The sequence below is a fragment of the Emydura macquarii genome, unplaced genomic scaffold, assembly GCF_026122565.2.
Source record: "Emydura macquarii macquarii isolate MOO-44397 ecotype Brisbane River unplaced genomic scaffold, CSIRO-AGI_Emac_v2 contig_3506, whole genome shotgun sequence".
Classification (NCBI taxonomy): Eukaryota; Metazoa; Chordata; order Testudines; family Chelidae; genus Emydura; species Emydura macquarii.
Genome location: NW_027133643.1, coordinates 10,076,832 through 10,139,012, shown reverse-complemented (window position 1 = coordinate 10,139,012; position 62,181 = coordinate 10,076,832). Strand labels below are relative to the sequence as shown.

General features: G+C 43.7%; 1 protein-coding gene across 1 annotated transcript; it reads right to left on the bottom strand.

Annotated features, from left to right (window-relative positions):
* Positions 1–10,928: 10,928 nt before the first annotated feature.
* Positions 10,929–14,624, bottom strand: FOXD3 (forkhead box D3). The gene has a single exon (XM_067535576.1). The coding sequence runs from the start codon at positions 12,792–12,794 to the stop codon at positions 11,607–11,609; it is 1,188 nt and encodes a 395-aa protein (XP_067391677.1). The 5' UTR covers positions 12,795–14,624; the 3' UTR covers positions 10,929–11,606.
* Positions 14,625–62,181: the final 47,557 nt, after the last annotated feature.

Genomic DNA, 62,181 nt, shown 5'->3' with positions numbered 1-62,181 from the left:
AGTGCTACTCATTCTGATACAGTTTTCAAAAACAGCTCTGGTTAATGTCAATGGAAATTTTGCCTATTGCTGGATTCGATGCAAATTTAGCAAAGTAGGAGGCAGAGCTGGCAAATAATAGATAGGCCAGAGCACTATTTTAATCTAGCCAACCAGGCAGACAACTCTGCCTTCCTTTGGCTGTTCCTTTTTCTGTTTTCTCCAGTGGTTTAGCCTCTATAATTAATTGATAACTATTCCTTATTTAGAATAACAAGCAGCACAATGTTAAACAAATCCAAGAATGGCATGCATCCTTCATAGCATCCGAGGTAGTAACCTCCTAATTCATCAGTGAAAGCAATAAAGCTATATCCTTTAAGTTATTGATATTATTCCCTCGCTTCTCTTCATTTTGGAGCACTATATCTCCAAATGTACATTTGGCAAAGAATTCTTAGGGCCCTGTTCTCGAGTGTTAGACCATATTGCTGTACGTTCAAGTGCATTGTTTCAATTAGCTAAGGTCCCTTTGTTGCAAGGTGAAATCATTCACTTCCCCAGGAAAGCTTTTTATTGAATGCGTTCTAAATACTTGTATTGGCCACGTCGCCTGAAATCGAGTCTCTGTCACTAGTATTTCTGCAGTGACTTTGACCAAATCAATGAATGGAAAAGACATTAAGGACACATTGTAACAACGAGTCAGTAGACAAGCGGGGTTTGATTTTGGTCCTTACTAACAGAGAGAGAAACGAATAATGATCAGGAAGACCCTTTCTATTAACCCTTCACATCCTCCGGAAGTCTGAATGAGTTCGTTGGCCGTTTGCTTTAATTACAGCTATTACAATTGACGTCAAGCTGCATAATCGAAACACAAATACCGTTAGTGTGTTCATAACTCTAGAATGAAATACAACCAGAATGATGAAAAAGTCCTTCCTGTAATTGATAGGGAGAAGGAGGCTTGGAAGAAGCTGCAGCTATAAAAAAGTTGCTTTCCAGCTCATGTAGGATCTAGTTCCTGAACGGAGCTGGAATGCAGGAGGGAATGGGAAAACAAACCCGAGAGACGTTTTCAGTTGGAGATTGTCTGACCTTTTACCGGACCTTCAAGACTACCAGAATTGTATGAATCTGTCCTTTTTGGCGTACCCGTTTGGTAGGTTGGAAGAAGAGGTGAAGTGCTAGTTCAGTCAAAAAGCTGGAACACTGACAACCATCACACTGATTGTTTCCTGTCACACAGAGCGGCTTAGTCACCGTTATTTTGCATCTTGGACTTTTATTATTTCTCTTTTTTAACCTTCACAATGAGCCGCGAGAGAGTGATGGCTGGCATTCTGCCATACTTAGCAGATGATAAAGAATGAACTGGGCAGAAGGGCATGGCTGACTTGAAGGCCGACTACTACTATTTTTTAAAATAACATTATAATCGTTCTCAAACTCCAGAGAAAAACCCGGGCCCGGGGTTTTAGTCCGTCGGTGTGAGCTCTGCCATTGCTGTTCCTGTTTGACATTAACACTGCAACTCGATGAGCTTCTGGAACTTGAACTTTCATTTGGGGAGGGATTTGTGAACTGGAAATATTTTATACTCTCTTACTTTGTGGATACGTTGTTACCTCTGTAAAAGAAAGTGTGTTTGAGGGTCAGCCACTTCGCTGCTAAATTGAGAGGAGCGGCTGAGTTGTTTTCCTATGCCCTGGCTTTTCCCATCCTGTTGAATCTCAAGGAAGCAGGATTTTATTAAAGCTTGTGTCCAAGGACACTCCTTCTCACATATCGTGATCGTAATAAAGTTGTGGATTGTCTCCTTTCTCCGTTTGCTTACCAAATCCTGAATGAATAAAGTTTACTTAGTTATTTAAAGCGATGAAATGTCACATTTTAAATGAAAGGGGAAGGCTCTACCTTAGTGACCTATTTTTCATTTCTGGTTTAGGAAAAGGCAAGATTAGCATGGATATTGCATTTTCAAGGACCTCGCCACTATTAAATAGACTGTTAAGTGCATTTTATGGCTGAAGAGTCTGTTCCCAGTTCAGTCTAAAAGACGTGCTAAGTTCATCTCTACCTGCTACATTGAACATTCACTGACTAAAATACTTTCTGTGGATGTAATACCTATGATCTGTATCTTTTAAGTGCATAACGCTAAATGTTTTAGGACTAGTAAAACCTAACTCAATAAAAGTCCCTAGAATGTAAGTGTGGTCCCTCATGAAAAATATATTGTTCATATTTAGTCAATTATATGCATTCCTTGCTCCATTAATAGATGTTGGTATCCAAAGGTGACCAGATTTTGAAAATCAACACACAAGCTATGATAAAGGTTGACAGGTCTGTATTAAACCAACCAAGCAAATGAATCAGAGGTAAGACTCCCATTCCCACCTGCATTCTCCTTGCTATGGGATTGCATGGCTCTGCGATCACTAGGTTAAATGGTCAAGTCTGAACAGAGTGGAGATTTTACCTAGCAATTTCCTTGATACTGTGAGTTTGTCGGGTCAGGGTCTGTTTTCACTGGTAGCTTTATAGTCAGAGGGGAAAATTAGGTCGGACGAATGCTTTAAACATGATCTGTAGCCTCTGCACCACTGGCAGACTATTAACTGGTTCAAGTAAATGTGATATGTCGTGTTTTCAAGCACTTTATTATTAGAGTGTACCAGGAGAGTTTATATACAAACGTTGTTATAATTACTGCATAAACTGAATGGCATATCTCCAATTTATGCACTCAACCTCTGTTTGATGAAGTAATTGCAGCGCCTCATCTTCAGATTTCACTATCTGGTCTATGTAAAATATTTAACAATATATCCTAAAGACATGATGCTTGCTCCTGCACTTATTGAAACCAATGGCTTCCTCATGACATCACTACGAGTAGGAGGAGTCCACTGTATGCCACAAATAAACATGAGAAAGTCTTTACTTATGGATGAAATTTTCAAAAGAGCTTATGTGAGCTGGGAAATTTTGATGGGAACTAGACGCTTTATTCCTTGAAACAGCTTTGAAAATCCCATTTTATAACACCATCCTCCAGTCTCTTGCTAGGCTCCAGAATGACTCCCCCTGTGATTAATTTTCAGGCCAATGTCCTTGATTCACAGAACACTAGGGCATGAGCAGCAATTGCACAATCTTCTTCACAATGATCACCTGTAAGTACCAGAAATCAGAATCTGTATCAGTACCTACGTAGATAAATGGCAGTTTAGCATCCTCTCTAGCACTTCATTCAGTCTGTGGCCTCTCTAATGAACCTGCCAGCAAAACATGCACAATGTGATGTTTAAATTCTAGACCATTTTGCATAAGAAAATAAAACAAACATCCCATTTCCTTTATTCCCTCCTTTGCATTAATGTAACCTAAAAATGACCAAAATGACATAAATCCAGGGCATACACTGTCCTCCATCTGCTGTGGAACTTTTGGTTGATGTCAATTGAATGTGTGTGCAGACTAACGGTAGTGATTGCCTCCAAATATGTTTTAAAATCCTGGTTCAGCCTGAGATTTTATTCAGGCCAAGGGACATTTTTCTACTCTGCCCCACAAGCAATTCTGAAAATAGGAAACATTATTGCATTGGGAACACTGACAAACTGCTGCACTGCAAGGAGTCTAGCAAACATCCTTAACTAGTGTGACACTGGTGGTGTGACCTTTAGTGCTAATTTCTCACAATAAAATGCTGTTTTTGTGGTTTATAACATGGCCATGTATAAATATATAGGTACTACATTCCATATATATACTAAAGCACTTTTATCTGGAGTTATCCAGTAACTTGCTTTAAGGTCTATAGGTCAAATCCTGCGTGTCTAACTCCTACCTGTGGCCCAAGTGACGTCAATGGGAAGAACTCTTGTTAGTCAAGTCAACTGGATGTAGCCCTGTAAGTATATGGAAATCACTTCACTCATAAATCCAGCTAAATCTCTGAGGATAACAGAGCACAGTAGCACCAAACAGCTAATTTTAAGAGATGAATTAAAACAGAGGAAATTAGGTAGGCATAATTTAATTACCCAGTCTGGGTAATTGGAAAATTCTTAGATTAAGGAATTACCCAGGGGCCGATGCCCTGTATTTGCTGCAAGTTCGTGGGATCTTTAGCAATCCTGGGCCTTATCCTGTACCAATGGGAGTTTTGAAAGTGCAAGAGGGATCGGGGCCTGGTTTGATGTTTCCTCTAGAAATGTCCTGTGCTGATAGTTCCAAAAAAAAAGGTATCAGAGGAGTGCCCTGGTTTACAATATTTTTTCAGTGGCAGGAGTGCTACAGAGAAGTCTGCCGTAAGCAACTAGAAGGTGAAGGTTTGATAATACTTTCGAGAGCTCTTAAGCCAGAACATGAGAGAAGAATAAAGAGTGACCTACGGATTATATTAAGAAATATGATGGGAAGAAAAGTTTTTCAACTACAATTTTTAAAGGTTTTTAGCACTTCAATGGAGTGCATTCATACAAGGATTTATTAACACGATAGAGCAGAAATGCCTGTAAAGAAGACCATAGAGCGGAGTCAATATTTTATAGCAGCCTGTCCTGCACCTCCGTTAGCTAAAACTTAGCCAGGAGCCATGGTCTATCACCACCACACGGCCCTTTCATGATGTCCTTCAGTAAAAACGTGCTTGCCGTTGTACTGTTTGTCAGGCAAATAATATGCACGGCCCGGTCTACACATCCCCGAAACCCCGGATTGTACTGGGTAAATAACACCGCTTTTTACAGCGCTGCGGAAAATCGTTTCCAGTCCACAAACCTGACTCGGGATTTCCCTCAGAGACCGGATGGTTCCCAGTCTCCCTAGTAAAGGATTTTCTTCTTTGCCATCAACCCAGGGAAGATTCCTGGGTTCTTACAGCGTTGGAAAGGCAAAGCCCAGTAGAAATACTAGAGACGACGTTTAAGCGATAGAGTGCGTCCCCCGCCCTGAAATTCGTGCTCCGGACTTCTTCCCACCACTTCCTTTGCCCCTTGGCCTTTCTCACCTGCTTTTGATCGAGCCCTGGGTGAGTCGAGGGCAGCAAATGAGCCCCAGCTTTGAACGTCCTGGCTTCGGACCCCAATTCCCACCCACCCCTTCCGTACACGGATAAAAGCAGCTTTTGCCACCCGGGATCTTCGCTCCGAGGCAGCGGTGGCTCTTAGCCAGCGTGTGCGGGCAAAGGCAGCTGGAGGCTCCGGGGTGTGATCATGTGGAGGGTGGGAACAGTTCGGGTTCCCGAGACCGACAGGTGCTGCCTTTGCTGACATCTCGCCAGACGCGCTGCTAAGCGGGCAGGGGGATGGAGAGAGAAGTCCCACCTTTAGCTACGGATCAGTGTGTAGGGATGGGGAGAGCAGCACAGCCGAGGGCAGCTGAGCGCCGCTCCAGGCCTGGAAGCAGTGTTTTGCAGGAAACTTGGGCTGGGGCGGTGGCTGCACGTGAAATCTTAATGTATCGTTTGGACGAAACTGATCTGTTTCCATTGAGAAAACCCCTTCCATTGAGAAACAACGCTGCTCCCATAGCCCAGAGCCAGCAGGGGAAAGCTGATAACAAAGACAGGACCTTATTCAAACTGCCTGGGGAGGACAGTGACACGAAGAAAGGACTCCACAGATAGCAAAGGTGCAAACTCCGCCTGCCCTCCCTCCTGCCACGGGAGAAGCTTCGGGCTCAAATTGAGTCCATTGGGATCTAGGTGGGAGTTACTCATTTTACAGCCTTTAGGGGCCTGACTCTGATGAGTCAAATTCCCTTCATTGGACTGAGTGCATTAACCAGCCTCTATTTCATTAGCAAACACTTTAGGTACAAAGGGCCCTTATAGGAGTGTGGAGAAAAGATGGTTCAGGGGCCCCTTCCTTTGGAGGGTTTTAACTGGTAGAGTCCATGGTGGTTTTAGAGTCTCCCTTCTTGGTCCAATGGACATACAGACACAGACACAGACTCTCCTCTCTCCCCTTCTTAGTGCTTTTCCCTTCTGGGGCTCCATCCTGCTGCTCTAGGGACGGACAACCTGCCAGGTGGGGGGAGGCTTTGAAGCTGGTTCTCCCCCCGCTGCATTAGTGAGATGAGTTTTCTTGCCTCTGCAGTGCAGCCAGTGCTAGGGGAGGCTCGAGGGACACAACCCAAGTTACGAAGCACCATAGGACGGGCGCTTTACTCCGGCTCCCGCTCGGGATGGAGTCACTTCCATGAAAGCACAACACGAGCGGGAGGTGGCCTAGGGCAACGCCTAGACCGTGTCTGGCTTCTTGTTCAAGTGGCAAGGAGTAGCCCGCAGGGTGCCCCTTGGGATGCCCTGCACACCGCTCGGCGCTGGGAACCCAGGGTCACCCCAGCGAAGGGAGATCAGCGATTAAAGGCTGGCTCGCTCCTTGGGAGGGGGAAGGGAGCTAGGAGAGAAAGGAAATGTAGTGTGACTGCACAGGTGAAAAGTGTCTGTCTGTCTAGCAATGGCAGGCCTTCAGGAAAGGGGAAGCAGCTCCCAAGGCTCAGCTTCTAGCGCCAACCCCAGCGTCCGCTGCCACAGGAGCCTTTCCTTAGATCCGCAGCCTCCATCAGCTGTGCGCTAAGTCATTCGTTCCTGGGACTCAACAGCCATTTACGACGCGGCGTCTAAAAGGAAGGACGGGGCCTTTCTTCCCCCTCCATCCCCAGGCAGCTCCGGGCACCGTCGCCCCGGAATTCTCGCCTCCGCCTGCAAGGCCCGTGACCGCTCGATTACCGCGTAACTGCGCTGCCTTGGGAGCGGCTGGCGAGAGCCAGACACCGGCGGTGGCGGCGTGCGCTTTGAAGCGAGCATCTCCGCCCTTCGGTGCAGGAATTCAAACGGGTGTCCGATGGTTTTTCTTTCCAGATAAAACCTTCTATAAAAGTCAAGGGCCAGATCCCCCCGGCTGGTGTCAATCGCATCGCTCAGTGGAGCGACGCCGATTTACAGCAGGAGAGGAAATGGCCCATAGTAGGGCGTTAATGAATCGGTGTAGTCCCTATTTCCAGCAATGTCAACGACTTAAAGTCTTAGGAATAAGCCTCCTCGCTCGCGTTGTGTGTATGCCACTAACCCCAGCCGGTGGTGAAAGAAAAATGTTACCGCATTTTTCATAAATAACCAAAGGGAGGGGAAAATTGGCTCTGGATAAACTTCACCAACTGCAGAGCATGGTCGTTTTCCCAGTGTTTGAGATCTGGTTACTTTGAATACACCCCAGAGGCCAGCATGATCTGTCTTACACTAACAGGCATCTGTCACCAACCGTGTCAAGTTTTGCCATATGTGTCGGACGGTTTGTGGAAACAAAAACAAAACAAAACAAAAAAATCCACACAGCAAAGCGGACTTTCGTTGCTTGGTTGAGTTGGATGGTGTTGCCGTCCATCGTGGGAACTTTCCCACTCTGCTGGGAAGGGGATAGGTATGTGCAGAGATGGGGTTGAAGGGAGAAGCTTCCCCCCACCCCACGTTTCAAATGACTTTGTTTTTATTCAGCAATCCGATAGTTTGTTTTTGCTGCACCTCTTGGATAAAATCCATGGCAATGGGTTAGGGGTGTTTCTTCTCTTTTGAGTGGGATTTCATTATTAAACAGGTTCTCTCTCTCTCTCTCTCTCTCTCTCTATATATATTCTTTTGAATCCAGCTGCATCAGTTCCCAGAAATTTTCTTCCCGTTCAAGCCCCACGAAGGGACAAATATACAACTAGCCCGATCCGCTGGGAACCGAGCTAATGATAATGTTCCCATTGATTTGAGTGGGAGCAGGTTCAGCCCGTGCTTTTTTGGAAATATAACGCATGAAAAACGTAACTGCTGAACCCAGTAATGTGCGGATCTGTCTACCTAGATGTTGTTAGTAGATTTTCCCAAAATATTGTGGTTATTCAAGGACCTATGAAAATAAAGGATCTTCCTTTTCTTCACACCTCACTTCAAACTCCTCGGTTTCTCATCATCAGAGTTAACCCGCGTATCTCCTCCAGAACTCTACAGAAACGGTCCCACGCCCAGATTACAACGCCGGAGCGTGCTTCGCGCAATCCCTTCCCCGAGGAGCCGCCTGTATATCACGGGGGGAAAGAGGGAGGGGAAAGCAGTCCAGAGAAGCAGCTATACAGACCGCGGAGGTCAGGAGCTGCTCTCGACGTCCGGGAAATTCGTTATAAACCTAACGCCCCCTACAGGTTCCACTCCGCTTTTACTATTCTGTGACCAGCTGGGAGCCCCAAAGTGAGATTTCACCTGCCTCTGGGTTTATTTGGCTCGCCAATTCCTTTCTGTTTAAATTCGTGACCCTTCAAGCCTTCTCGTCCCATCCCATTTTTAGGTGATGAGTTCTTTCCCCAGCAATATTCTGGTGCCTCTTGCCTGTATAATCCAGGACAACAAGCCACTTAACGTTTGCTTTGCAGAAGCGGTGGTAGCAGAAGGCAGAATGGCAAATCCTACGTCTGAGTCAGCGCTGTGTGTTGCGGATGGGGCAGAGAGACAAAGACGCTGTGATAAACCCTTTGAAAAAAATCCACGTAATAATTGAATAACGTCTCCTATCATTACAAGGCAACCAAACGCGATTAAAATGAATCCACTCTTAATTTAATAAAGCACCTAGGATAACAATTGAGCAACTCAGTATTATTTTATAACCTCTTCATTTCAATTATTTTAACGTTTCAAGCAGTGGGGAATATACTTGGGCTTCCCTCTACCATGTTGGTTTTTCTAATTCGATTTGCACATTTTCCTGCGGCGCCTAAAACGTTTACACTATAATGATATTGACATTTCTCTCTCCAATAAGTAGCTGATCTCGGAATCTAAAGAGAACTACTCAGCAGCGTTGTAGAAATGACAGTTCTGCCGAGCCCCCCCACTTCTGCTATAGCTATGCTGGCCCGTTTTACAGATCATCAGGGAAAGAAAAGAAAAGAAAGAGAAATGTCTCCCATCTCTGTGTCGAAGGGAACTAGTTGGGAAGAAAGTTGCCAGCTATTTTGCCTTCTACCTACCCCCGGCTGCCTAATAAACAGTATGAAAAGGCCTTCCATGTGAAAGGCTGCTGCTTGTTCTGAACACACATGCAGGGCCGGGAGGTATTACTGCTATGTACGGAAATATGAGGGAGTAATTTTATAAGTAACAAAGGATCAGGAATGGAATGAGCCCCTGTTATCCAATGTCAGTTAGAAGCACTGGATCAGCAGCTTCTTGAGCCTAAAAGTGAATTCAAGAAGAGCCTCCTTTCTCTTTTCCCAGGGGTATCAGCTAAATATAGAAATAACCTCTGTGTGTGTTGCACAAATCATGCACCATTTGCTGTTTGTGTAAAACCGATTAGCTAGACACAACTGTGAAACAACTTGTTACTTTTATAGCCGCAACACACAAACAAATTTAGATCTGTTTAGTTTTCCTTGTAAAAAGAGATTAGAGGAGTGTCCATGTACGGAGCTGCATGAAGAGCCTCTGATACATAATCTCTTCTTGGTTAAGGTGACTGCTTTTCCTTTCCGTCTCAGATGATTATCAGGTCCTTATTTATAAAGTTCAAACTATTCAGTCACCAGGCAGCTTGTTTTATTTTAGTATCTGTATCTCGAGGTATAAATGTTTACTTAGGATGCAATAATATTTACTGTTTACCAAGAAAACAGATTGTGCATAAGGCAAAGACACATTTTTACAGCAGATCCTATACTTGAAATAAGCAAGACATTCAGTGATGTAGGAATAAGTCGTTAACGCCTTAATATAGCTGATTAATTGAACATGCATTTTATGCACTACATTTTGCTAACAAGAGAAGATTCTTGTCTATGTGGAATATCAACACACATTTTATTTCTAATGCGTGGGGTGAAACTGACTTTTTTTGGCGGGGGAAAGATTAGAATAATAGATTTTTTTTTTCAGTGCATAGGAATGAATATTTTTCTTACTGTCTCTTTTTCAGACTTTTTTCTGATTTTTTTCAGACTGAAACAAATATTTTTAATTCTATCCCACTTTCTAGCGAATTATTTTCGGCATCGCTCGTAGTCACTTTAATTTGGGCCAGATATGCACAGAAATATATAATCTGCAACTGTTCTCCAAACTTAGCAATTAGGAGTCTACAACATAAAACGACCGTAAATATATTAAACATTTCTCAAATGAAAAAGGTTATTTCTTTTTCTTTAAAATGTAGGTTCAGCTGTTTGCTAATAGAATATTTGCCTTATATTAATATGAAAGATTCATACAATTAGATTGGCTGGGCACATATTTTATTTCTACCGGAAAATAAATTAGTAACTATCTTTTGATTGCCCTAACGTTTAATTTAAAACTCGATCTTTAAAATAACAACGAAATGCACATATAAAGTATCTTCAGAATAATTATGGATATTCTGAATTCTGTACTACTTTAACTGAGTGTAGAAATACAGTCACAGTAGAAAAATAATGTGTTTTTGGGAAGTATCTCACCTTCTAAAGCATTAATGCGTCTAAAAATAATCTACTTGCGTGAATGTTTTATTTTATACTGTGGATTTAAATTAGTTTTTGCCATGGCAAACCTTTCTGTATTACAACTGGATTGCTTTCCTGCTCGCTGCGCAATTGCGCGACAATTTAGACAGAACAAAGTGAAGTTATCAGCACTGGTCGTCTGTTTTATTATGGCAGGCACTCAACAAATCTGGGATCTTAAATTAGTCAATATCTATAAAAACTGTAACTAAAATAACTATTTAATGTTATTTAATGACTCTTGGAAAGGTTATTTGAATTAAAGGGTGTTTACAAAAAAGGGTTAGTTAGTTTCAATCATGTAAAAAAATCTTCTCACCTATACGTTATACACCTAAATTGACACCCGATCAGACTCTCTCTCTCTCTCTGTTTATAGTATATAATTATCAAATAACACAAGGAACAGCATTTTAAAAATTTATTTACAAAGTTGTGTACAACACGAAGGGATAACATTTAGAATACATATATTCATTCATATATAAACAGACTTCTATAATAGAATGACAGATTTTTTTGTCCTTTTTTCCCCAAAATTTCTTTCTTTCTTTGTTTAATATTTAAAATTTTCCCCGCTTTTTTTTTTTTTTTAAATACATTTTTGTTCTTTCGGATAAAACGGTTTGGAGAGTAAGAACCTTCAAAAAAAGTGAAAGTTCACAGCTCCTAATCCCTACTGTTATTTGCCTTTTTAAAAAAATAAAAACCCCAAAAGTAAAGTCAATAATTTTTAATACAAATATGTACAAATATTGGTTGGATTTCTTTTTCTTTTTTTTACCTGTACAGAAAGCATTCCTTGCATGACTGGGATTGGCTTTTTTTTTAATGGGGGAGGGGGGTTGGTTTTGCTTGTACAGTTTGGATCCTACCATTTTTGTGCAGGTTTTTAGTTTGATTTTGTTAGAGCCCAGGGTTGTTTTTGCCTCTGATTGCTAGGAAGAGAGATTGGGTGGGGGTTTTTTTCCCCCTCCCTTCTTCCAAGTCTCTTATTTCTAGACAGACGGATATAAAATAATAATAATAATAATACTAATAAAAAAAGAGCAAAGGATCAGCGCGGAGCCCGGGGCAGTTCGGAATTACTGGGCTGGCCATTTCGCCTGCACCGCCGCTGCGGAGGCTGCGGGCTGCAGGAACTGTCCGGAGATGATGTTTGTAGGCACGCTGAGGATGGGGGCGATGGCTGCGGTGGTGCGGGTGAGGGAGAGCGGCTGGTGGGCCATGAGGGCGGACTGGACCGTGACCGGCGGCCGGAGGAAAGTCTGTGCGCTGCTGCCGGAGCTGGCGGCCGACACGCCGATGATGTTCTCGATGCTGAAGGAGGGCCGGCTGCTGGGCTCCGACTTGATGAGCGAGCCGGCGGCGCTCAGGCTGTTGAGCTGCAGCTGGAGGCTGGGGCCCAGCTGGGCGTTGAAGGCTTTGCGGCTCAGCTCGCTGGAAGGCAGCAGGGGCACGGCCGGCGGCAGCATGGGCCCGACGGGCGGGATGTAGGGGTACTGCAGGGCGGCGGCGGCCGGGTGCGGGTAGGCGCCGGGGTGCAGCCCGTAGGGCCGCCCGTAGGGGCCGGCCAGGCTGTAGGCGCCGAAGCTCTGCATCATGAGCGCCGTCTGCTCGCGCAGGTGCTCCTGCTGGTGGCGCTTGAAGCGCTTCCGCCGGCGGAGGAAGCTGCCGTTGTCGAACATGTCCTCGGACTGGGGGTCCAGCGTCCAGTAGTTGCCCTTGCCCGGGTTGCCCGGCTCGCGGGGGATCTTGACGAAGCAGTCGTTGAGCGAGAGGTTGTGGCGGATGCTGTTCTGCCAGGCCGGGAACTTCTCCCGGTAGTAAGGGAAGCGGTTGCTGATGAACTCGCAGATGCCGCTGAGCGTCAGCTTCTTCTGCGGGCTCTGCAGGATGGCCATGGTGATGAGCGCGATGTAGGAGTAGGGCGGCTTCACCAGGCTGTTCTTCGGCTTGCTCGGCCCGCCCGCCAGGGCCGCTTCCTCGCCGGCCCCTTTGCCCCCTTCCGCCGGCCCGCTAGGGGTGGCCGCCGCCGCCACCGCCGGGCTGCCGCTCCGCTCCCCGCCTGCCCCCGCCTCCTTGGGGAGCGCCAGCTCCTCCGCCTCCTCCAGGTGCAGCGGGGGCAGCCCGGCCGGGCTGCCGGCCTCGCCCTCGCTGTCCTTCTCCAGCCCTTCGTCCCCTTCCCCCACCACGTCGATGTCCACATCTTCGGCCGTCAGGACGGTCTGGCCGGACATGTCGCTGGCGCTGCTGCCGCCTGACAGGGTCATCACCGCTCAGGGGAAGGGGGGCACCGGGGACGGGGCGGGGGGCGGCCGGGGGGGGGGGGGGTAGAAAAAGTGAGACGGGTGGGGAGGGGGGGAAGGGGGGAGAAAGAGGTGAGCTGGGCTTGCTGGCTTCTCCAGCTGGCACCTGGGATATGCAGCTCCAAGCTTCTCCCCCTCCCGTCCCCTCCCCCCAGCTGCTCGGCGGCTTTCCCAGCAGGTACCTGGGATCACACCAAAGTCCCCTGTCTGCGGGGCTCGATGCCTTCTCCGCCAGGCATCTGGGATCAGGTCAAACTCCGCGGAGAGCTGCTGGGCGTCTGGGGGGGGCTTCCCCCAGCAAGGTACCTGAGATCAGATCAAACTCCTCTGAGCTCTGCCGGGGCTGCTCGGCGGCTTCTCCCACGGGCTGCCTGGCATCAGGTCCAACTCCTCCGCCGACTCCTGCCTGCGGAGCCTGGTGGCTTCCCCAGCAGCTCAAAACTCCTTTACCGGTTCCTCCAAGCAGGTATTTGGGATCAAGCGTCTCCGCTGGTCCCTGCTTTCCTCAGCAGGCGCATGGGCTCCATTCAAACGCCTCGAGCTGGCGGCTGCCCCGGCAAGCGACTGGGATCCGAGCAAAACTCTTCTGCTGCTCCTCTGAGCCGCGGCGGCAGGTTAGCGCTCTTTCCACTCAGCCTTTCCACCTCTTCTCTCACAGGGTGTCTTGCTTCAGTCCTCGCAGGAGCTTCCCCCCCACCACCACACACATTTCCTCTCTCTTTTTTCTCTTTTGGAGAGAGAGAGAGAGAGGGGGGAAAGGTATTTCTGGGCGGGGGAGCGGAGGGTGTCAGAAGAACTCAGTTGCCACTTTGAAAGTCCTTTTTTAAAGACTGGCTGATAGATTACTTTCCAGTTAAAGATATACCAGGAGGCGTGGCCACGTGACCGCCTGACGTCAGGCGCCCCACTGTTAAGCCAGGCAAAACTCAAGTTGTTTCATGGAATTGTCAACAAAGAGACAACAGTGGCTCTACTTATGATGATCATATACAAGCATCATTTCAGCCCCCAGCCTCCCTTCACGCTAGCTAGGGACTCCAAAAGCAGGACTAGATCAGTGTGAACCCATTAGTCTGCCTTCATCCAAGATTACAGGTTAGAAGCATTTCATTTTTACTACATTATGGAGGGGTTTTTCTTTTTCTTCCAACAATGATAATGCTGGAATTTCTGTGCCGAGGCAAAAGAGCGAGAGAACAACCGTTCTCCTTTTAGCGTTACCAAAGTTAGTGCTGTTGTTTTTTATTTAAATGCAAACACTCCGTTAAATGCCAAAGGTCAGGAGCAGAACCTGCACTGTGTAGACACGCCAATGTGTTTTATTAGCACCATCGCCTCTGACCAGATCTACACCAAACGGCTGCATCGTCCTAGTAATGCTTAGAAACAACAACAACTTTTGGCTCTGAAATCACTTTCCGGTGCGTGTTGTTGATTTTTTTCCCCCCCCAACAGCAGCATCAGCTGGAAACCGAAGATCAGAAAATGGCTATTGATTAATCTATTAGATTAGTTGCAGAGAGAAATCAAAAAGACGTAAAATAACAAAGGGAAACTATAAATAAAGAAGCCGTTAGCCGCTTCTTTTTGTGTGTGTGTGTGTGCGCGCAGAGGTGTTAACGACATAATCATGGCCAGCGTTAGCATATGAAAAAGTAGGAAATGAGGGAGTGTGTGAATGTGAAGCCTCTATTCAGCAGAGTGCGAGGTAAGCCTTGTCCCGAGGAGAGGGTGCTCCAAAAAGGGGAAGGACGAGCTACCAATTCTGTTCCTTTTGTGCCAAGGGGATCTGTTTAAACTGAGAACAATAACACCTGGGTAAGTCGGAAACGGTTTGCTCAGTGGTTTTTCTTTTCTTTACTTCTTCTCCTCTTTTTAAATCCCCGTGTATTGTTTGAACGATCGCATGTGTTTTGGATTTTAAAAACATATTTAAGTAGAAACCTGCGAAAGGCTAAAACAATTTCCGGCGAGCAATTATTGTTATCCAAAGGCACCGATTCTTCCCTCCGCCCCTCCCCCCCTTGAAATAAATCAGAGGGATCGGTAATGTCTGTATTAACATATTGGTCTTCCATTAAAATCCCTTCCTGCCTAAAAAGAACATATAACCGTCCACAAAGGGAAATCAATAACCCTCCCCACTTTTCTATTAACAATTAGGGGGGGGGAAAGCCATGTCAATTGCTTTCCGATGCCTGAAAGGTTTATTCGGCTCAAACAAAAATCTGAGGTCCACTACTAAGAACAGGTGAACATCACAGCTAGAGAGCTGCGCTCGCCTTAGTGGGATAAAAATATTGATGAGTGAAGATTTGGTGAAATATTTTACAGAACACGTTGGGTAACAGATAGATTGATTTATCCCCTACTGGGTAGGGAGAAGATCTTAATCAAATTTGCTTCAATAGATGCTATCCGTATACAGTACAGAATTGCTATTTAAATAATCAGCATTAGCTACTCGTAGTTAACACTTGCGCTAAATCTGGTGTTTTCATGGGGGTGGAGGAAGGAAAGTAGTTCGAGATAATGTGAGCATTCATTTTCAGGACCGATCTTTATCCAAAAACAAATCGGATCGCTGACTCTGACCTAGCACCAGTGTCACGAATGGGTATTTTTTTTTTTAAAAAGTTACAAAACTTAAAATGTAAAGATAATTTTATTTTATTCTAAAATAACCATTTTAAATGCGTTTAACCAAAAAGTCAAACTCTCAAATATATATATTGTTAAGTTTTGAGGAGGGGAAGACGGGGGGGAGGGGGGAGTGTTTTCCTTTCCTGTGCTGAAATAAGGGTTGTGATTATTTTAGATTTAGCATGATTGTCTCTATGCATTATTTAAAAACAAAACAAGCCACACACAGCCAAGGAAGATTTTAGAAAAGAAACAAAGTCCCCCCACAACCTTTAACTATCCCAGCTCTCTTCTTCTGCACAGAATCGTGGCTCGGTGCTTTAAAACCCAATGTTTTTCTCGGTGATTTTTGTGTGTGTGTGTGTGTGTGTCTGTGCTTTATTGATTGCCGTCTTGTGTCTTCTTTGCGCTTTCTCCAAATGATCCTAATTTATATTTTGCCATCTGGACAACAATGCTCCTCTTTTGATGTTTTAAAAACGTGCTGGAACTATGACCCAGCCTTTTTGCAGGGAGCTGAATTTGTCCTACCATCAACAGACACAAACAGGATTCTCTAGGCGTGTGTGTATATTACAGAGTCTCTCTCTCTGAAATCTCCCTGGGATGGGGTGAGTATGTGTGTGTGTGTGGTGGGGGTGGGGGAGGATCAACTCTGAAAACCCACCGTTTCATTTGTTGAGCTTTTCTTCGGCACAATAATAAAAGTCAAATTAATTGATTCATACCATTAATTACGGTGCTTAGCGTGAAAAGAAACGTCTCCCCCCGATTAGGGATCTATTGTGCTAATCTCTTGTTCAATCAGTGTTACCATCTGATAGGGGGCCCATCTCTTTTACAGAAACTTTTTCGTCTCGAATTGCAGATCTCAGACAGAAGTGCTTCACTGTTCTCCACTGAGCTTTCGTATTGTGCACGTCTCAGCTCCCTTCTTTTTAAAATCGATTGAAATCTGGGGGCAGATGGAGTGCTTTGCAATGTTGACATGCTTTGGGTCAATGCTGGATCATTGCAACTCCAGCTCTTAATTCTGCCATGGACGCTTGTGTTTATGGGTGTCTCTCTACTTCTCCCGGCATGATGGAAAACATTATTATATGAAGGGGTCGGAGGGTGGTGGTGCGGGGGGGGGCAACATTTGTGTTGCAAGAATTCCCTGCAGGACTGAACGATTAAGAAGTACAGAACTGGTTGAAATGGCGAAGTTATAAGGAAGTGTTTCGGAACCTGGGCTCTTGTCCAGCTGACAGTATTTGGGTCTTAAGTCAATCCCGTTTTAAGACTAATTGCAGTTTGTTGTTAAACCCGTAAGTCTTCCATCATTAGGCCGGAGTTTAGCCAGGGTTGGAGGAAAGGGGGGAGGAAGAAACCTTTTATAATAATAAGAAAACTTTCCCAGAATGAATCTGATAGAGAGGGGTGGCACGCAGCCACCTAATCTACTGAAATTTAAAGGATTAATGTGGACTAAGACCAGGGGATGTACACAGCAAAGCACTAAAATGATTAGGGTAGCGTGCGCGGGAGGAGTTGGGAAAAATGGGGTGGGGGGGAGAGGAATATACAAAGAGATTTAGCAACAGGAGAAAAGAAAACTGCATAGTCCAGATCGATACGGAGTCAAATAGAGACATGTCTAGCATCAAGGAAAGAGAAGATTGAACAATTTATGATAGAGAGGGAGAAATTAATTACAACTCAATTTGGTTCTAATAAGGCAAAGCAAGTTCCCGGTTGAGAAGCGAGTTACAAATAAAATCCGCAGGCTGATTTTTTTTTTGGGGGGTGGGGGAGAAATTGCAATGCTGGGGCCGATCCTTCTCCTTGTAATCGTTTTAAAGGAAGGAGGAATCAAAGGTGTCCTCTTTCATCTCCTTAAGCCTATTACTTTCACTAATGAGTTATATAAATCGTTGACCTGACCTGGATTAGAGCAGCATTGTGGTTTGTTATAAGTGGCAGGGGGAGGATAGTCCTACTGTCCAAAAGATCTTTTAAAAAAAAAACAAACCATGTGGCCAACATGGGGTGAGATGGGGAGAGGCTGGTTCCTTAGCTCTCCGTGACAATCTTGTTACTGAAATGAACCTGACCCTGGTGGAGATGTCGGTACTCCGTGCACTTGGACTGGGGTTTGTTATCGCGCCTGCCTTTCCTGTCCATCTTGAAAGTATTTTTAATTAACGTTTGCACAGCGTTACTGTAAGGGGGGGGGCGGTGATTTAAAGTGCCCCTGAAAGCAGTGGAGGGATCAGGTCTCACCTCTGAAGCAGAGGATAACGATCCCATGTCCAATTTCATTCCCAGGACCGCGGACTGGGGGTAACTTTTGGCCGTCCGCCCCCCCCCCCCACTCTTTTACAAAAATGCTGATTTCCAAACCAGGGCATGGAGATGCACCGTTTTGAGACGCCCAGGTTGCCGGGGTTGTTCTCAGCGCAACCCAGCGCCCATAGAAGCGGAGCCCCCCGAGTCAGACGCAGCCGGTCATGTTTCCAGCCCGCTCCCGGATTTATTTGTACTGGAAATGTACAAACATCCATTGCGTGAAAGGCAACACGTTTAATTAACGATGAGCGAGCAGTTAGGGGCAGAAAGCTAGTAAAATTGTGTGATAAATTTATGGCAGTGTTAGCGTGCTTTTAATTATGGCTATTATGTTAATTATTGCCCATTAGCATGGCGCTAGCCGCGGCGTGGCAGCTTTAATCCAAACCCGCCTTTCTCCCGAAAATTGTGCTTTTCAGCTGCCACGGGGGGAAAGCGGGGGGGGTCCCGAGCCAGAGCTGCCCCCTTTCCCCCTTACACAAAAAGACTTCCCCGTGAACAGGAGGGGTTTGGACGGGATCCCCCTAGGCTACTGCAGCCGGAGAGCGCGCCGCCAGCTTCGGGCTGGTTTTTAGGAATTCACCGTTTTCACCCCCCTTCGGAGAAGCACTTTATCATCCTGGATCCTTCTGTCAAACAATATGATGTCGCTCGTTTTTCTCTGTCCCGGTTTACAGCCCCCCCCCCCTTCACACGGCTGGCCAGGACAACACGCCTGAGCACAAAAGAATGAAAGAGACAAGCCGGGAGAGGCGGGCGGCGAGCCCGGGCGAGCTCCCCCCTGTCCCGAGCTGGCGGGGTCTGGCCGGGGCCGCTCCCACCTTCGGAGCCAGACCCTTCCAGGCACCAACGCCTGCCTGGCTCCCCCTCGACTGGAACCCACACACCGAGTTCATGGGCCCCCAAGTCTCTCCGAAGTTGGGCTGCTGTCCTGCAGGGCGGGTCTGGGGGCACCGTCTCTCCTCTCCCCGCCCCGCCCAGTACTCCAGGCCCTATATTTTTAGAGCTGGGGGGCAGGAGGGGTATCCCCCCCTCCGCCCAAGATCATCACCAATCGTTTTCTCTGTAGGACAGAAGCTGCCGTTTTGGGGAACGACCCAGTGGTTTATTGTGGGCCCCACGGTTTTCATGATGAAAAACAAACACCCCCCCCCCAATCTGTCATGTCCTGAGTGGGACTAGCTCAGCTCCACTGGTCTGGGGCTGCCTGGCCCCAGACACGCTCCCTCCCGGCTGTACAGGCGGGGAAGGGAAGTTGTCTGGAAGTTTGGAGACTTCTCAGTTTGGGGGGGGGGGGGGAGGAATATTACCCCCAGCAGCGCAGACCCCTGATCTTCCCTGCTGTAAGGGATCCGGCTGAAAGACCGTGAAGAAAACCACCCAGCCTGACGTCCACATTATACACAAATCGCGCTAGCTGTGAGTTGCCTTTTCTGAGGGGGGTGGGAAGGAGAACAGGAGAAACCTGAATGGACGCCAGTGCCTCCCCCGGCCTGTCCTGCCAGGAACATAGTCCTGGGCCATCCAGTCATCCATCCGTGGTTGCCCTTACCGGGCATTACAGAGAAAGCAAAGCCCCCGCGCACTTAGGAGGAGGGGTCGTCACTTTCACAGGCTCCGTATTTTCCTATCCCAGTACAGCCCGGCGTGTCAACGGAGTCCATGCTGGGCGGATGGCCCAGGATCCCCTCTGCCTGGTGCACCTTCATCTACCCTCCGACAGATCCGCGTTGTGTGGGGCACACACTCGGGGCCCCTGGCCTGCCCCCCAGGAGTGTGTGTTGATCAGGGGCTGCTTAGCTTGTGCGGAGATACGTTCAGCCCCTCTTCCCCCCCATCTCCCCTTTCTTCACCCTAGGAGGAGGATGTGGAGAAGGCAGCTGCTGCCTTATTTTTAGAGCAATTCCATTCCTGTTTAAATTTAGATCGATTCATTATTTAGGCTAAAGTCGCTTTTAGTAAACTCCACGTTCGAATCCGATGGGAATCCGATAAATCTCCCGCTCCCAGGAGGAATCGGATGCACGGGGGGGGGGGGGGGGGGCACACTCTAAACACCCTCGTATGGGGAGACAAGTTGCTCCTGGCAGAGTTTGGAAGTTAGTGGGAAAGCATCTCCGCTACCATTAGCACTCAATGCTCTCAGAGCATCGGCCAGCAACCCTGTAAACTGCCCTCCAGTAGCTGCTACAGTAACTCTGGAGCATGTTTTCAAGAAGACCGCAGGTTAAACTGGAAGAGACATCGAATTCTCTCTCTCGGCCCCTGGTACCTGGCAGTAACTTTGCAAACTCCACTTCGTGCGGTGTTGATCGATTAAACGGTTGGGAAATGCGGGATCGGGCCTCTCTCCTATAAACATTTCTCGTTCCTCCACCAGCATTCAAGCCGAGATTTAAACGTGGATTTGCAAATCTCACTCTCGACACTCGCTTAAAGATCGCATCAGCTGGATCGTACCAAGATTAGCGGCGGCACATGCCACATCGGGCTATTTGTGTGTGTACTTGTAATGTTACATTTCCCAGTGACATCTATAAGCGAGGATTCCTGCCAGGATTCTGGAGCATTGTAAGCACTAAAGATGAACATAGACGTGGTGCGTCTGACTCAAGCCACCTGAAATGTAAAATAAGGATGTGTGTGTGGGGGTGATTAAAGCAATTCTTTAATATGCTTCAGATAAGGGAGAAAAAATCTGTATTTCTTTAAAAAAAAATCAAAATAGGTATCCTATCGAAAACCCAGCCAGCTTAAACACAGTCTGAATATTTACTATTGCGATTGTGAAGGTACAGCTGCGCATATTTTTAAACTCTTTCATTTGACAATTCCTCATTGCGCTGGATCTAAATTTGCAAAAAGACCTGCCCTATGCAGGCTTGGGAATAGACGTTGAAGATGTGCATTTATATCTCCTGCAAACGTCCACTCTTACCTATACAGATGATATATACAGGATGGGGTTACACACACACACACACACACACTGAACGTGACCATCCGTACTATAAGGACCTGTCAAGGTCGCTATTCCTAACGCCAGGCAAAAGCTGCTGATTGCGGGATTTCTCCTAAGACAGGTCACTAAAGTGAGAGGGAAAAGGGGGCCAGGGAAGTCGGTTAGCCCCAGCATCTCAGGTGCTGAACCGGAAAAACCAAACCGCCGTCTTGAAAAGTTTGGATGGGCTTGAACTTCTTGACTCAAGCCACCAGTGGCTGTTAGTTACCGAAGGAAATCCCTGCTGCTGGTTTTTGCTCTCAGCCCGGGTGGAGGAGGCGCCCGCTGTCACACGGGAGGTGAATTTCCGGACACGTTTGCCTCTCACTAGTCCATAGCTTCAGCTGCTCTCGGCCAGAGCGCAGGGATCACACTAAAGGTGTGTGTGTGTGTGTGTGTGTGTGTGTGTGCGGGGGGACACCAGGGGCCGGCGATTGGGGAAAGTCTTGCCATGCTTTCGAGGCAGTGAAGGGGGTTCTCTCTATCTAACGGGCTGAGGGTGCCAAGTACCTATGAGAAAATCTAGAGGACACCGTGGAAAAGTTCAGTTACACGGAGCCAAATTCATCACATTTGTCCCGCTGGATCGAGCCCGGTGGGAGAGACGAAAGGCGGCCGAGCGAGCTGGGTCACACGCCGGGCAGCCTGCCTCGCCTGGGGAGCCGCGGGAAGGGCCAGATGCAGCAGAGAAGCTGTTTGATGCTTTACAAAGTTACACGCCAGTTTCTGTCTTCTGCGTGGGAGGAAAAGCCCACTCCGGACTGGGGACAAATGCGACCCGAGAACGAAGTGCCAGCAGCGTCACGGACACCGTCCTGCAGGAGAGGTGCTTAGTTTGGGTCTGGTCAGCTGTATTCAGAAACCTCCCCCCCAGGGTCACGGTGCTGGGGTAGGATCTGCTCTGGGAGCGTTAACAGACACTGGCTTTTATGTGATGGAAGCCTCCTTCCCCCGGATCCAGGAGGGGAGACTCTGGAGACCTGCTGATGGCACGGAATTGGTGACTATACTTTACTAGGCAGCAGCGCCCTATTAATCCATTTCTCCTGGAGAGGAGGGAACTGCTGTTCCTCTCTCCCAGGAACAGCCTCTGAAACCTCTCTCTCTCTTTTCTTATGTTACTAGGGTTGGCTGATATGGTAAAAACAAGTTCTCGCCTTGAAAAACACACATACTTGGCCAAACACACAAGGCAACTGAACCATTGTGTTTTATTTTCCCCTTTTGGGGTCTTCTCCATGAATGATTTAAAGGGAATATAAACACCAAACATGAGATGGTAACAACAGACAAATAATACATACATGTATATATATATATATAATTTAATTAATCCTCCCAAAATATTCATTTGACTTCATCTATGTTTTTGTTTGGCTCTTTATACTTGGGCTCCTTTTGTATTCACGTTCCATGGATGTTCATGCAACTGAATTATGCTAGCAAGAAGTAATGTTTGTGAAAACCTAATTTTAAATCTACATGCCCCAGTCCAAAGAATAGTAAATGAGCACTTCTCTAGTATTTGTACTGGAAACCTGCTGGTCCAGACAGGAAACAGGAATACTATTTGACCAATTACAACTAAGAGCACAGCTCAGATGTTCTGTATAACAATTAGCAATTCACAGAATCAATGCAATTCATGAAAAATATCATCAGGTGATGCTTATGGATGGCGACTACTTCACAGACAGAAAGAGAGGCAAAATTCATCAAATAAATTATTAGTTACAAACTTTCTGCTCAACTCTAACCAAACCCACCCACCTGTTTCACTCCTAAATAAATCACTCATCCCTTCCATTGGTGCCATGTGGCTGTCTCTCTTTTTCTGTTTGAACTGAGATTTTATGGTGCTTGTGGAGTTATAAAGGGTAAGGAAAGATCCCATAGGGGCTCCTCAAGTCTCCTCAGTGGAACCCCTTTTTAGGAAAGCCAGTGCCTTTCTTTCCCACAGATGCATCTGCTTAGCTGCTTTGCCCTTGAATAAAAGTGCATGATTAGTCTGGACAATTTGGACCTGGTGGCAAGTGGAAATCCTATTCACTCCAAGTGGAGTGGCTAAAAGAGCAGATACATTTTGTTTGACTTGAAAAGACACACGTGTGGCAGATATTCAGGTCAAAACACAGACAAGCTACTACATACATGCTGTGAATTTATTCCACAGATTTTCATACACGTTTTGGATAGCAAGCACCCTATATACATTAATATGCAACAGATCACAGCAGCTACAAAAATGTCTTGCATAAACAGTAACTTAAAATATATCTGTCCTGTGCTCTCTTTGCAGTCACTAGTTTTCCTAGTCTTTCTCCAACAGCTGCTCCAAAAAGGATGTGCATTTGCTCACTTTTATATTTTATATAAACGCAGACAGGAATATCCATAGCAAATGGGTACAGCTCCTTTTCTAAACAGATTCCATCCAATGCCTATTCTAGCAGGGAGCCGCTCTACTGTAAGGCATAACTAATCAAATACATAAGGCCAAATCATAGATTCCAATCTTGAAGTCTTCACAAAAAGCCAGACCATCTTCCTCATCTTCTTCTTTTTGGCTCACAAAGGGAATGAAAGGAGTGGGGAAATGGCATTTCTGGCTCTGATTTTGTCAGTGAGAAGGGTAAGGTGGGGAGTTGAGCCAACATGATATGACCAGTGCCCCAGCCCTCAAAGGAGAGTAAGGTCATGGGGAGAAGGCCAGAAGCACTCCAGACAGAGGACACACAGCCTTTTGCAAATGGCTGGGATTTCTCTAAGGAAGCTGGGAAATATATGCAGAGGAAGGAAAACTCTAACTTCTCTAGCGACCAACCTAACCTTCTACCCAGGAGGACGAAGCTACATAAACTCATTGGCTGTCAGTTCACAGATATTCCTGTGAAATTTCACCCCTCCCATGGTCTTTTCCATGACGGACATGATCTGGCTCAGGACTTTTTTTAAATCAGTACCGTCAGAGCTGGAGCCTGTAATCCTGACGAAGCCAAACCAGTGAAGTCAGCTCTGCTCTTTCTACTTTTGTTTTCCTGGACCCAACAGCGGCTTTGTTTGTCTTTCAGCACACAGTTGTGTAGGCTGTTACTCTGCCATGTGGCTAATACCCTTGATTCCCTTTATTAAACAGAGAAAGCCAAGTGTTGAAATGCTACTACAGTAAATAGAAGTACTCTGACAATATTGTTCCCCATCACAATGAATATTATTAATTCCTAATTTGGGACATTCTCTCAGGTGCAGAAGGCCAACACAAGGTCTGTGAATCACTGAAGCCCTCAAAATAGGGCCTGAGTGAGACTTAAGTGGTTCATATGCCTTTTATGGGCCCTCTGCATAATGGTGAATTTCACCCAATATGCATAGGACCAGTTAAACTCCATATTAGGTATTTATCTAATCAGGTCCATAATCTCTGCTTTAAAAACTCCCTAGGCACTTATTTATGTGGTAAACTAGGTAGCTAGAGAGATTTAAAAATGCTTTTTATGGGAAAAAAATTTCTGTAGAAACAAAGAAAATTCAAACCGCAAAAGCTTTAGGGTTCTGATTTAATAGCACAAAACAGACAGTTGCTGAAGATCCATTCTGGTACTCTATGCTTATGCCTTGAATGTAGGGGTTCTGTCTCAACTGTTTTTTCAACTGGAAATTGGGTTTTTGAGGTGAGTTTTTTGTGTGAAAAGTATCTGCTTTCTGTAGAAAATTTTGACTTTCCATTGAAGAACTGAAAACCTCAAAAACAAAACCTTTTGGTTTTTAGTCAACATTTTTTGTTTATTTGACAAAAAGTCAAAATTTTCAGCAGAACCCTCTCACCCTGCATTTTCCAACCAGCTCTAATTCAAATAATCTAAACAGTATATGTGGTATGCTACATAATAGTCCCTTCTATATGCTGTGTTACACAAGCTATGCACAACAGAACAAGTTGGGGGAAAGCACAGATTATTTATTTTTAGCTACACATTTCCTTCTGTTTGAAGGTTAAATTAGACTCTGTGTATTATGCTACCCTCAACTCTGTTAAAGTCTCTTAGTGTCTCCCCCACGAATCATTTGAAGTACTATTTATTTCAAAAGCTCCTTTGAATAAATCAAGAGGTTTGCCACAACATTACTGGTGCAAAGACTTCACTAAGAGTTTTTGTAACTCATGTGGCTAGTGCAAGTTTCATCCCTGTAAATAATGCATGAGAAGGGGAAAGGCAAGTAGTATGTTTTTTTTTGGTTTGTCAAAAATGATGAAGGGATGACTTTTCAAATCAGGCCATCTGCTACCCAACATCCTGTTATCACACTCCATAGCAGTGGGGCTGGAGCTGCTGTGCATTTCTGTGCATTGTCAGGTTGACAAGAAGACGTACCTTCTACCCCAATGTCCTGTAAGCTTGGAATGCCTTTCTGCTTTAGTGTCTACTCCCGTGTCCTGCTGAGTGAGTCTAAAGGTGTTTATAGTGTGTTGTTTCCATTTCCATTTATCTCGGTTTGTGGGGTTGTTTATTTATTGATCTTTGGCATCCATGTTTTATGTCAGGTGTGTTTCCGATGACTGGGTAGGTTTGCCTTTATTAAATATTTGACTTGTACTTGTATTTTCTTTTTGTAAGTGTTGTGAGGCTTTAAAGGGATGGAGACCTTAGAAAATATTATTATTTATTATGGTAGCACCTAATAGCTCGCCAGGGACCAGGATCCCATTGTGTTAGGTGCTGTATAAACACAGAACAATCCTCCAATTTGTCTAGGTTGCTCTGTATCTTATCCCTATTCTCCAGTGTATCTACCACTCCCTCTAGCTTAGTGTCATCTGTGAACTTGCTGAGGGTGCAATACACCCCATCCTCCAGATCATTAATGAAGATGAACAAAACTGGCCCCAGGACCAACCCCTGGGCACTCTGCTTGATACTGGTTGCCAACTAGACATCAAAACATTGATCAGTACCCACTGAGCCCAACGATCCAGCCAGCTTTCTATCCACCTTATAGTTCATTCATCCAACCAACCCAAACTTCTTTAACTTGCTGGCAGGAATACTATGGGAGACCATAACAAAATCTTTGCTAAAGTCAAGGTATATCACGTTCACTGCTTTTCCCACAACCTCAGCCAGTCATTTCATCATAGAAGGCAATCAGGTTGGTCAGATATGACTTGCCCTTGGTGAATCCATGCCGACTGTTTCTGATCACCTTCCTCTCCTCCAAGTGAATCAGAATGGATTCCTTGAGGATCTGCTCCATGATTTTTCCGGGGACTGAGGTGAGGCTGACTAATCTGTAGTTCCCCATATCCTACTTCTTCTCTTTTTTAAAGGTGCCTTTTTCCAGTTGTCTGGGGCCTCTCCCAATTGCCACGAGTTTTCAAAGATAATGGCCAACGGCTCTGTAATCACTTGAGCCAACTCCCTCAGCACCCTCAGATGCATTGCATCCAGCCCCATGGACTTGTGCATGTACAGCTTTTCCAAATAGTCCTGAACCACTGAGGGATGCTCACCCTCCCCATTCTGTGCTGTCCAGTGCAGTAGTCTGGGAGCTGACCTTTTCTGTGAAGACAGAGGCAAAAAAAACCCCTAGCAGCAAATCTTTCTGGCTGTTGGGAGCTATAAACATAGCAGAACCAGTGTACGGATGAGCCATGTGCAGTGAGGCTGCACGGGGACAGAAACCTGAAGGGAGACTGCATTTAATGGAGCACTGTCCTGCAGCAAGCTCTTCAATGGGCCAGGAGGGGGATTTAGGGTGTGGTCAATGAATCCATGTCTGTGCAGCTCCACCAGCAGAAACACCTGGGAAGGGGGCAACATGGTGGGCCATGGATGCTATTGAAGACCTATGGTTCAATGTTGGTCGTTCTGCACTTTGCCCTCATGTTGTGGGAGGATTCCAGTTCCTACATCATCCTGCTAGGCACAGCCCGATTGGTCAGGAGGTTCACAGGTGCTTATCTAATATTCATCAATATAAGAAACTAAATAGCTAGCTAGAGCTCAGGATTTATCCCTTAAATAAAATTGACGCTATTTTTTGTTTTGATTTCATGCTCTTGTTTTTGTCCAGATTGGAAGGGTTTCCAAGAGGAACTCCAGCTGATGAAGCACCCATGCAAGAAAAGAACATTGTATCAAGCATGTCAGGCAGTATTTACAGTCTGTAAGTAGACCTTATTTAGGGCATCTTGTTAAAATATTGCATGATGGAGGATTTCAATGGACATGTTTAAATGGATTCTAAGAAGCTGGACAGAAAGGAAATATGCCTGTGGAGCTGTAAAACATTTATCTGCCCAGACGAGAAGAGGAATAAAAGCCATGAATGATACATCATGTGGGAAGAAATCTATCCCCTTGGTGTATGCCAAAATGTCTTAATTGCTTTGCAAACTCATCTAAATAAATAACATTTAGAGGGATTGTCACAGCCAGTATGGTGTGGTCCCCATTGCATCATTCTAGGCTAACAGGAGCATCTTCCTGCACAACTTTTTCAGCAAAACTCCTAGCAGTACTTTCAGCCTAAGGTTATGCTCACTTGTGACTCGGGACTCCTGAGGTGTGAACTTTATCAAAGAGTTGGTTGTAGCAGCAGCACAGAGCAGTCACAACCTGGGTGACCAGTAAGGGTCTGTACCACCCCCAGAACAGGTAGCTCTGATTGGGAAGGTACTGATTCAGTACACGTCTACAGTTACCTCTGCTGACTGGGGAGCCTTGGTGGATTTGAAAGCTGCTCCCACACTGAAGCATAGCAGATGGCAGTACCGCTGCCTGTTTTCCCTTGGGGTGAATCCCACTTCTTGGGGTGCAGGGTGCCAGGCTAGTTTTAGAGATGGAAAGTACATATTATGTTGTCTAGTCCATTCCCCAGTGCTAGTGCAGGATTGTTCCCTCCCTACATTTTCTAGTGTTTTGTTTAATCTTGTTTTAAGAATTCCAATTTAAAGGGCTTCCACCACTTTCCTTGGGTAAATATTCTACAGCCCAATAGGTGATTGTCCTGATAGCCAGCCTTCATAGCCCATTTATTAATTTCACTGCATAACTGCTTGTTACACCACTTAGTATGGCTGCAAAGTTAATGATTATTCATAAGCATAACACCGGAATATATTATTTTGTCGTTATTAACGTGTATTACCATAGCAGCTAGGAGTCATAGTTATGGACCAGGACCCCATTATGCCAGGTGCTGTACTAACACAGAACAAAGGACGGTCTCTGCCCCACACTCCGGAGGCTTACAATCTAGGTATGAGACAAAAGACAGCATATGGATATTGACAGATGGGAGAGCATGAGGAAACACGACAATATTGGTTAGCAGGACAGGACTGTCCTTGTTAAAAATCAGGACAGGACTGTCCTTGTTAAAAATCACTTTTAAAAATTAGCACTTTATTTTGTCAACTAGTCTTATAAAGCATAAGGAAACCAGTAAACCTAACAGCCCCGAATATGATGCAAAGCATTCACTTTATATCACTAAATCATTTTTGTCTTCTTCTCTCTCTCCCCCGTCCCGGTTTGTTCTCCTTGATTCAGTAACTCACCACCCCGCATGAATACTTTCACAGAGGAGCCTGGCCAACGCAGCCTTTGATGTCGTGATGTGGGAAGTTCAGCAAGTCGTTTCAAGTTCCCACCCCAGCTCCTGCTTTCATTCCTTGTCTTGTTCCAGATAAATAAGGCCTGATCCTGCTCCCCCTTGAAGTTAATGGAGGGGCAAGACAAGCCCTATATTGCTCTAGGGCCCAATCTTGCGAGTCAAGGAGTGCTCCTGCAGCTGAGGGGATGCTGCATTTTGCAGGAGGAACTCCACACCCTACAGGATTGGACCCCTACAGTATGGAGATCTGACTGCTCTGCAGCAATGAAATGAAAAGAATTACTGGGGCCAACTTGAAATGATGTGTTTTTACTCCATTATCACCATATGAATGGGAAATTAATGCCTGATGCCTGATTCTGCATTCACTGCACACTCAATACTCCCAGTGACCATCTCTTAAATTGTTCAATTCATGTAACAGTAGGATGCTCAAGCAGTTCTTCTGCATCACACCGTCATACGATATGGATTCCTGCACAGATGTGTGTTAGAGGTCTTTTGTGCCTCTAACTTTGAATAAATATTTCACTTACATCAATCACATAATCAAATCATTCTTTTTTGGAGGGGGGGGGAGCAAAACTCACAAAATATCAGTTCATGAGTTGAGTTCTGCTCAAGCTGAAGCTAAAACTCCCATTGAATTAGATACTAGCAGGATATGGGCCCGTTTGTTATAAATGTCATTTGTTTCTAGAACATGAGTTTACTTAGATCTATCTGCATTTGTTGACTCTTACAGTCTATGATTCAGCATAGCATGTAAGCATGGGCTTAACTGTAAATTAATGGGACTTAAGCATCTGCTTAAAGTTAAGCATGTTCTAAAGCTGAATCGGGGCCTTAGTGTCTAGCTAAGATTTTTTAAGTTTAAATTTTGAGGTACATTTTTATTGTCATGTAGGAGAGAGATGGATAATGTCTTTCTTTCTTGACTGGAGCTTCTTTCAGGGGTTTTGTTACTGTATCTTCATTTCTGGATTAACCCTGGCCTACAGCAATGGTCATTCCAGTCTCAAAGCTGCAACAACTGCAGCTCCTGAGTAAATAAAGCGGCAATGTGAATGGCCTTAAAGGGATAGTTTTGTGCAGCATTTACGAAGACTTAAGATAACCTGGTGAGGGGCAATGGTGTGAATTGTCACAATGAACGGCCATTTTGATTTACGTTAACTGTTAACTAAGAGCCCAATTCTGCATTCCTGATTTACACAAAGCTCCACATAAGTGTCTATTCTAGGCATATAAATAGAAATACATGGCAATCCCTTTAAACAGGAACTCTATTTCATTCTTCACCTGCCCTTGACACTTCAGAGATCAGTCTCCAGAATCATGTTCACTTTAAGAAAACATGTTGCCTTCCCATACTGGCTCAAGTGAAAGGTTGGTTCCCTTTAAAGGCAACTTTGTGCAACATTGTTACAGTTTCACAGAAGACAGTATTGCTCACGGAACAGTCACTTAAGCAGAAGTCTCTTCTTGGGTTTTCCCTCCATGACACAATGTTAATGAGGAATAAGAGGCAGGAAGAGAAATAACCCAATTTAAGGGTATGCAGAGCAGGGAAAACTCCAAAAATGTGGAGGTGAAAAAATAAAACAAGGAAAGAAATTAAATAAATGATGGCAAAGTGCAGGAGTCAAATATGCATTGCACTGTGGGTGGGGAGTACTTTAATAGTATCAATTCTGAACAATCTCGCTAGGCAGGGCCCAGTCTTACAAAGTAACAATAGCTTCCTTTCAAATAGTTGAGTGCACTCAACTTTCATGAATTTTGATGGAAGTTGAGTGTCCTCAGCATCTTGCAGGCGTGGGCACCCAAAGCACTGTGCATGCAACACAAAATGTCTTTTAAAAAGTCGGGCCTGTCCCATTTCCCATTGAAATCAGTGTCACATTCCATATGTAGATAGGGCCTGATTCCGCTGGGAGTCAGGGACAACAGTGGATAGGATCAAGCCCCGTAGTAGTACCTAGCTAGCATGGACCTGTGATGAAATTCCAGCTTCACTTTTCAGAATGTTAATCTCTGTGCATCACACATCAGAAAGTGGAATCTCATGTTGCAACTTGCACAAAATAAAGCCCGCTTTTGATTAAACAATTTATGATGTAATTAAAGGGTCTGATCCTTCAGTTCCTATTCAGGAAAAAATCCCAGAACAGCAGGATCAGGTCCCAATTGTGGCCTTCCATAAATCTTCTATTTCAGAAACAATATCTGAAGTTCTTTACAGACCCTATTTTTACTAAGTGACCCTTTTGTAACTTACTGACTGTTTATATGGTATAATATTTGTTTTCAGGTGTTTTTGGATAAAGTTTAGAGACAGCCTTTAATAGAATAAAGAGGCATTTTCTTTAATTGTATTTACCTATTATTCAGTCTCCCATACTAAATTGTAGTCCCGCTCTGCACCTTCCTGTGTGATGTGAATCAGAGGGGAGATTCATATTTGGTTTCTGAGAAATTTCTGAGAAAGGTAACTGTCACCTTTTGTTTCATTCTATGCATTTATTTTCAAGCACTACAGCTGACCTCTGAACTCAATCTGCACTTGCCTATTGATGCATAAATATCTATAATATCACAGTAAATTAAATTCAGTTTTAAAGGGTTTCTATTTAATAATCTGTCAGAACTTTCACAGTATTTGATTTCTGGTTTCCACTGTCCACTGACAGGTTTATCTCAATATGGCTTGATTAATTAAACCTTTTATTTGGAGTAAGCACACCTATTATTACCATAATCTCTTAATGCTTGTTTAGGCAACATTGTATTCTGACAGCAGGGCTCCAAAAACTTCTAACCTCTTTAGCTCTAGTAGTACATGCAGTGAGATTAGCAGGTTGGTGGAGTGGGCAGCATAGTATTGTATTGTATTGTAGTGGTGATGTTTGCAGAAATATATAGCTTTCCAGTGGAATGGATTTGACAAAATTATTTTCAAACCTTTGTAGTTTTAAACAAATCTTTTTTACAAATCCTTTATACATAATCTGGATTAGTAATACTAACAAGTGTACATCACACTTAGCATTAGTACTGTCCTTGGGAATCAGTGGGTGTTCTAACGAAGAGTTCCTATGATGAGTTTATGATAATTAGTGAAAGAAATTACAGTAGCATGGTCTAGAAGTGTGATAATGGATTTGGATATCAGGACCACTGAATTCCAGCTTTACCAATATGTGGCCTTGGGCAAATCACTTAATCTCTCTGTGCTGGAGTCTATGTGGTATAAATCAGGAGTCAATAGTGTTACACCACTTTAAAACCGGTGGAAGTGAGAGAAGAATCAGATCAATGCATCTCAGTTTCCCTAATATCAATACTTACAAAGAGATTTGGGAGGCTGAATTCATGTTTGAAACAGTGCTATACTCAAGCATTATTCATTATTATTATTATTAAAGACTGGATTGCAAAAGAGCCATGTATTTAAGATGAAGTGCCCTAATAATATTGACAAATCATCTTACTTCTTATATGACCAGAAATGTACATACATCCAATAAATAGCCTTCTCAGATCATGAAAGCACAATTAGTATAGATGACACCACTACAAAGTATTTAAATATAGAAGAGTTAACAATAACTTTATCTTTGTGATTCCCCATTTGGTTTAAACTGTTATCTAGCTCACACAGACCTTGGGTGAAATCCTGACCCCACTGAAGGACATGTGAGTTTTACTATTGACTTCAATGGGGCCAAGATTTCATCACTAGTCTTATTCTATCCTTGCTTCCAGTCAGATTTCAAAAGACATTGATTTTGGACGACTCAGTTTTTGGGGTGGCCAAATGTTGAGTGCCTTGGAATTCAGCGGGAGACGTGTGCATTCAGCACTTCTGAAAAATCAAGCCCAAAGTGTCTCCAATTGGGCATCTTAAAAAAAGGGAGAGAGAGAGCAAAACCTCCTTTTGAATATTTTGGCCCTGAACTTCACCAGTGTTCTGTGGTCTTTAAATCTGGGGCTTGCGTTTGTCAGATAATATAGATAGGAGTCAGTTGCATAATGCAGATCCAGTTCTAGATGTGGATCTGAACTTCATCAATATTTTGTAGTATATGAATGCAAAAGGACTGTGGAATCAGACATGTAATGACTATAGAATGGTAGCCCTTAACATTTTTCTAATTTTGTCTTTTATTATCAGACAATGTTAGCGTGGTATTCAAGTTATTTTCATACTTCTCTACATTAAATACCATGTCAGCCTTATGTAGTTATTAAAGGGGAAATAATTTTTAAGGTAACCATTCTATCTGTTTGTATAGAATCCAAACAATATATGCAAAGATTTATTTCATAATGATTGACTTTAAAATGAGTGTCAGGAGAAACATGGTCTCAATTCTGTATTAAAGCCCAACCATTAGTTGATTTATGTCTATATATTATATATATATATACAGTCAGTAGAACAAAAGGACATACTTTATACATACACACAGACTCTGGATATTTTGGTGCTATAAAAAGTCAATGAAACTAGTTACATGTAAATTGATATTCATAATCAATAAATGCAATATAGTTCAATAGCATCCCATATGGTATATGCTTCCTTGTGATTGGCTGTAGTGGTTTTTTTTTAAACAGACAAACACTTTACTTTATTATAAATATTTTTCCTTGCATGGAAATATAGACTTCTCCTCTGCAATCCTCATTGTAAGATTATTGTGATTCTCCAACATGTTTCAGACTTTTTGGGTTGTTTTACACCCTGCTTTTTAACCTTCAACAACAAATATTGTTGTATCATGAAGACAGCAAATCCAAACAATTACATATGTAGTCCAAAGGCATACACAAGAAAATCAATATTTGACATCTTTGCAACTCCCTCTTTGGAGCAGCGTTCAATAGCTCTTATTCATTATACACTTATATCTCTTTCAGATTCGCCTTTGTCACCAGAAACCCATTTTTTTTTCTCCTTTGACTTCCACATAACTTCTTTGCCCTGTACTTTTACAGATGCCTTCTGGCTATAAATACTAATGAAATCTCTTTGCTTAATTCAATTTTGCTGGTACACTTACAGTTATGACCTAACTTTCCCACGAGAGAGACTGATTGAACATTCCAATACCTTATGGATGGGAGCAAACATTCTACAGAACTGGACTGACAATTTCCATAATTATAGAATTCACAGCCTAATGACCTTAAAAAACAATAAAAAGATCTCTTGTTAATTCCATTTCTGTTACTGACATTCAAGATATTTCATTTTTCACAGGACAACAAATTTACTTTTTATTTTCCAAAGAGCAGTCTATCCTTTTACCCTAGATTAAATTTTCTGAATATCGAAGGATTTCATTGAATATTTAGCATTTCTTTGTCTTTTAAAAGTTAGAATATTTATGATCCTTAGAATGCTTTTGACTGATTTATAGCAATCAATTATAAGAGTGCGTTTTCAAATAGCCCTTTAAAAAATGAAGAATAGAATAATTAAAAAGATCAGGAGTCCTCCCTTGCATACAATTATTTCATTATTTCATTACAGTGCAGAAATTGTTTTTGCTGAGTGTGAACAATTTTAATTGAGTGAAATCTGTATTAATATACGATAGCAAGCAGTTCTTCCTAAGAAATAAGATTATTAATTGGCTAAATTTTTATTCAGCACAGTGAGTCTTAAGAGCTACATTTAATATAAACCTAATTGCTATGTACAGTGGATACCTTTTCTATTGTGGAGACATACTCACAGCATAACCTTGCTGTACAATTAATTTATTCCTTCAAGAGGTTTACTGCTTTATTAAACGTTTGTTTGCGTGCTGATTTGTCACATGTACAATGCAGAGAGCTATGCATCCAGACTTTCCATCCTTATTCTTGCAAAACTCCCAATGCTATATATCAATATAACATTAAGCTGTGATTTTAAATTCGTAACAACCTGAAGGGATGCCCCCACCACCTACACACACACACACCCACACCCACAGAGTCATGGATCCATTGCCTCCATCCTTTGCCCTATCATTGTTTCTCATCAGTTTAACCCTGACTGCCTCCAAACTCATGCTTCACAGCAGTGCAGAAAAAACCCATACGGAGCTGTACTATGTGGTCCAAGGGTGTATGAACCCCCTGCGTGCACTCCTGATCCTCCGAAGAGGAATTGCATAGGTTTTCTTGTGGGCCTTCAACATCAATAAAAATGAGGTAAGAAAGTGTAAGCTTATTGGGCAGGGACAGTCTTTTTGTTCTGTGTTTGTGCAGCACCTAGCACAATGAGATCTTGATCCATGATTGGGCCCCCTAGGCCCTTCGGTAATACAGATAAGCAATAATAATAATAATCCCAGTTGGCCAATATTTATTTTGCAAATAGAGATGAACTATAGAAATTGGAGATAGATATCTCTTCAACACTATTCAAACTATGTTGTTAGGAGAGGATGTTGAATAAATCTAATTATTAATAAATAAAGTTAAGAATAATGATCTGTCCAAAATTGCAGATTCTTCCACTGTCACTAAAAGAGAATCTTTGTTAACTGCAGCAGTAAAGTTTTATCCTGTCTGTAGGCCTGACCTAATGAGTGCTGAGCAACTCCTGGCCCAGCAGTGCCCATTGAGTTACAGCTGCTCCTCATCTTACATGATGGGACCCTATGGGCCAACAACTTATGTGTGTAAATGACTACGTTGCAGCGTAGGCATGATTCCCACAGGGCAACGATCCACATACACCCAAGTCAGCACATGGCAATACAAAACCACCACCAGAAATGGCATCTTTGTTGGCAGTATCCATGGATGGACCAAGGCCTGAATGGAGCAGGGAGAATAAATCATTCCCTCTACCAATAAGGAGAAGCCTTGAGCATGGGTCAGGGCACTGAAGGTGGTTTCCCCACGTCATGTAAATGAAGATGTTTATGGGCACCTGTATTTGCCTAAGGAATCTGATATATCTATCTCTTCATCTTTGAAGAAGTGTCAAATTTAAGCCTTGTTTACCCTAAGACATTTTTGCTAAGATTTCCCACTGTTGCAGCTTCTGACAGCAGCTCCCATGGGGAACAGACAAGGCCCTGAGGGCAAGAGTTGACCTATTCTTAATAGGGTTAAAAGATACAGTGCTTAAAATGGTGGTGTTCACCTAAAGCCGTGTCTACACCAGCAGGCTCCACCATTGCTACCATTATGGGAGCTGAACCTGTGGCAGCAACAGAGGCAAATTTGAAAGAAGAAAGGCTAATGCAGATAGTATGTTCCTGTTCCCATTGGAATCAGAGTGTTTGTCATTGGTTGCAAGGGCAGCAGAATCTGGCTTACAGTTCCCAAGAGCCAAATCCAGATGTCAGATCCCGGTGTGCAATGTCCATCCGTAACAATAGGAGCTATGGCCGAGCTACTGATCCAGAATTTGACCCTAAAATAATCTTCAATAAAACAGCTGCCGTTCCCTTTTTGCTGTGATTTTTGGCCAGCTTTTGCATTACTAGTACTTATTTGCACCCCTCCCTATGACAGGGACAGATGTTTCAATCTCTTGTTTGTAGTTTTTGGTGCTGAGTGAATAATCTGTAGGGAATAATTTATTTAATGAATTTAGCCTCTTCTTCTGTTTGCAAATTACCTTCAAGCAGATTATGATTTACATGAGTGTATGCCCCATTCAAAATAATTGGGCTAATTCTTGGTCTTAAGTTACTTCACAAGCAGTTCATTGTGACTATCCCATACTTGAATTCAAGGTTTGAGACTGTATGTTTAGTTTTTATGGAAGCGCAGATCACATGTTCTTGTTTTTCATTCCTGCTTAGATGAATAAGGTTTCCAAGATGAATGCCTACATTTATGAATTAAAAATTACTTTTATGCAAATAATTTAATTTTGCTCCAAATTCCTTGTTAAGATAAGTTTTCCTGCCCAAAAACATGTTTCCTAGAATATTTACAGGAATCAGTCCCCCAAAGGGAACATCAGTTTTTAATGTGAGCAAATATTCATAACCATTTCTGTGTAGGGTATTCACCCACCTTTAGTAATCTCACTTATTGGTCTCTTCTTCCATCATCATGGGAGGATTCTGCTGAAAATGATTAGGTTGTTTGGTGGAGACCAGAACTTTAACTATCACACATAAATGTAACGATGGTAATGGTCAGCACATTTGGATAAGAAGGGTGAAAAACATGTTGCAGGTTTGAGGCTGGAAAGCAGGCAAAAAAACAGCATCCACAGTAGTTGTAAGAAAGTTTGGTGTCATTGTGTAATTTAAAGCTCATAGTTCACCGTTAGATAGCTGAAGCCTTCCAAGAACAAGCCTTCTAGGTGATCCAGACATCCTAGCCTTTTACACACTGTTTTCCCTAATGTTGATTGTTGCAAATGCTTCAACACCAAGGAGAGATTGTTTATAGGCTCTTGGATCTTGGAGAGGTACATCTTACATTATTGCTTTCAGTGTCAGCCCTAATCCACCCAGAGTTCCTAGGCTGCTCCAGCACAAGTTCCATTCTGCTCCAGTGCAATTACTATTGTAAGGCCAGATCCCCAGGTACTTCTGTACTATACTTGTCACAACTTGGGGTAAGATTTCAGCCATGTTTTCGCCTCCCTGGAGATAGACAGGTGCCAATTCTGGTACCAGTGCAAGTCAGAGCAGCTCTTAAATGGCTCTAACTTGTGCCAGTTGGAATGGCTCTGGATTGCCAGAAGAGCAGATACTCCAGCCATGTTCCTACTCCACACTCTGTAAGTGAAGGGAAGAGCGGAAAAGGTGAAGGAGTGTGAATTTTTATTAACCAATCTTGAATTTTCTTATTTTTATGACCTTAGATCAGATCCCTTTATTTAATTTTTTTTTTGAATACTTCAATACAATATCTTTAGAAATACAACTCAACAGAACACTGTTGGGCAGATGATTTTTAGTATCTCCATTCTGAAGCCTCTGTCTTTCTAAGCTTGATTAGAGAAGGGAGACAGGGAGGGTGATTTTACTGTCATAGGAATCACTGGAAATGCACATTGGGGGATAACAGGAAATGGTTGCTGCAGGGGACATCTGGAGTGTGTCTGATATGCCAGTTTCCCTTTGTGTCACTGTTTAGTTGCTTCCGGGGTGCTGGGGGAAGTATCAAAAAGTGCTTTCTGCTACTTTGTGAATAAAGTCCTTTGTAAATATTCAGCTAAACCCCCCACCTCTTTACAATTAAATGTCTTTCATAGTCTGGCTGAAGCTCATAAAAACAAGGACATAGAATTAAAGTTACAATTCTGGGTTGATGCTCCGGCATTAATTTAGGACAGAGGTGAAAAAAGTCATCCCATTATGTCACTTAAGGCTAGAATTTTCCTCCTGACCCCTGGAATCCATTGCTTCACAGTTACTCTCCTAAGTCTGAATTGCAGTTGTTGGAGGTGAATTATCTTGGTGATTTTAAAATACTAAACCACCAACAGTCAAAATAATCCACCTTAAAAACTCTCTAGTAATGATGTGTCCATCTGATAGTAACAATAGTAACAGCCATCAGATCGGTAATGAAAACCTAATAGAGATGTAGGCTGTTGAGATGAAAGACGCTCTACTGCACTAGTCAAACTTTTTTTGCTCCACACTCTCCGTTACCTGGCCCATGCTCCCTCAGCTGCCAGAGGTGCAGCTTCGGCCAGGACCATAGCTGGAGGGGTTAAGGAGAAGCGGCAGGGACCAGGAGTGGGGCTGGGGAGAGATGGCAGGAGGCTGGGGCCAGGGGCAGGAGGAGTGGGGTAAGGAGTGTGGTTGGGACCTGGGGAATGACTGGGGCCTGGAGTGGGGTGTGCGGTGCAGCCAGAGCCGGAGTTGGGGGTTGGAGTCTGGGGACCAAGGTTGGAGGTAGAGCAGGGCAGCGGATACTCCCTCCCCACCCCATATGGGGGCTGGCCCAGCACAGCCATGCCCCCCACCCCGATGCTCCACACCCCACAGTTTGGGGACCACTGCTCTATTGTCTAAAGGGGTTTTTAACTTCAGAGGGGGAATTAATGCCTTTGTGGGGTTGTCAAAAAGCTCTCCACACTGGACTTGGATTTGGGAGAACTGGAATCTATTGCCAGCTCTGCCACTGGCCTGCTGGATGTCCTTGGGCAGAGACAATCTGTGTCTGTCGATAGTGGTGGGGCAGAGTGAGGCAGCCGGCTTCAGCAGTGTTACTGAGTGTGCTCAGTACAAGCCAAGCAGCAAATCTGGGGGGGCGGCATGTGACGCCTCATGGTCTCCTCTACCCCCCATCACCTCTGTCCTTGGGCAAATCACTTCCCTTTCTGTGTCTCAGTTTCCCCATCTGTATAATAGGGATAATGATACTGACCACCTTTGTAAAGCACTTTGAGATCCACTGACAAAAACAGCTAGGAATTACTACTATTGAGCAAACTCTGCTTCTATTGAAGTCAATAGGAACCCTCCCATTGACATCAATAGAGGCAGAGTTAGGCCAACACTTATTGCTTTTGAAAATCCCACTCAAAATCTCTCTCTCTTTTTAAAGTGTTCTTGAGATGAGGCATGTCAGTCTTCACCTGGGAGCAAGTTACAGTCTCCCTCCTGACACCAGACAGACCTTCATGGCAATGAGCCACTCAAGATGGAGATGAAATAGATCAGTTAAATTATCTTGCCAGTGTAGGATTTTCCCCTCTTGTTTCTTGTGCTTCATCCACTATAACTTACATGACCCGGGCTCCCCGCTACTTTCCTAGGGAAAGTATTCCCTGTCTAACAGAGCTTTTCTTTAGGAAGTTCCTAGTGTTCCCTTCTGCTGCCCTGAGATTCACCATAAATGTTCCCTTGTTTGATTTTATCTCGTTACTCTTAGTGATCTCCACTTGTATCATTCTACACAATTCTTCTGTCTTTCTGTTGCTCATTCTTCCAAATACTTGCAGACTTATGTCCCCTCTCCCCTTAGTCTTCCATTTAGTCTTGGATCCACTCTCAGCTGTCATTTATTTTTTAAATTAAGTTTCTAGCCCTTGTGGTTGTGACAAAAAGCTAGAAAAGAGCTGAAAGATCAAGAGAGCCACAAAACAAAACCAGAATTTTTTTAAAGACAAATCTTATGATAGCTAAATTGATCTCATAATTTTTGGGATCGGACTCATGATTTTTGAACAGTTGGGGCTGGCAATACAAACTGTCCAAATACTAAGTCTGATAGCGTCATCAGTAGACTACGTGAAGCAGGCTTCAAGACTCATTTCTTGGCATGAAGTTTCGTGATAAGCTGATTTTCTGTCTGCAATATAACTAAGGCCTCAGTCCTGTAGACACTTAAACCTGTGTCTAACTTTGCACAAATGACTAATCTCAATGAAGTCAGTTCTGTTCTTAAGATGCAAACTGCCACTAAAGCTCACTTCTGCATGAAAATTAGACACCCTCGGTGGTGCAAACTATTAGTGGCATTCAACTAGTTGTTGTAAAATAGGGTAAATGGAGAATTGGTGCATCTGTGACTGGTAAGGGTCCATTCAGCAAGGACGCACCTTTGGAACCATTCATCTATGTGAGCCAGTGACTTATGCTAGGATGGAACTGGGGCAGTTTCATTATCTCCCTCTGAAGTGAAGTGGGGCTGAGGCTTTTCCCGATATGTTCTTATGTCTTGTGCCTGCTTCCCCAACCCAAATCCTTTCTGCACAGAACCAATAACTAGCAGTGCCCAGATTCCCTACTGATGGGCGCATTAGAAATACACAACTATAGCTTCACACACTCACGTGCCGGGGACATTTCCTTCCCAGTCTCTTCACATTTGGATCGTTGTGATCTGCAGCCACGTTTACCAGCATGTAACAGAACCGCTCGCAATCCGGCCTGTGATGCGCTGGGCTGAAGGATAAATTGTTGAGGAATGGTCCCGGCTATTTACGATCAGTTCCTTTCTGGCTCACCGCTGTCCCTTTCACCACTAACCATCCTGCTTAATCTATCTGCTGCAGTGCCTGCCAAATTCTTTTTTTCCCGGCACGGTTGAATCTTGCAAGAGGGTGGATTACTAGCTGTGCTCAGCCTGCACTTATGGTGCCCGTCTTTGGCAGGCAACCCACCCCACTAAAGACTTCAGCATTTCTACCTTGGTGAGGCCTGTTGGTGCTTCATCAATGCCCAGAATAATCTGTACCAGGCCCGTTTCCTTCCAAGCTGTCAATCCCAGGGTAGCTGTGGCTGTAGTGTCTATTACAAAGGAGTTTAGTTGCCATCTGTGTTTTTTGTGCATGCTCACAGCTTCTCACCCCAGCGTCCTGTAAGATGGGGAAGGTTATTTGTTTCAAGAACATTTTCTGCTGCTAACTCCTTCTTGTATAACAATGTCAAACAGGCAACTCACGGTATCTAGCATAATTCAGGTGTTTTTGGGGACTGAATTGTCCCACCCCGTATGCACCTAGCTGCTTGGATAGATATTCCTAGTCTGTCCTCAGGAGAGGGGTCAATGTTCAGTGGCTAGGTGCTGGTTGCTGTGCTCTGCCTGAATCACACAGGCAGACTGGGGAGGGCTCTATTCTGCTGCTGCACCAGTGCTCAATTCCCCACTTTAAAGGGCGCGTCTACACGTACAGCACTGCAGTAGCACCAATGCAGCTGTGCCGCTGCAGCGTGTCTGGTGAAGACGCTGTATGCTGATGGAAGAGAGCTCTCCCGTCGGCATAATAAAACCACCTTTGTGAGCAGCAGAAGCTATGTTGGCGGGAGAAGCTCTCCTGCTAACAGCATACTGTCCACACCGGCGATTATGCCAGTGTAATTTATGTTGCTCAGGGAGTGGCTTATTCACACCCCTGAGTGACAGAAGTTCTGCCGACGTAAGCTATAGTGTAGACATTTGTGTTCAGAGAGTGAGCAGCTGAAGAGTTATCCACTTGCAAGTTGAATGTATTTTCAAACCCAGTTTTTGTGGTCCTCACTTGGATTTCTGTGGTCAGCTGATGTGATGTAGATGTAGCCTCGGGGAAGTGAGAAGCATCAGCACCAAATCATTAGCATAAGTAACCTGTGTCAGGTTCTCTCATACCATTCCATGAAGCCAACCAGTTCCTGCCTAAGCCTACATGAAGTGCTAAAAGAGTGACCCATTAGCGCCTCTTCAGGGATGTTAATATAGTGTACACTCCTTCGCTACTTTAGTCTGAATTATTTTTAATGCAAATTGCTTCCTTCACCTCCTCCCTGTGAATGTAGATTTCAGGAAGAGTGCTTTGCGGGTGTCTGAATTAGATTATTGCAGGGGCAGATGGGTGTACACCCCATTGATAGAAGGACAGATGGTCTTAAAGTTAAGGCACACAACCAGAGGCCTGAAGATCTGGGTTATTTATATTCCTGCCTCTGACAAAGTGCAAGAGGAAATATCTGTTATTGGACCAAAATCCATTGGTGAGAGAGACAAGCTTTTGAGCTTACACAGAGCTCTTCTTCAGACCTTGAACAAGTCACTCAGTCTCTGTTGCAATTATCCCATTTAGGGGGGAAAAAAAAAGACCCCCTTCCCTACCTTATAGGGATATTATGAGGCTTAATTAATTAGCCTTTGAGGATGCTCAGATACTCTGTCGATGAGAAATCCTAAATGATGAGTCTATTTTCTCCTCCACGAGGAGAGCAGAGTTAGCATTACATTCTAGTGGTCATGATGGATGACTCTTCATTGCACCCAGAGTGCTACAGAGAAGAGAAGGGCCTGTACCAAGCTTTAGCCCCAATGGGTGCTAACTGCCTGAAAAAGGGAGAAGGATAATGTGGAGAGGATAAGGCTATGGTCTGGTCCCTGCCTTCACACCACCAGCAGAGCTGGGCTGTTGTGAAGGGCCATAGGTACTGCACACTCTCCTAGGGGAGCTATGGCAATGGCATAGGAGCCCCCAAAAGGAATTCTGGCTGACTCAGCTAGATTCTCTCTGTGGTCTCTAGCTGAAGCAAGATCCCTTTGTGCATGCATGTACACTGCACACTTCTCAGATACAGTGCACCCCTCCGGCTGAAAGAGCCAGAATCTCTTAGGAAGGCAAAAAAAAATCCACTTTGCTTTTATAATAATATTTCCACAGGCCAAACAACTGACGGCTGGACTAGAAAAAAACCATACATCTTTGCTTCTGAATAATATGCTGCAGATTTGCAAGAGTCAATCCTTTTTAAAAAACTGGTACCACATCCATTCAGTCCGTAAAAGAAAATGAAGCCTAATTTTCTAATATCATATGTAGAATGTTTTCTTAACTGAGATATATTTTAGGCATGTCAGTTATATAATATGGAACAACCGGGGGGGGGGGGGGGAAACAGAGTTGATCACATTCAGATGATACTAAATTATCTCATGACACAGGCTGTATCTTTTTTATAACAGAAAATGGAAACAACTGTGTCCTTGACCTTCAAAAAGAAATTGACTTACCTAGCTTAACTATTCAAACAAACAACTGTGTACTCTCTTCAACTCCTGTGATGATTTTGATTTACTGTAAATGACTGAATTTAATGAACTAAATTATGCTATTTAAATGCATTTTGTGAATGGTATTGTAGTTTGTTACAAAGCATTATGTCTATGCTAAAGTGTGCTCTAAATGATATGATATGGAACATATGTGCTGTATTCATAATTTAACTGTGCTATGTAGTGCCTTCTCAGATAGGCCGCTCTGAAAATCGAGTCTTTATTTACCTGGTGAAATGAAGGTGATTTCTCAGCAAATCTCTAGGTCTCACTGACCTTGACAGAATTACACTGCTAATATTTTCACATGGATGAACTGTTCTTCAATAATTTTTCCAAAATAGATGGCATAAATAGGCTTTCCATTAACACAGGGCACATACTGTGTATTTTCTTCTCTCACTTTTCTTTTTGTTTGAACAAACATTTATGCAGCTATCACAAGGCTAATTCCCCACACACATTAATGGTAACACTTTTCTTAGTCAGAAAGACGGAGCACAGGATTTTGGGTTAAATTTTTAAGAGCACTTAAGACCCATTGAATGTCCATAGGATGTAGGCTCCTTAGTGCCTATGTCACTTTTGAAAAATGGGACCAGATGCTTGTGGAAAATTCTACCCCTTGTCTTGACTCATTTATTTTTTTTGGAGGTGTCTCTATAAAATTCCATCTCAGAAATTCATCGTCCTTTGCTCACTACTACCGGTCCATTCGGACATGGGAAGGTTGTGCCAGTCTTTATCTTGGCACTTGGTGATCCATTTCCCTTTGTCACAAGAAACAGCTGTTGTTCAGACAACTTTCTGGACCTCAGCATTGGCAGCAACAGGAAAAGCCTTGTAAGCAAGTAGTGCTAAAGCACTTCTCCCATGAATTTCCCACAGATTATTATGCTGAAGCTGTTACTCTTATGAGTCTAGGACAGATATTTCTTGTCAGTCAGCCATCTTTATTCCACTGCCTCTTGTGCACTTCCAGTACTAGATGGCAGAACAGGAAAACTTATGTATGATGCTACTACAATGGGCCCCTGTTTTCTGTCAGGCACAATATAAACTATAAATTGTGGATGAAGACTCAGGTAATTGCCTTGTATAGTCAAGTAGAATATCAGGACCTATATTTGAACTCTGCATTCAGATAAATCAGTATCTACCTCTCCTTGAGAGCTGTCCAGAGTACAGTTCAATAGGGGGTGTTCAGTGGACAGAATATCATTAATGGGCTAGATCATGGTCCCAACAAAAACACTGGGAGCTAAACGGAGAATTCACAGGAAAAACCAAACGTGTGAAAGTTGGTTGAAAATGTAAAGAAACAAAAACTACATCCAGCCAAAATAGAGCCAATAATTTCAGGACACTGACAAAATAAATCAAACCATTAGGGCGCAATCTCTTTTCAATGGATGAAATTCACCTTTGTGTAAAGCTTCGATACAAAGCCCATGTACCATTTCAGCCCAGTAGTAAATTTGTGCTTTGGCATCTATGTTAAACACACCACTGAAAAATTCAGTATTAGAAGGCCTCATGTTTAAAGGATACTGTGGAAGAGTTGGCGCACCTCCGGCAAGCCCCCTTTCACCTGGCTATGGCACAGAAGGCTTTCCTCCTCTAACGCTTCCTGGCGAAGCTTGGTCCAGTCCCACAGTGGTCTGCCTCATCTTGCAACTTGACCCTCTTGCCAGATCACATTTTGTTTCCACCCTTTCCGGGTGAGAAAAAGTCTAATGTCCTTACATCTGGTTTTTGGCCCTCAACTCTAGGCCCCATGGTCCTTACACTATATTGTTCTAGGGCTTTCAAGAATCCTATTCACCTTATCTCAGGGGGGGTTTTCATACCACCTTCCCTTGTGGCTGGTAGGGGAACCCAGGTCATCCCTCTCTGGGTTCCAGATCAGGAACCCTGTACCAAGTAGGCAAACTCTGTCTATGTCCAGACCAATCCCCTGCTTCTTACTTCTATCAGACCATTCTCAGAGAGTGAGAACTGCTAGTCTTCTCTCTTACAAGTCCCTTTGCACCTACTATCAGGAGTTTCTTCCTGCAGCCCCCATTCTTCTCCAAATGTCCTCTGTTTATAGTGCTACTCAGCTTCTCCCTCAGCTGGGTTTCATCATTAATTAGGCTGGCCCACACTCCAGGTGCAACCAATGGGTTAATGGAGCTCTTTGCCTGCTGCTAACACTTGTTCACCTGTATGGGGTAGACACCCCATCACAGGTACCTAAAGTGATGCTTCTGAAATTGAAGGCCCCAAATTTCATCTACCCTTCTTTTGTTTTTATGGCTCAGATTCAGCAAAGCATTTAAGCACATGCTATTTACAAATTCCCTGTAATTATATGTTTTCTCCTCTAAAATCAAGGCACATTAACTATGAATTGTGAATTTCCTACATAAAATTATTTCCAAAATCCATTGAAATCCAAGAGAAGTTGAGCCATAATCTTCAGAACTTTCACAGAGATTTTTAAAAAAGTTGTTGTTATATCATTTAGAAGATCTTTATAAATCTTTTGCATTGAACACCAAGTGACAACAAATTACCTTTCTGGCAGCAAAAAGAAATGCACAGAAAACTCTGGCAATGATGGCACAAGATTTTCCCAAAACTGGAATTACAGAATGTCTTGTAACATACTGGTCTTTAAAAATGATACATTTTGTGGGTCAGATTTGGACCTGCATAACTCCTTTAGCTTCAATGGAGTTATATTTGCTTACACAGTTCTGGATTTGACCCTGTGACTAGTTTTTCAGGTATTTTTGTGAGGAAAACAAGTAAGGAGAAACTTAAAGCATTGGGGAACTACTGATCCATACTCATTTATACCTAACCTCAATACTCAGGTGGTAATTTATGGCTAGATTTTCCACAAGGACCTATCATGGAGAACAATTGGAATTCCTGATTGTTGACCCCATTTGAAAATCTGGCCATTATTGATTAGACTTAGGGTATTTCCATTTAAAAAAATTGTGTAGCTTGAATTATAAGTTTAAAAAAATATCTGTATTTCTATAAGAGCCTCAACTCAACATCAAAAAGTGCACAGCATGCGTGGCATTTCTATACGTGCAAAAGCTCATGTTGGAGAGTGGAAACTGCATCCTAAATCAGGTTCTTAGTCATCTCACCACCTATTTGAGTAAGCGCAGAAGGAACTTGTGCAAAGAAGTCTGAGTTCCTGCATGAGCTAGAAACTGAATGTAAAATCAATGTGTTCAAATACATGAATTTTAGCAGGGGCTGTTTTCGAGACCACTTCGGAAAATTTGTCCAGAGAGTTGAATGATGAGGCTTAGGTCAGTGGAGATGGGGGTTTTGGTTTTGGACAAGTTGTCCTCAGAGTAGGGAAAACTAAAATCTGTTTTTAAAAGGGAGAAAACATAAAGGTATTTTTAATTTTTTTGATTTTCTCTTAGGCGGAAAAATGGAAGCCTCTGTTGGAGAGATTATGCCCAGAACCTGCAAAGCTGCTGTGAATGTCTTTACAACTAGAGCCACCTGAATTCAGAATGTGGATGACTTTATCCAGGACTTTGACACTCAGTGTGGACTTCCAAACTGCAGAGGTGTTATGGGTTGCACCCACTTCCCAGGTGCATGCTCTCTGCTAGCACAACACCAGGAAGGCATATTACTGATGTTTTAAGACAGGCGCTAGTCAGTTACTGCATTAGTTACATCTGCATGGGGTGGTAAGCAAGGTACAAGAATGCCACTTTCCACAAACTCTTTTCTCTATTGGAAAGGCCAAAAGAGAGGTTTGCTTCCTACATGAATGTTGAGAAAGAACACTGTCTGTGTTTCTTGTCATCACGGGTGAAAATCACCACTGAGCCTTTGCACAGTGGTGAATTTCACCTTTAATGACAATTTCACCTTTAATGCACACACTGAGGGTCAGCCTATGCACTACTTAAGTCCCATTGGCCCCTTGAAGAGGAGTGAATTTCATCCTAAGTGCGTTTGCCAGCCTGTTCTCATTTTATTCCAGATTAATAAACTGTTATCGAACTGAAGTGATATGCAGAAAAGAAATGTTAGTTGTACACCAAGCAGAGTGTGAATGGTGGATAAGGTTGCATTTGGATAGAGGGCAAGTTGAAATCCCTATTACACAACAATTACCATAACATAAGTAATATTCACATAGTAACTGCTCTGCACTGCATACCGCGAAATATTTGTGAAAGCGAAAAGAAGCTTTTTTCTGTGAGTGGCTACTTCCTACGCTGAATATCAACAGCCAGATCTTGACCCAGAAATGTCAGCCTCTGCTCAGAGAAGGCAAGTAAGCATAATTAGAGATGCTCTAGCAATGTATTTTAGCACTGATGGCGACAATGTTTAAATTTTTAATCAGGCATGTAACATAAAAAGCTCAGAACATGAAATGTGAAAAGAAAATTGGCAAATACTGACATGCTGTTTGACGCTTTATTTCACTGAAGAAAGTGAACATCAATAAACATTATTTATCATAAATGACAGAGGGGAAGGCATGTTTCTAATAAAATCTGCACACTGCAAGGGGTGAGTCTCATAAAAACACCCTTATATTACTGTAAAATCCACACTTGTCCTGATCATAAAAGGAAACACAGAGATCTGTGTCCTAAGTGAGGTAGGGGTTTGTCACAGGGAGAATGGCTCCTTTAAGGGGGAACAGGCTCAGTCCATTTGTGGTAGGTTAAGGGCTTCTCAATGGGACTGGATAGAGGACACACCTGGGCCCTACAAAGAGTCAGGTTGTCAGTAAGATGGGAGGAACAGGGAACAGCAGCAGAGAGTCCCTGGGCAGGGAGGCAGAGGGAATCTACTGGGAAAAGATGGCCTCCACGGAGAAAGCCCTGGTGGCATTGTTCCGTTAAAAGAGCCGGTGCTGGGAAAAACTTAGCAGAGCTGGAAAAGGGACAAAGAGCATGCAGAAAGGATGTCCAGGAAGGGAGAGCAAATGTATGTCTCCTTGTGTTTAGCAAGGATATGGTGAGTCCATCATTTGACAGTCAGCATGGAAGAGGCGGCCTTGGTGGTAGTGGAAGGTCCCCAGTGTAAGGTTTCTAACCTGCTGGATGCTGTCAGATTTGGACTCTGAGGACTTTATCTTTGGACTTGGAAGATTTATGATTGTCTTAATAAATGAGCTAGAACAAGGGTGTTATTGAAATAGGGATTTTGTGAAGTCCCTGTTCAAGAATCTGCAGAGGGGGAAACAGAGACAGAGTGCTGCCATGCTGCGTCTTGCCGTGAGGGGAGCTCAGAGATGATGAGTCTTGTAATAGGGTGCTGTGGGAAAATAGCATGTGATCATGCAATTAAAGACAGTGTCATAATGAATATGCCTCCCCTCAGTTCCTCCGTGTACTAATCCCAGACATGCACGCACACACAGAGAGGCTTTTTGTCCCAGTTTCCTTATCCATCCAGTGCCAGACTCCACTCCCCTGGGCTCCTTGTTAAATCTCAGTCTTTCTTCCATGCAACTCCCATTTCTCCTCAGCTCCCAGTCCCGATCTCCTTGACCAGCTAGTCCCAGTCTCCATGTCCCAGGTTCCTTGTCCCAATTTACTCCTTCTACCACCCTAGTCTGGCTCCTGTCTCCTCTGCACTGGGGTTAGGCAGCTTCCTCCTCCATGCAACTTGGATATTACCAGGAGTGCTCAGAGCACAGGAGAGACAGTGCCTGTTGTCACAGCGGCTCATAGTCTCCAAGGTCAGAAGGGACCAATATGATCATCTAGTTTGACCTCCTGCACAATGCGGGCCGCAGAACCTCACCCACCCACTCCTGTAGTAGACCCCTAACCTATGACTGAGTTATTTAAGTCCTCAAATCATGGTTTAAAGACTTCAAGGTACAGAGAATCCACCAGGAAGTGAGCCATGTCCCCACGCTACAGAGGAAGGCGAAAAACCCCCAGGGCCTCTGCCAATCTGGGGGAAAATTCTTTCCGAACCCCAAATATGGTGATCAGTTAAACCCTGAGCATGTGGGCAAGACTCACCAGCCAGACACCCAAGAAAGAATTCTCAGTAATAACTCAGAACCCACCCCATCTAACATCTCTTCGTAGGCCATTGGCATATCTACCACCAGTAGTCAAAGATCAGTCAATTGCCAAACTAGGCTGTCCCATCATACCATCCCCTCCATACATTTATCAAGCTCAGTTTTGAAGCCAGCTAGGTTTTTTGCCACCACTGTTCCTCTTGGAAGGCTATTCCAGAACTTCACTCCTCTGATGGTTAGAAACCTGCATCTAATTTCAAGTCTAAACTTCCTGATGACCAGTTTATATCCATGGTTCTTGTGTCCACACTGGCGCTGAACTTAAATAATTCCTCTCCCTCCCTGGCATTTATCCCTCTGACGTATTTATAGAGAGCATTCGAGCTTCTGTGAGCAGTAATTGCAGAGAAAATCCTGCTCAGGTCTGGAGCATGTTCATTTACTTTATGGGGATGGTGCAAGTACAGTCCGATCAAAACATAGGAGCTGTTAGGGGATGGAGCATGTGCAGTGCAGGTGGAATCTCTGGCGAATTTAGCTGCCAAACTATAACAACTATCTTCTGAGCATGTATAACTTGGCCAAATTTGGGTTGTTTTTCATGGGAACAGCAAAAGGCACAGCAAAGGAAACAAGCCCTTTGCCCCTCTTCTGTGGCCCCTATGTGCACATGCACGCACGCATACGCACATCAAATTTCAAGTCCCTGTTCCAAAGCATGGAGTCACTAGATCTTCTCAACAAAATGGTTGCAAAAAAAATTTTTAATGTGGCAAAAGCAATGTATTTTCCTGTTTTTTCATTTTTTGGAAACAGTTGAATCATTTTTGAGAAACGTTCCAAAAAAATTCAGTCTGAGGGAAACAGTCGGAAGGGAAAAATTCATCCCAAATGAAAGTTTGGCAAAGTTATAAGCAACTGAAGAGAGTCTTATAATGGGAAATGTCAGGCAACCCTAACTATGGGCCGATAGTAAAGCTTAGCAGAGGATAGCTCCTGGGAGGGTACAAATGTGTATGTGGTTAATAACAGCATCTCTGATGGAAACATCTCCAAATGTATGTCTTCCAAATTCACTTCTCCATTGCTCTGTGCTTTTCCTCATTGGTTTTCCGTTTCCATCATGTTGTTACACTGTTGTTGTACAGATAAAATATTAGAGAGAAGAAGTGGGTGAGGTAATATCTTTTATTGGTGAGAGAGTGACAAGCTTCTACAGAAGAGTTATGTGTGGCTCAAAAGCTTGTCTCTTTTACCAACAGAAGTTGGTCCATTAAAAGATACTAACTCACTCACCTCGGCTCTCTAATGCTGTTCATTCTCCAGGCTGGTTCCAAGGCTGCCATCATTAGCTCTTGCACAATATGCATATTTATGTTTCTTCCTCAGATTTGTCAGGAGGTCAGCATTACATGTCAAGCTCCAGTGGCAGTGTTTCTGGAGAACAGATGGTGACAATTCAGAGCTATCCCCGGAGGCAGTGTGCTCTAGGACAGTCTTTCGCAAACCATGAGGCATGATCCAGAAGTGGGTTGTGCTCCCATTCTGATTGGGTCATGGCTAGAACCGGTGGGAAAATTTTGACAAAAAATGGGAAAATCTTTCCATATAAAATGTATCTGCTTTTCAACTAGCTCGAGCAGCACCATAGTTCCCAGGGGATTTACACTGTGAGATTTTATTGGTGTGGGTGTGGGGGTGTGTATGTATAATTAAAGCAATTGATTACAAAATGCAGCCCCACCAGGCCCCTTCAACCAGCAGCAACAGCCTCTACTAGCTCAACATCCATTACTCCACAGCACACCAAAAACTATCCCATTGTTGCTTCCCCTGACTCAAACCCTGCCATCCTTTGTAGCCACAAAGGCCTGTGCGATATGGGGGGTTGGAGGACAATTTTCAGCCTTTTGTGGGTCCTAGATCAAAAAAAGATGGAAAATGACTAGTGGACTAACCATACATCTGAGCGCCAGGAACTTGTGTTTTAATTATGGCTCTGCTCTGTGCTCTTGGGACTTTGGACAAATCACTTAGCCCCTCTGCCTCAGTTTTCCCATCTGTAGGAAAGCAATAATACCTCCCTACCACCTGGTAGAGTTGTGAGGATTAATTAATTAATATTTGTATGGTGCTTTGTAAAGAAAGTGCAGATTATTATTATTATCGCCTAGCACCCAGATGGAGTGGTAGATGTACATTCACTGGGTACAGATTACTTCTTATTCTTGCAGTCCTTCTAAGACTTAGGTTCTATAAGGGAGAAAGAAAAAACCAAAACAAAACACCACAGAACAAAAACACACACAAAAACCTCACCGCTAAGCAAAAAAACCCAAACTCTCAACCAACCCATACAAAGCCAGTGACAAAAGCAAGATTCCTGGTTTTATTGCTGGACCAGTTGGCTTGTTTCATCAACTCATGTGCACACCCTCATATGTATCTATTTTCAGGGTAGTGAATTCCATAAGCAGGTTTTGGCAGATATTTTCCAGTACACTTGTAAACATAAACTTCAAACAATGGGCCTGATCCAACTTTCACTGAAATCTATGGGAGTCCTTCCATTGACTTCAATGGCAGTTGAATCAGAGTCAGTAAATCCATTATTATGTATTGAGAATTAGTCAAAACTCTTGGGCCCAAATTCTAACCTTAGTTAATCCAGTGTTAAATCTGCTCAGTTAACTTCAGCACAGATATACTGGATTTGCACTGGTGTAACAGAACAAAATCTGGCTGTCTTGGAACAACTTGCAAATATGTTTTTTTTTAAAGTTGCATTTTGCATTGTAAAGATAGCTCTTCATGCTGTGACCATGGTATTTACATACACAGTATTGTGCTGTTTGCTGATTGGTGTCCAAACTATGCCTATAGAGTACAGTAGTTAACAAAACAGTCTCCTTTAGACTTCTCCTCCTCTTTTGGCTAGAAGCACACTTTGCTGTGTGTGGCTGTAATAAAACTAACACTATATACAGGCCATCCTCCCAAAAACCACGCCTCCTAATCTGTGAACTCCACACTTGCACACATTATAAATAATTTTCTAACGCCGGTACCTGACTCATTGCTGTCCATATTTACAGAATAGATTTGAGGTGCCAGCTCCTCAGTTCCATGACAATAAGCTTTTTCCCTTTCCAAAAATGACTGGAGAGACGACCCAGGATACAAAGTAACAAATGTACTTGAATGAGTTCAATTCTTAGTCAACCAGCAGCAGTGATCACAACTCATCACCTGCCTAGTTATTATCAGGCTGAAGTTTTCCATATGCATTCAGCAGAAGGACGTTGTGTGGACGGACTTGAAGGAGGATGAGATGGGTGCACTGTGGCTTTTGTCTGGGAGCCTTTCCCACTTATAAAGGATGGCATGGTGAAGTGTAATATTTACTTTTCCTCTGGGCTGCTTTGCAGAAAGCTCATATTCAGCTGCCGTAAGTGATATATGTTAATATTTCTTGGGAAATCAGAATGCATGTAAATAGTCAGTAAGCTTATTGTGCGGTGACAGTACTCCAAAAGTCATTTGTCTCCCTCCCCACAGCTTAACAGGTAGCTGAATAGGTAACGGTTAAAACAAAACAAACAAACAACAAATCAAAACAAGAATAAAACCAAAAAACAGCCACCAGACTTTTGTTTTGTTTTAATCTGAGGACCAGCTCTTCAATGGAAGAGCTCCATTGATAGCAACAGAGAAACTCAGATTTACAGCAGTGGAGGATCTGATTCTGAAACCTTAGTTTATGGAGAATTTAGGCCCAAGTCACATTTGAACCCTGATTCAGCAAAGCACATGCTCAACTTGAAGCTAATGGGAGCTAAGCACATGCTTAAAGCTAAGTTGGTGCTTAAGAGTTGTGCTCAGTAGTGGTGAACTTAAGCAAGTTCTTAGTCGGGGCCTAGTTCCCTACTCCAGAAATGGGAGCTGTGCTCTGGTCCAGCCAATGCTTTGGATGGTGAGGCCACTGCATTAGAGGTTAGTAAAATTAGCACTAGTCAAAGAAATGTTCTGTGTGTATAATTGCTAACTAGTATCAATATAACGTGCAAAATGCAGTGTTCTATACATAAAGAGGCAAAGTCTGAATTTTAACATCGTGCCCAGACGGCTTAAAAAATAGATAGTGAAATGTTCCTGTTTATTCCAAATGTTACAAATTCAGCAAACATATTCGGACCGACCACCTCATACAATATGCAGGCCTGATCCTGCCCCTACCTTGGAAGTCTGTGGGAATTCTGCCACTGACTTTAATGGCCCTATTTCTGTAGTCAGTAAACAGGAGATTCTTGACCAGTTTCCCAATGAGGCAATCAAAGAGGGCTTTTTTATATACCATTGTTGATACATTTCCTTTCAGCTTGTGCGGTTTTAAGATGTTTAACGGAATAGCTCCAAAAGAACAATTCTCAGACACTGTTGATGTGTGTTTTGAAAGTTTAACATACACTATCCAATGCAAATTCACATACACAACTGAAATCCGACGCTGGGGAAATTAAAACAACAAAACTTGATTGCATATCATGATTTCATATTTTGCAGATGTTAATATTTAATCATATGCAGAGCCATTTAGTTTAAGTGCATTAATGTAACTCATTTAAAAGAGGCCAGTAATTGTCCTATTAACTCCCAGTCTGGATGTTATCCATGCTGCCCTGCTGGTAAGGCCAGAGGGACAGTCTCCTATTGGCACCCACAGAGATTGCTCTGATCTGTTGAAAATCCTGTTAAAATCTAATTACTTAGGAGAATAGGCCAGGGAATATCTAATGAGCTTCAGGAAACCCACTGAAAGAAATTCTCTTTTAATACAGAATGAAATGTCTTCTGTCTTTCAATTACAGCGATACCACATGAACATAATTACGCTTGTATAGAATGTGACTCTTATTTGTTGTTTTTAATTATATGTCACTGGATTTCTCTTAGTCACATGCAAAAATAATTTAATTTTCCATGGAGGATAAAATGATGGTGAAAAGCTTAATATTAAAATAAACATAATATTTGTTTATGATAATTCCGACCTTATTCAGTGATAAAATGTTAATAAAATAGAGGCACAAAAGGGAAACAAAACCCAAACACATGCTGGGAAAAATACTGGGGAAACAGAAGCTTTCATCTGCCCATGACACAAGCTCTCAGCTAACATCATGTGTAAAGAGCTATTCAATAGTTTTCAGGTATGAAATATGAACTTACTTTAGTCATGGAAATTTAAAAAAAATCTAATATCAACTGCATTATAAACTCCTTATTATGCCAAGAGAAAGTGAGGGAGCTGTTTTCAGTTTCTCCCACTACTAGTCTCTTCATTATTTTTGTTAGAAAACTTTCTCACTATTGTGTCCAAAATCACTGGACCAGATCCTCAGCTGGTCCAAATCATTGATTTCAACAGAGTACGGCTGATTTACAGCAGCAGAAGATTTGGCCCATTGAATGTACACAGCTGTGAATTTGGTCCATTCTCTGCATATAGCTGCTGAAATCCTAGGAGTAGGATCCAGTGATCCAAGCAGCCTGTATCATTATTGCGACAGTTCTAACTCAAGCATCCCTGCAGTAGCCCATATCTAGGGGCTCAATTCAACCAACGTCAATGGGATTAAATTTGAAGAGCCTTGAAGAGAGCACACAAGGCTCAGTGGAACCCCGTGTCCGTCTGTCTGTCTGCACTGGGGAGCCAGGCAGCAGATAGCATGCACAAAGGAATTCCTCACCTCCTTATGCATCGCAAAGATGGGCCTTCACAAGGGAATTCAGATAGGGGAACAGGAATAGATGTTTCACCTTATGGATGGTGACATGACCACTGGATGGGGGGCTTTGGGCCATACTACTTCCCATCCCCCATGCCCTTCAGTAGCTGGCAATAAGTGGGCTTTCTGGAATACAAACCCCTGAATCATAGACTCAGCTTGAGGATGCTTTCTGATTCCCTACATGCACACTAAACTGTGCTAGGGGCTGTCTGTGCTGGGCGCTCCGTCTAACAGAGTGCGGTGTTTTCCAATTGCCGCTGCTCTATGGGAGGCATGCCCACTGCACTGAGACCCTTACAGGTTTTGGTGGAGATGTGGCCCTACCCTGCAGTGCTTCCCAATCCCCACTCCTCCATCAGATGGTTCCTTTTGGAGACTCCAGAGAAGGAGGTGAAAAGCAGTAGATGCCAGTGGGCAGAGTCATGGAGTTGGGTCCTCACCCCCTCCATTCAGACAGTGCTGGCATCTGCAGTCTGCTTAGGTCCTGCAGAGGTGAGTGGGAGGGAAGGAGGGACTCCCTGGACCTTCTCCTTTGCCAAGCAAACTGTGCTGGGGCAACCATGGAATAGACAGAGCTATGACTTGCCCAAGGTCATGCAGCAAGTCAAATTCAGAGGTGGGATCACAGCCCAGCAGCCCTGAGGCCCATGTCTCTACTTTGACCATTACCCAACAGCGTCTCTAATACAGCTTTTAAATGGGCTGTTTATATATTTTTATACCTAGATGAAGTAATTGTAACATTTTCCAAATACATGTCAGTTGTGCTTTAAATACCATAAGGAACCCATAAGACTGGCCTCAGTGATTCCCAGGAAATTAAAAGGTTTTTTTTTTAGTCTGTAATATGAAAAGTTTTACAATGATGACTATAGGAACGATAGTTACACTGGAGTGAACAACTTCACTGTGTCAAAAGTGCTTAAACTCCACTTGCTGCAGAAGGAATATGTGTAAGTGTCAAATCCCTCCCCAAACTAGAAGCCTATAGACAGACAGACCTATCTGAATTACCTGAAGAGGAGCTCTGTGTAAGCTCAATAGCTTGTCTTTTTCACCAAGAGAAGCAGGTCCAATAAAAGACATTACCTCCCCCACTTTGTTTCTCTGTCTGATCCAGGGCAGCCCCTTCCTCATCGGGAAAGATGTGATCCCCTCAGATTCCTGCCACGGGTTCGTACATTTGATTACATGGATTTCCATGGGAAATGTTCAGAAGCTGCTATGAAAGCCACTGTGGAAAGCCCCCAGGATACAGCTCTGCAGTGATTGGTTCCTATGCTTTCAGTAGATAATTTGATACTCTGCGTAAGAATGTATAGTTTCTATGTAAACTCTTACGTACTAAGGGCTTTGCTCAGATCTCCTGGAAACTGGAGCCATAGGGTTCTCCCTGATCCTTGGCCACCAGGTGTCTGCTGCAGGGGGGGCAGCTATTGGAGAAGTTGATGCTCTGTCATGCTCCCTCCCTCCCTGTCCAACCCATGCCCCAGTCACTGGATTCCCTTGACTTGCCTCCTCCTTCTCACAGGTGGGGGCTGGTGGTGGTGGCAGAGTTTCCCTGTGTGTGTGGGATTTTCCACTAGGTGCTTTAAGGAAATTTCACACTGCTTATGCAGTGTAAAGTGACTTCAGCTGTTCTTCCATCTGTGCGGGGTCATGGAACATGCCAACAGTTTCTACACAGCCAACTTTTCCAAAATCCGCCCAAGTTCAGTATTTTGCTTTAGTCCATTACAGAGAAGAGGATGAGTCTCAATGTCCTGATCCAAGGTGTGGGAGAGCTTTCTTTCTTTCTTGAAAAATTGATGTGTGTCATCGTGAAGTGCTTGTTAGCATCTATCACTGCCCTCTATTGGAGAAAGTCAGCAGTGCCTAATTGCATGTTATGACAGCCACCACCTTTGTTGATACTAAGGAATGAACTCGGTACTTTGAGAACAGAAAGCAGTAACCTCGACAACTTGAGCTAAAGCACCAGCTTCTGAAGCTGAGAACAGACTCACAATCCTCCATGACTTGGGCACATGTAGCCCCCGATGACAAGAAGTTTATGCTATAAGCCCTATACAGCTAATAGCCAGTGGAGATTTTCCGTTGGTTCTAGTCGTCAAGGGCTGTTGATCTGGAGCTGGAAGATCTGCATTCCGTCTGCTCTGTCACAATAACATTCCAGATGGTGTGCAAAGGCCTTGCTGTGAAATGTCGTAACCACCTGAACTCCCCTTTTGCTCTCCAGGGCATGCCGTGCGTTTGACGTTCCAGCATGGCAACATCATGATGAGATACTTGGTAGTCTAGCCACCACTGGTTGTTTTTTTCCTCCCAGTGTACTAGATAACCGAAGCAGCAGAGAACGAGAGAAAACCCAGGTGTGGTGCCTTCCACTTCAATGCCAGAGAGAAGGTAGTGGCATAAGCAGAAGAGTCTGGAAAGGCAACATCAGAACCATTGAGATAAGCAGACTGGTGAGGTAGCTCTTCCTCTGCACAATAAACTATGGGCTGATGAAGGCTGCTTTACTATGGGGGGAAAAATCTTAATACTGAAGACTCTGAGAATTGCATTAACATCACCTGTCCCCAAATTCAAAATTCATGTTGACATACAAGGTTAGCCAGTCCCTCCACCACCCTTGGGAGACTGGGAGGTAGGTTTAGATTTGCCAGTGATCAATATGGTACCATCTCACCCATCATGCTTATCAGTCCATGCAAAAGAACTGTGTAAAAACAAGCTTTGAAATATTGATGGTGTCGTTGGCATAGAAATTGAATTGCCCATCAGTGACTTACACTGGCCTCACGCTGTGACATTCAGTGTGTTAGACCAAGATTTTAATTACACCATGACTCCCGTTTTGGTGACAGAGTGGAATGTTGTGATTGGGGGTGGGGGCCACAGTTTAAAATGGCTGGGTCAATCCAGGCCCTCTAGCTAACATTTAGGAGCTGTAATGAGCCACAAGGCCCAGAGGAAAGTCCCCCTGCTCAGAAGCAACACAGGCCTGCTGACGTATGCGCCCACCCCCACAAAACCCAGTATAGGGGAGTGCCAGTATTGTGGCTAATGAAGTAGCTATAGTGCTCTGTGCTACAGAGATCCAAGATTGTAGTATGGCCCATAGGAAGCTTGGGACAAGCTGTTGTAAGTTACAGTTACCCCTGTAGAAGCAGGAATCAAGGTAGAACAAAAGTGGCATAAAGCCACCTTTGTCTTCCCCACCTGGGCTCTCAGGAAGTACAGCCCAGAACCTGGCCAGACATTTCTGCTGCAGTGTTTCCACTCATATTTTACTTCATCCATATTTTGTTTATTAAAACATTTTTTTTAATTGCAGCCCAAGGAAAGCTGACTACACAGATAGTTTACATACTGAACTGAAAACATCATTGGTAGGCTTGGTATCGTTGCCTTTTATTATCCAGTATAAACCTCTGTATTTTAATTTGTTTAGATTTTCTTTTCATTCACTGAATACATTGTACAAATGTGTCTCTGGAAATATGGCAAGGTAAAGCCTGTTGCTCTGAAAATAACCTACTAACGACATCAATGGAGCTAAGCCAATTTACACCAGTGGAGGATCTGGTTTAGCTCTACATATATTAGTCAAAGAGTCACAAAAGTCCAGCTCTGAAAAATTCAGTGGAACTCGGTGAAAAAAGATGTATTGTCTCTTAAAAGTTTCTCTTAAAGAATAAATCCCAGTATTTTCTTAAGGAGTTGATGGGGTGGGAGAACAGAGGGAAAAAGATGCAGAGCCAAGGGAATATAAGAATTAAACCATTTGAAAAAGGCAAAGCAGCTAAATACCAATACCCTTACAAAGTTAAGCAACACACTTTAATCCAACACTTAAACATACCTTTAGGGCTCATTCCTGTTCCCACTGAAGTCACCTTCAATTTTTCCACTGATGTCAACAGAAGCAGAATTGGGCCCATTAAAATATAATATCATTATAAGCAGGATATTAAATAAGCCCTTTCACCTCAAACAGGATGTAAATAGCTACTCATTCACCGTAAACTTCCATCAATCTGCTTATCTTTTGAAGGTAAAGGTCCCCAGGAGCGAGGCCATAGCTTTGTTTTCCCTTCCATACAAAACCAGTCAAGTGTAATACGCTTCACTCATGGTCAGATTATGTCATTAAAACACAGCCTGGGAATGAGAAGGGCTGGTCTGCCACAGGAGAAGTGTTGGGGAAATGGTGGGATTGGGATCATGTGTAACATGCAAATCTGGAACCAGCCCCAAATTTTGGTTTAGCCTCTTATCGTAGAAATGTAGGGCAGGAAGGGACCTCAAGAGGTCATCAAGTCCAGCCCTCTGAGCTGAGCTATGGCAGGACCAAGTAAACCTGGACCATTCCTGGCAGGCATCTGTGCAACTTAAAAACCTCCCATGATGGTGATTCCACAACCTCCCTGGGAAGCTTATTCGAAAGCTTAACTACGCTTGTCGTTAGAAAGTTTTTCCTGATAGCTAACCTAAATCTCCCTTGCTACAGATTAAGCCCCATTACTTCTTGTCCTGCCTTCAGTGGACATGGAGAACAATTGACCGCAATCCTCTTTATAACAATTATTAACATATTCTAGAGAAACACGTCACAAAATTGGGATCAGGATCCAGAACCAAAGTTTTCCAGACTCTGACACTGATCCAATCTGGGCTTTTTGTTTGGGTCAGTACTGTAGTCATCAGCCTCATCTATGACTGCTTAATCCAGGCCATATTGTAGGGAGAACCTCTAGGGTGACATTAGCACAGTCAGTCTGGGAGGTTGAGAGCCAGAGAGAACCACAGGATTTTTCTGGGCCTGGAAGCCTCATTTAATCCCTTTTATATTGATTACTACTAAATCCTGTATCCTCTGCATTGTGAGGCCCATCTCTAAAATGTACAAAACAAAGACAGGGTGCTGTGCCTGTAGAATAAGCACAATTTTTTGGAGGTTATTATCTGCCGGCTCCCCCACCCTGGAGAGATAAAGCACAGGAGGGAGGAAGGAGGGAGGGAGGGAAATGTAAAGGACGAAAGATTGCGCAAAAGTGCTTAAAACATTTCTCCTTCATCAGCTCCAGCTCTTTGTGTAAAATTACTTCATTGGAAAAGGAGCCAGTCAGACTGCATTCACCATCTAATTCACAACCTTAAACGGGTGGGTTATAAAAATGGAGAGTAGTGTGGAAATCATTCATGGAGACAGGGAAATAAATAACCCTTTATGTCCATATAAATACTGATAAGATGTTCATAAGAGAAATTTACATGGAGCCTTATTCAGTATTACCTTCCAGTCCCCTACCTTCCATCATTCCTGCTGTGAAGACAATTCAAAATATGGTGGCGCAGGCAGCACACCCCTCGAACAATCTAGCCACAGCATGACACACATAAAGCACTGTATTTGTGCTAAGTGTTACTGTGATTGCTAGTATGGCTGATTTTACTTCTTGGCAGTATGGTCTAGTGAGTCCTAATCCTGGTTCTACCAGTGATCTGCTGAGTGACTTTGGCCAAGTCACTTCACTTCCCTCTGCCTCTGAATCCCCTCCCACCTTTTGTCTTCTCTATTTAGAGGGTAAACTCTTCAGGGCAGGGACAATGGCCTGGTCTACATTACAAAGGTAGGTTGATGTAAGCCACCTTGTGTTAAACTAGTCATGCATGTGTCTATACTTAAATTTGCCTGTACGTTCCCAGTTAGAAAGACACAGACCATGCCTATACATACAGCAATGCAGTAGCTCTCCCTCCAGCATAGGAAACCCACCTCCATGAGGGGCAGAAACTATGTTGGCGGGAGAAGCTCTACTAATTGTAATTTCCCATGACAGTGATGTACTAGAGGAGCCCCCACCTTAACAGGACATGGCTGTTGACTTTTCATTAATTTACTTGGACTAGAAGAGGTACTTTCCCCGGTAGAGTTGGGCAAGGGGGGGCCATGCAGGGGCAGTTTGTTTAAGTGCACAGGGAAGTCCCTTGAATCCACCTGAGAGATGTCAATGGAAACTTTCATGGAGGTACTCTGCAGTCCTCTTCCGAAAGTTTCTAGGGATGGCGGCCTTACTTCTTCCTCTCCAGTAGGACACTTTCCCATGCCAATCAGCGGTAACGTTGGCCAGCACTATAGCAGCACAGGGGGCCAGGTGGCTTGGGACACCAGCAGCAGCAGCTGTGCGCTCTGTGCCTTTGTTACCTTCAGGAGTGAGACACCAGCTATCATCACCACTGCCTGTGGAAAATGGTGCTAGTATTCAGTGCTCTTGCCCTATGCTCAGAGTGTCATGCAGCCGAGCAATTCCCTCCTCATTTCCCTCACCCCTGGGGCCATGCTCAACCGGGCTGGTGCTACGAGTGGTGCCATGCCCAAGCACTCTGAAGCATACGCGTCAATAGGCACGTCTTGTTTAAAGCTTTAGGGGAGCAAGGGAAGGGAGTTCTGAATCTTAACTTCTGCTTTCTGTTGTGACTATGCTGACAATGGTACCTTTGTGGATGGTAGCTGCAGCTGTTGCCATTGAGGCTTTGCGGGGAGAAAGAAGAGGACTTGGGAATCAGGATGACACGTTCAATGAGATCCTGCAAGCCCCTGCTGCATCAGCAAAGGGCCCGGAGGATGAACACTGCAGACAGCCTGCAGAAAGAAAGAGCAGGCAGGAGAAAGGCACAGGAGAGGGAAATGCACCAGGACATTATGGGGCTTCTCCAGCAGCAGGCACAGAAGCCGCAGACTTTTATGAGCCTACAGGTTCAACAATCACTGGCTCACCTCTATTTGCAGTCCATGGAGAATTCCACTGTAGCACCTCCCTCAATATTCCACATGGTAGCAAGGGCTGCATCTCTACCCCTACCACTCCACCCAAGGGGACATTAAGGACAACCAGAACTTCACATACACTGACCTGTGAAATCTGCGGTTGCTGTAGGTAAAATGGAATGGATGTTCTTTCCCCATGTTAAGTTCTGTTCCATTAATTTATTAAGTTTGTAATGTATTTGCTCTTGAATTGCACAGATTCTTCTTTGCACTGGTTTTGTTATTGAATAAAATTCTATTATTTGGAAAATAATTCATCTTTATTAGTTCACAGCATATGCTGCAGAATGCCAAGCAGTTCTGAGAGCACCCACTTATTTGTTACGGTACAGTGTGACACAACTCATAGGATCAATGACAAACCTAGTGTAATAATCCTAAATGTACTCCAAGTCCTGCAGAATTAATAAGTGCATTACAGTGTTATATTCATAGATGTACACGATGCAACAGACAATTCCAAGCGGCTCCAGAACAGCAGGGTCGGGTAGAACACAGTGCACCATAATGCATTACTGTGGCTCCCTGTTAAAAAATGCTCTTTCAAAGCCTCTTGAGCTGTATAGCACTGCACTGAGCTTTTCTAACAGCCCTTGTGTCTGGTGGTTCATACT

What these genes read in the sequence shown, in the direction of transcription:
- FOXD3 (XM_067535576.1), bottom strand. Translation starts at nt 12,794, where the DNA reads ATGACCCTGTCAGGCGGCAGCAGCGCCAGCGACATGTCCGGCCAGACC.